At 41.4% G+C, this 71,646-nt stretch overlaps 2 protein-coding genes and 1 long non-coding RNA gene across 4 annotated transcripts; 2 read left to right on the top strand and 1 right to left on the bottom strand.

Annotated features, from left to right (window-relative positions):
• Nucleotides 1-28,823: 28,823 nt before the first annotated feature.
• LOC101879200 (uncharacterized) lies at nucleotides 28,824-42,549 on the bottom strand. 2 transcript variants are annotated; one of them, XR_004080990.2, is made up of 5 exons: nucleotides 42,494-42,549; nucleotides 37,485-37,561; nucleotides 35,837-35,935; nucleotides 30,008-30,102; nucleotides 28,824-29,007 (listed from the first exon to the last, which is right to left on the bottom strand). It is a non-coding gene; the product is annotated as an uncharacterized lncRNA (long non-coding RNA). The 2 variants fall into 2 exon arrangements; XR_004080989.1 differs by lacking the exon at nucleotides 42,494-42,549 and adding an exon at nucleotides 42,131-42,406.
• A 172-nt stretch (nucleotides 42,550-42,721) lies between these two features.
• On the top strand, nucleotides 42,722-49,945 carry CNEP1R1 (CTD nuclear envelope phosphatase 1 regulatory subunit 1). Its single transcript, XM_005152209.2, has 6 exons — nucleotides 42,722-42,791; nucleotides 45,143-45,214; nucleotides 47,476-47,549; nucleotides 47,879-47,988; nucleotides 48,122-48,176; nucleotides 48,689-49,945. The coding sequence occupies exons 1-6, from the start codon at nucleotides 42,767-42,769 to the stop codon at nucleotides 48,728-48,730; spliced, it is 378 nt and encodes a 125-aa protein (XP_005152266.1). The 5' UTR covers nucleotides 42,722-42,766; the 3' UTR covers nucleotides 48,731-49,945.
• A 1,364-nt stretch (nucleotides 49,946-51,309) lies between these two features.
• Nucleotides 51,310-68,995, top strand: HEATR3 (HEAT repeat containing 3). The gene is made up of 15 exons (XM_034072912.1): nucleotides 51,310-51,470; nucleotides 52,965-53,137; nucleotides 53,923-54,010; nucleotides 54,960-55,072; nucleotides 56,857-56,966; nucleotides 57,652-57,792; nucleotides 58,507-58,787; nucleotides 59,485-59,575; nucleotides 62,642-62,796; nucleotides 63,752-63,834; nucleotides 64,094-64,227; nucleotides 66,612-66,700; nucleotides 67,482-67,625; nucleotides 67,727-67,903; nucleotides 68,802-68,995. The coding sequence occupies exons 1-15, from the start codon at nucleotides 51,351-51,353 to the stop codon at nucleotides 68,937-68,939; spliced, it is 2,037 nt and encodes a 678-aa protein (XP_033928803.1). The 5' UTR covers nucleotides 51,310-51,350; the 3' UTR covers nucleotides 68,940-68,995.
• Nucleotides 68,996-71,646: the final 2,651 nt, after the last annotated feature.

The following is a 71,646-nucleotide window of genomic DNA, read 5'->3' as shown; positions in this document are numbered from 1 at the left end:
ACCTCCTGCTCCCAGCACCTGCAGGCTGGCATGATGTGTGACCCTCAGGAACCTAAGACCTCATATCAGGAAGCAAAAGCACTCTGAAAATGATGGAAGAGACTTGGATGCTGTCAGAAACCAAGCCACGGAAAGAGCTGGCAAAGTGTTAGTTACTAAATATTTTAAGTCCAAATAAACCTGACATTTTAGAGGACTCTGGTCCATTATTTTTGCTCAAATTACATGTGCATCCTCTGATATATACCTCCACAGCCATAAACACAAAACATGAGAGGGACAAGAAAGAAAAATCTTGCTGAACAAGGGAGTTACATACTGTAGGAATGCTGGAGCCTATGATCTGTGTTATTTCTTTGCTTAAGGCCACCTAGCAACAGCACATAGGTTAATCCTCCACAGACTGAGTAGACAGCATCAGCCAACAGGAAAACAAAACATCCCTGCCAGAAAAAAAATCAGAACAAGAATTACCCATTTGCAAGAGTGTTGTAAGAACAGGCAGAAACAAATAAGAGAGAGGTGTACATGATACTGCTACAAAAGGAAGACTGGCCCATAAATAGAGTTATTGTCCACCTTGTTATCAAATATACAAAAAGAGCTTTCCAACATCTACAGAAATTCTCTGTGGGAGCCACAGGAGTCCTGCTCCACAGGGAGTGGGGGGGATGAGCTGGATCATGGTCAAGGCTGGTTACCATCTTAGAAAGCACCTTTAAATGATAAATAAGCCACCCTCTAAACAATAAATAAGCCTCAGGAGCTGTAACCCTTCTGCCATGGGTTAACAGCACTTGCAAGGACAGGTTTAGCTCTCTGCAAGCACCTCTTGGGCATTAAGATGTACCATCACCTTCTTAAACCATGGTCACAGTGGCTCAGGCCTGCCTTTGCAGCTCTGCCAGGCTGCCCCACACCAGGACATTCTGCTGAAGGGGCCTGGCAATGCAAAATGAACTCACAAGGAGATCCACAGTGTGCCAGGGCTGCCTCACTCAGCTGCTGTGCCCTGGAGAAGGAACCCTGGGGCTCACTGTCCCCAACACTCACTGTGCCGCAGCACTTGTGCATGGGGTGGCACTAGCAAAGCTGCAGCCCCCGGGCAATGCTGTTCCCCAGGAGGGATGGGATTTTGGAGGAAAATGCTGTGGGAGACCACTGCTCCTCACAGCCTGCTGCAGCATGCTGTCTGCCTTCCCCGCCACAATAAGCTGAGCATACCTGCTGCTTGCCAGTGCCAGCACAGCCGGCACTGTCCCCAGGGAAGCTTCTGATCCAGGTTTTGCCAGAGGTCTTTGCGGCACAGCACACCTTCCTGTGTTCACCAAGGATGGCGGCCAACATGGTGCCACACATACCTGCACGTCTGGGATGTGATTTATTAAGAGGTTTATTGTTGCTCCTTTTCTGCTGTTCGCCAACAGATGGTAGCAATACCACTGCTGTCATGCCAGGCCAGGAGCGGCACGCAGGAGGAGATGACTTCTGCTCTGAAATGTTCCCTGCCTGATGAAAAGTCATGCTTGCCCGTTCCCCTGCACCTTGCTAGCTGCATTTCCAGAGCCAGCGCAAAGAGCGAAGCACTGTGCCAGCACAGTGTGTTCTTAATTCCAGGCTCTAGGGACGGACAGAGTGCTCCCGTGAATCAAGACATACTTGAGAGCACCAGCAATGCCTGGGCTGGATGTGCCAAACCCCCTGGGCTATGCATCCTGCCTGGCTCTGCCCACAAGCTATTCCCAAATGGTGAACAACACCCAGTTCAAAGACAGGCACCATCAAGGCCCAAATTAATTAATTCAGGGATTACTTACAAATTAATCACTGGGCAAAGTCCAAGCATTTCATGCCATGGGTTGCACTGGCCGCTTGCACAGGACAGGGTCTTGATCCGCCCGCTGCCTTTGTTGTGTAAGCACCGAGGCCAGCTGGAGCTTTGCCTAAGCAAGGTCTGGCTAAGACGCAGCTAAGTACAGACCTCAGGATTTGGTCTGCGGCAAAGCTGCTCTGCAGAGGAAAAACAAACAAACAACAACTCTGCTCTAGAGGCTTCCCCTAATTTTGTAAAGTGCTTTGAGGCTTGAGAGCTGCTCTGTGTAATCAATAACACCATTAACAAAAAGGTGGTTGAATGGCACCTACCTCTGATTAAAATAAAGCCCTTGGTATATTGCAGCAAATGGCCATGTAGCCATTTCCCTGATCAGAAGCAGGTCTTTCATGGTGTCATATAATTCATGTTAAAACCACAGCAATAAGGCAGACTTCCTTGCAGCTGTTCAGAAGTCTTCGGAGGCTGCCTTATACTTCACCTTTTTAATGCTTTATGTATTACAGCTTTATTTTCACCTAAGGCTGTGATCCTAAGCTTCCTCACAGCCTTATCTACAACTCATATTTCAAAGCCTAATTTTCCTGCCCCCAAACGTAGAATAAAATAGCTTGCAAAAAAAGGGCTTCAAGGAAGCTGCAATTTCTGTGATTTTACAGCCATTCTCCATTGAATCTGTATAGGCACTATTCCTCACGGAGCCAAAAACTTCCTGGAGAAGTACTGTAGCTAGAATATATCTCTTGACCTGGTGTACACCCTGTCCACCCCGGCTGGTGGAGAGATTATGAAATTTTAATTGGGCTGAGAGCAAGATATCACTATAATTGGAGCCCAAGTGCCTGCACAAGCCTGAGAGCTACGGCTTGCTGGAAATCCTCGATAGCCGCCAGCAGCCCCAGTGCCTGAACACGCCTGTGGCCCCTGCATGGGGACAGTCCTCATCCTCCTCTACATGTGCTGCAGGCACTGGTCACCTTCTAGAAATAAAAGGTTATACAAAAGAAGGATGCTCATGCCTGTCGATGTTTCCATTGTCCTGCAGTGGCACAAGCAGCAGCACAAGGAACCAAGACAACATCCCATCTCATCCCATTTCCATTGGTTGGTGAAGCCAGGCATGCTGGAGGAATGCAAACGGTGGGGTTATTTATTATTCACATAGATGCTCAGCCTGTAGCGTGTCGCCTGGCTCCATGTAATCGTACAAATCACTCAGCTGAGTCAGTGATCTAACTGCAGACCCCACAGCTCAGGGACTCAAATGATCCCAGAAGGACCATGTTCAAACATTCATGCCCAGACGACACTTGCTCCCACGCATACTTTTTAAATCTTTGCCAGACACGATGAGAGATCATTCTGTGTAAGTCACATATAAAATAAGATCCTGGTTTTACCAGGAAGCCCACACTGAAGAATCTTCAGGAAAAAAACGCACCACTATAAAATAAGAGCCTGAATGCTTAGCAGAGATTGTCTTTATTTAAAGGTCAAAGCAAACCTCGCTTGCATAACACAATTTTTTTTTTCCCTGGGGAAGTACAAAACCAAGCTCCAAGGTAGCCAAGTGCTCCCCTTCCTAATAGCCATCTCCTAACAGAACAGCAGCAGTGCTCCCTGCTCTGGCCACCCTCCTGCGAAGGGCTTATCACATTACTGCTGCTCTGGGAAATCCTGACTCCTGACACAAGTGCTATGAATGCAGCTGTCGATGAAGCACTGTCACTTTGCAGTGCAGCTCAGCAACACCATAAAAATTCAATGGGTGAATGACCCCACACCAGGGCAAGGAACCGGTTTTGCAGTGATTTCGTTGGCAATGTTATTTGTTTATACCACTGTGACGGACATGAGACCAGGACCTCTCCACCCCTCTCCCCCCCTCCACATTGCTGTCTGGTCTGTGCTATTCATGGGACAGGAGCTGCCATGGAAAGGCTCTGATGTTACTGATGAGCTGTTTGGGTCATTCACTGTCCTAAGAAAAGGAGTAGTTTTGAATATATAACAATGAACCCAGGAGCAGAAGGGCAATTTAAGGTGGTTGTGGGCAGAGGCAGCCTGGGGGACACCTGAGCACACTTTCTGCTGCAAGCTGCTGTTTTGAAACCACTGGGTGAGTTCATGCCCCCGACTAAAGGCAATGGAACAACTGGCATTTGCTTTGGTCAGGTCTCTGGGACCAGTGTCACAGCATGCTCAGGGACTAAGGATTAAATTTAGTTTGGTTTATGTGCCTCATCTCCTTCAATAACAGGATTACTAAACAGAAAAAAAAAATATAAAAAATAATAGGAACTTGAAGGATGAACTATTTGAGATACAGCATTCATTGAGGCAGAGCTGGGAACAGCATGCGTGACCCAAGAGAGATCCTGTCCCATTTAGTGTTTGCCTCCTCCCCATGTTCTCATATCTCCTTGGTCCACCACATATCCCATCACATCGCAGCAGAGCTGCAAAGCTGCACCCCCACTGCATGGACAGCCCCCAGCCCACCTGCTTGGGAGCCACAAACAGAAAGCAAACCAAATAACAAAAAAACAAAAAAACTTCCCAATTTTGTTTCAATTTCATCTGAACATAGCATTTTGCAAACCATTCAATTCAGTTAATGAAGCTTTCCTTTCTTACTTCATTGAGAAACAGAGCCTGCTTTATGATCTCATAATTGAAATCAAGTTGTGAGGGATTGGGTATATTCACCTTTTTCTCTTTTGTGAGAAAATTAATAAAAAAGAATATTAAAACCCTCAGTCTGTATTGAGTGGGAAGGGAAGGAAATCCACTTCGTTACACTAAGCTATTTAGGTTTCTGCTTATACATTTTCCAGTCATGCCATTCAGCAGGCGTACTCTGTGGATCTGAAGGCAGAATGAGGTCTCTGCCCCAGGAGCACAGGACATCATTTGGGAAGAAAGTCGCCTGGAAGCTCTGATCTTCAGCCAGCGCTCATCCCACAGTGATGGGGTGGACCAGGAATGGACCTGCCGAGGCAGCCAGGGACCAAAGTCAAACAGTACCAACCCTCCAGTTAGCATAAATAATTGGTTTTCCAACACAAAGGCCCCCATAGTGACTTTCCCATTGAGGAACTATGTGCTACTAAGAAAATTAAAGGTTGAAGGTTCATTACTGGGACAAGTAGAGCACGAACTTTTGCAAAATGCCTCATCGATTAACATCATCTTTTGATCTAAGAGAGAAACTCCAAGGAGAGCTGCTGGGAAGTTAATTCCTACTGGGGGTTATTGCTATTAAGTATTATTATTATTGATTTTGGCTCATTATTTTCCTTTATTAAAAAAAAAAAGGAAGGTGGAGGAAAGAAAGAAGAGCACAGTTCACTGGGCTTTCCAACCACCTGGCTCCAGGTAAGGCTATTCACATTGCAAGGCAAAATAGAGTTGCACATACAGATGCTATTAATACTTCCTTTCTAATTAAATTCCACAAGAAATTGTGCAGGATATTTCTGTCCCCATACTCATTCTAGTCCCATCATCTTTTGATTAACTATCCTCATGCACTAGGAATTAAGGTGTGACCTCTAACTTTTTTTGAGAGAGATGTGCTGTTTTTTAATATAACAGCCCCATCTTTTCATTGTTCTTTGAGCAGGGTTGGGAGGAGAAATATAATTACACACAATGGGGGTATAATTCATACATTAAAAGTGACATTAAAATGATAGGTAGCAAAATATAACAATATAACAGCTTGTCTGTCACTCTTTTATGGATTGCTGGCACCTTCCAAGCCCATTACAAACACATCCCAGGAGGGAGTGCAGCAGGAGGATGTGAGCAAGATGAATGCAAGCAGAGACCTCATGGTGCTCGGTGCTGGGGGACCAGGGACATCCGATTTAAAGTCCTGTTGGCTCCCTGCTTCCTGCACCATGTCCATGAGCCACTGCCACAGCCCACACCACTGGCACCCGTAGGTCTTGCTCTCCCGGTGAGGAACCACGCCAGCATTGCAGATTCCTGAAGCAGTCCCAGCACTTCCATTAGGAGATAACATTATGCAGTTTGATGTATCTGGGGCATGGGAGGCCCTCCTATGTAGCACACAGGAGATGATCTCTGCTGTCCACAACATCACCTCCTGCACAGAAAAAGCGAGCTGTCCCTGGCAGCGAGGAAGCCAGGCACCCACCAGCAGAGGCACAGCAAAAGGCTGCTTGCATGGAGCCAGGCTGCAGGTACCAGCCACCCGTGAGCAGGGGATGCGCGAGCTCAGCCATGGTTCTGCCATGGCCACATGCCTCACCTGGAAAGTTGTTTGGGCTTTGCCTGTTGGTGGAGGCTGCAGCCCAGTTTTACTTACACTGCTAGTACAGAGCTGCAGCGAAACTGGTGCAAACCCCCGTACATGCAAATTTGGGGATTTTTCCTGCTTTGCTACAGGGTACTCCCTGACAGCATAACCTAAATGAAAAATGCTGTTTGGAACTGAACTAGGGCATCATCTGCTGAACAATATCCTTCATCCTTCCCCTCTGCATGGCTGCTGGGCACCCCTCTGGGGTTCCACTTTGGCTCACAAGCAGGGTTTGTGCATGGCTCCATCCGGCCACTGCCCTGATGCAACCCATGTGGACTGAAGTGAATTAGAGCACATCCACGCAGGTGGGAGCCATCTCCTGGGAAGGGAGGCACAGCCTCCTCGCAAGCCCAGCTGTCTCCAGAGGAAGATGCTGCCCTTGAGCAGCAAAACCTGAGCTCAAACAGCTTCAGTGTAAGCCTACCTCACACTGCAGAGAGCTTTCTTCTAAGCGCAAGCTCTTCAGTCAATGACGACCACGCTTTATCTAGTATGAAAATCAAACCAATTTAAGCATACACTTATATTTAAGTGTAACTGATGCCTTGGTTAATCCCCACTATCTGTAACCACTCCTTTCTTGATAAGCTTGCAATACTGGGGCATGCTGCCTTGCTTGCTTGAGCTTCACAAGTTCCCAGTTTTCACATTCCTCAAACGCAAACAGTAAACATTGCTTCTGACAGCAACTGGCTAATATTCAATTAATTATTTTTCAGGTTCGGTTTTGAGACCTGGAGGTCCTGATGGATTAAACACAAGTGTGAAAACATCAGTGGAAAATGCCTCTAGGGTTAGAGTTACGGTTAGAGCTACTGGAAGAGTCTGAAAAGATGCAGCTCCAGGCAGGAAGGAAGGTGAAAACCCAGACAGATCCAGCCTGAAACCTCAACACAGCAGCCAATAAATGTCCAGCAGCAGGAACTTCACCAGACTCACAACATTCTAGTTAAAATATGAAGATCGTTCTCTTTTGCCTGGAAAGTGAAATGTGTATGTTAGGATAGGCCTGTTCTGGAAAGCAACAGCCCTTCCTGCTCCTCATTACTTACATGCACAAGCCTCATTTAGACACCAGTTAAACAGGGAGGCGAGACCATCAAGGCTCCTGCTGCTGTTTCCTTGCCCTGTAGCACTCTGCAAATTTTGCTGCAGGATTTTTGCCGTGATCCTATTTGTTTTCAGGAAAATAGACAAAAGGAGACCTCCATGCCTGGGGTGCAACCTTACCCCCTCCAAACCTCTCCCAGCCACTGCCCCATGCCTTTAGCCCACCAATACCACCTATTTCTCAGTGCACAGGAGCTGGTTTCATCCCAGCTTCTATTTTATTTCTTCCCCTTTTTCTTCTCTCCTTTTTTATTTTTCCCTTTTTAAACATATAAGATTTTAATCCACCCTTTAGCACTCCTCACCATATACATGTAAGGAATTCACTGACACCAGAAGCAAGGTTTTGCTACATTAATTACAGCAGCCCCAGTTCTTGTGGAGCTGCGTGGAGCAGCGCACATGGTAGCAGCCCCTGTGGAAAACACCACCGACACTGCACTGTGCTTTCTCAGGCTGCAGCACTGAAAGCAACCCGAAGGAATTAGGCTTTCTTCATGTCTAAAATTAACTGGAAAAAATAGTACTTGCCATGGTGGCTACCTTAAGTAAAAGCACCGTATGCTTCTTATGGCAGAAGTTTAAGCTAGGTTGGTCTATAATATCCACATTAAGGCAGCTGATTGTCACTCTGATGCAATAGCCTGACCAAACAGCAGGATAGGAATGACTGCTCCAGCACCCATCCCTCCCTGGGACCCCTGTCCTCCTTTCGCTCTTGACCTGCCCCAGAATGGAGACCGAATCTCATTCCTCAAGTACTCTCAGTATTAAATAAAATCACTTTTGCTGTCATTGTAACTTTCAAGTCAGCTGGTAAATTGTGGTTATACAGTTTAGAGCGGTCACAGACATGCCATTTCAGGCAGTATAGACACAGGCACTAAAATGAATTTTTACCGCATCACATTGTGATAAATAGACATCATGTTAATTTCTGGAAAACTTCAGAAGGGTAAATGTGAATCTGAAAAATAATGCACTCCTGGAAAATTTAGGACAGTTGGGATTGAGGTTAAATTTTATGATTTATATCCAGCTGTAGTTTCATGCAGTCTTTGAGTTACGTTCTATTTTCTGTGGGTTGCTGGTTACTGAGGCCATCTCCCTTTTTGGCCAAAAAGGTAAAAGGAGGGTGGCACTTGTCTTGAAACTTTCTGGGAGTATTTGCTCTCTTTCCCCACACAGTCACACACACAACTATCATTTCACACTCCTGAATCCTGCACAGCCTGAAGAGACTATTTAATGGTAGTATCCACACTACATATAGATCACCAAAGTGCCATACCACCATCCCGTGCTGGTGTCCTGAAGACCTATGCGATGGACAGTCCTGCACAATTGCACAGCATGGCAGTAACAAGCTCCTACACCCCAGCTGTAAGAAGCACTTCTGCACTGTCACTCTTTCAGCCCCGCTGGTAACTCAGAACCATGCAGCCTCTCACTCACTCCCCCCATTTCCTCTCCCTCTCCAGGCTGGATGTGGAGGAGAGTCGAAAGCATGTAAACCCCACAGATTGAGACAAGAACAGTCCAATTACTAAAGTATAATACAAAACTACTAATAATAATAAAAATAAGGGAAATAACAAGGGAAGAGAATATAAAACTAAAAGGGGAAGTAAAAAAAAACAAACACAAGTGATGCACAATACAATTGCTTACCACCTGCTGGCTGATACCCAGCCCAACCTGTGCAGTGATCTGTGACTTCTGACTGACTCCCCCGAGTTTATATACTGGGCATGATGACGTGCTGTGATATGGAATACCCCTTTGGGTAGTTTGGGTCAGTTGTCTTGTTTCTGCTCCTTCCCAGCTTTTTGTGCCACTCCTCACTGGCAGAGCATGAGAATGAAAAGTCTTCAGTCAGAGTAAGTATTACTGAGTGACAACTAAAACATGGAGGTTATCAGCATTGTTCTCAGGCTAAAGTCAAGAACACAGCCCTGCACCAGCTACTAAGATGGAGAAAAGTAACTGTCGCAGCTGAACCCATACACTAAAAGCTAAATTTGTCTGCCTACCTAGTAATGATGCCAAGATTATCATAACAGCATTCAGAAAATGAGGCAGCTGGGGAGTGCTTGGTAAATTAATTATATATAAAACCCTACCCTTTTATTAAAAAAAATACTTGTACATTTAAGATATTTTTGAGCCTCACGCTTCCATTCTCCATGAAGTCTCTACCTGCATATGCACATTTTCACATTTTATTGTTAACATAAGATTTAAGGGCATATGTAATGGTTTAGGCAGTGGAACAGGAAAGCTCTCTATGGACCTGTAAGCTGGAGCTTACAGGAGCTGAACACTGAGCCTTTGGAGTAAAAAACAGGGATTGGGTTTATTCAGGGTGACTTGCAAGTACTAGAGGGGAGCAGTGCTGCGAGTGCATCAGCCCTAAGGGGTCTGTGGTCATGAGGTGTCCTGAGCACCTAAAGTTGCTGGAGAATCACCATGATGGCCTGTCACCCCATAACTTTAATAAATAGTGTCTTCACAGTTGTTATTTTTGCACATCCTCAGATGGGTTGAGAAGTTGTTCAATGTATGTGGTAGAAAATAAAAGCTAGAAAAAAAGATAAAATGCTCTTTTTTCAAGACAGCCCTGGGTCAACCTCTACTTTTATTCATTCAGGGATTTTTAATACACCTTCCACTTGCAGTCACCAGCCAGCTCTCTGGCATGGTCAGTCGGTTCATCCACGCACTTGTGAGAGCAATTTCACTGCACAGATTTAAAGGCTGCTTTTGAAAACAGGCCCAATAGGACCAGTGTCTGATCTCCTCAGTAAGGCCAGGCAAAGCTCTTGCAAACTATTGACAAGTACAAACATTGGGCTAAATACCTCACAAATGCAATTTAAATACATCAGGGTTTCTGTGCAAGAAGACAAAGCTGGAGCACACAGAGTACAAGAGCTGGAGTGGAATGCAGACCATAGGCTTTGTACTTACATGATGCTCTGCTCTCTGCAGAGGGGACAGGATTCATTTCACCTCCGTGCAGCTCTGAGAAGCTGGCTCTGATGGTGTTTGATGGTATTAACATCACCCGCAGACAAGGCTGGGTCCCTCACTCCCCAGCGGTGGGGGCAATGACCAGCCAGTGCACAGGGAGTGGGTCCAGCCCCAGCCACACTCTTGGCTTGACTGCTGTCAGTCACTTCAGCGGGAGTGAGGTGAGACCTTTGGGAAGTATCTTGAAGAAGGTGAGGAGAGCCTCAGACATGACCCCATCCCTGATGAGCAATGTGAGTGGGGAGGTCAGCAGCATGGTACAGCTTCTGAAAAGTCCAGAGGAGAACAGCAAAAGCCATGTGCAGCTTAAAAACATGACCTGTAATGGCGTGACTATTTGTCTACAGGAGACAAGGCTTAGGGAGGATACACTTACAATCTTCCCACTTGCAAAGAGGTTTGCGAAGGGGAGCAAACCAGTCCTGCTCCAGGTGCAGGGCAAAAATGATGCACTCTAACAGCAGCAGGGGAGCCTGCCATTCAGAAAGAACTTTTCCATTAGAAGCACAGGGAAAAGCCACCTCCAGAGATGCCCCAGTCCTTTTCTCTTTGTTTTTCCCTACCAGGTGAGGTAAGAAGCTAGCAACAGTCTAGATACACCTGGTCCTGTGTCACAGCGGGGAGACTGGCTTAGCTGTTCCTGACATCTGCTCCAAACCTGAACTCCTGTGGTTATCTAGTCCTAAAGCTTCCCAAATCCTTTAATGTCAAATGTTATCAACAAAACTGTTTGAGTTTTAAGTGGATAATCCGCTCATCCCTGCCAAGCAAAGTAGTGCATTTCAGAGAGTTACGGGCTCCTTCTCTGGGTGTTTGTAAGACTGGCAGGTCCGTGTGCTTTCTCAGTAAGCAGGGTGATGGAGATAGACAGCAGGGCAATGTGAGGGCATCACCAGCAGCAAGTTCCCCAGCTCATCTCACATGGTTTACATTTCCCTGCAAAATTTGGGTGCTGCTCCAGGTAGCCAGAGCACCCCACTACCACTGCCTGCCAGGGGCCAAGGCATCACTAAAGGAAGGGATCCTGAGGTGGCTGGGAGGTCTCACAGGTAACAGGCAAACATAACAAATCTGGAACAGAGCTGATAAATTCTCTGTACAGACAGCACAGGTTTCCATTTTGCCTTTTCAAGCTCTGATAGACTGCCTCTTACAGACAGTATAAATGAGTCTGAGTGTGGGGGAAGATCTCTGCAAGTGAGCTCTGGGGACGTCTCATAGTAGCCTTCCAATACCTAAAGGGGGCCTACAAGAAATCTGGAGAGGGACTTTTTGCAAGGGCATGTAGGGACAGGACAAGGGGAAATGGCCTTAAGATGAAAGAGGGCAGGTTTAGATTAGACATTAGGAAGAAGTTCCTCCCTGTGGGGGTGCTGAGGCGCTGGCACAGGGTGTCCAGAGAAGCTGTGGCTGCTCCATCCCTAGCAGCATTCAAGGACAGGTTGGATAGGGTGCTGGCAGTCCCACTGCAGCAGAGGAGCACATGCTGCCCACCTGCCCCAGTATTATGGCACGGCACATTGCTGCTGTTATCAACCCAGGCCCTGGGCTAGCACAGCCATAGGTCTATTGAGCACATCCTTCAGCTTCGTCTAGCCATGACACACTTCTTTACAGGTCTGTTTAGTGGTTCTGAGCAATTATTCCCTGTGATACTATTTTCCATAGCTTTAAGAGCCAGTTATTTATTTTACTGCCGTCCATCTACTAGATTTTCATCTCCTCAGGAACACAAGTGCTAAGAAAGGAGATGGTGAGAGACCCTGTGATTGTACGTGAAGCACTAGCAATAAAAACTTGCAGCAAGCTTTCATTTTCTGCTTTCTTGAGCTAAGTTTCTGGAGAACTGACGTCCATTTGTCAAAAGGCATTATTATGAAGCAATACATATGAGCACTGATATTGACTTACTGTCTCTGTGAAATTTCTTCTCATCTCCTTCCAACACAGCCAAACACAAAGCTGGCACCATCTCCAGGGAGCAATTCAAATAAACTTTTAAGCTAGTACCAATGCCCAAAGCACCTCCTTCCAGGACTGGCAAGACTTCAATAAACTCTCTGGGAAGAGCTGTGCAAGTGCCACTGTGGAGAGCTGTGAGATGCACTCCCTTCTGCTCTGGAGGGAATGATGCTCCAGGGGCCATCACATGATGTCTGGGCTGTGGTCACCCAGGGAATGAGTTGTTGCTTTCACCCAAATGGAGATCTCACAGGAAACAGCAAAACACCTTTTGCAGCACAAAAACATCCTCTAAATTAAGAAATTGAGCTGCAAAAGGGATGTAGCATTTCCAGGACCTGCAGCCAAAGGAGGTGATTATGCATCAGAGGCAGGGCTGTCTTGCAGCACACAGGTGGGCATTTCCCCCTTTTTCCTATCCAGCAAAGCAACTCAGTGCTTCCGAACAGAAAGCCAAGAGTGAGGCAAAACTAAGCTTGCCATCTGCTTCACGCAGGCTGGGCTAATTCGGGTGTGTAATGCCCTGCGCCTCTGCCGTGTCCTTCGTGCAGCAGTGGCAAGGAGCCAGCGCACCACGAGCCTGTGTTATGGAAACGTCAGCCTGTGAATGTAGGCAGTCTCCTGCTCCAGGGCAGGAAAAGTTTTGGCTGTCTTTCACCCTTGTCGTCTCTGCCTGTCATTATCCCTCCTTGTGCTGGAATAAGGAGGTCAGCCAGACCCACGCAATTAGATGAAATTGTATAAGGTTGACCTTGTACCCTGCCAGGTTCTTTCAAGCATGGGCAGTCTTTATCAGTAATAGCATAGAAAACACAGAAGAGATCTGCTTATAGCTGGGAGAATGAGACTGTTAAGACATTTTTCCCCTCACTCTCCACAAACTAAGATAGTTCCTCTGCCACTTGGGTGAACTTAGGTTATTCCCACTCATATCTGACAGCCCGTGGTTTCCTCCTTCATCTTGACTTCTGCTATTTTCATTCTGTGATGTCTGTACTTTTGCACTATTGGGAGTGGATTGTGTGTGGATCACTAACTTTTGGACCGGTCAGCTATCTCAGCCTGTGCACCACTAGATGGATACTAATAAGAGGAAACTAATACATCAAAGAAAATTCTCTCTTTTTCTCTTCATATCCTTCTCCCTGGCACACTGCTTTCTTCTGCTCTTGTTGTTGCTGCCCTTTCTCACTCTGCGTTTATGCTCTGATATCTGCAGATGGTGCTGTACCAAGAAGAGGTGAAGATTCACTTTTTAGGTCTGTTGTAACTACACGAATGAGCCCACATGGAGTCTCCCCTTCAAAAAGGGAAGATGCAAAAGAAATAATGGATGCTGCAAACTGCACACAAAATTCAAACAATTAGAGCTGTGGCTGTTCAGAGACAAGTGACAGTGCTGTGGGGAATGCATACACAGGGTGTGGAAGTGGCTGTTTAGAAGAGACCCCTAAACCCTGGAGCACATAGAGGCCTCCAGTCCAATTAAGCCATTTGACAGCTGGGCATGGCTATAGCTAATATTTGACCCAGATGGATCTAGGTGAGTATACTGTGGGTTTTTGTTTTGTTTTGTTTTTTTCCCCAGTTTAAGCATCAGCCATAAGAATAGTGGCATGGTACATGAAATCCAACCCAGTCCAACCCAAAGTGCTCATCCTGCCTTGGCCACATTAATAAGGCCTGGGCACAGCAAGCAGTTGCTGGTGATACTGTGATCTGCAAAGGAGCCCTGAGATACAGCCCACATCAGAGACATCTTCCCAAGCTTGTGATTAGACACAGTGGAGAGAAGCAAACCAGAAGTGCACGACAAATTAATGGCTTTGTAATTTGTCACTACAGCAATGGTGAGAGTTCGGGTATGCAGACCAGGCTGCCTGGTACAAGGTTCAAGGCACTCTGGGCAGCTGATACATGCAGCCTGTTCTTGAAAGACACATACTTTGAGAAATAGCTTTCCATTCTGTTTTTAAAAATTATAAGCCCTTATTAAACTAATTATTGTAATTAATTAAGCATAATTTTTATTATTTTAGTAACATGTAAGAATAATTTGTAATATCCTAGCAACTTAACAGAGTGCAGAAACATCAAGGTTCACTGACCAGTTGCTTCCTAGACTCCTTTATCCACAGATACTTGTTTAAAGCTGTTTTAATGACCCTACCTGCCTCTGCTAAGTAAATCAGAATGATCCTTCCACTAGTGCAGCTTGGAGAGAGCATCTCACTTGTAGTTTTCTTTTTTCAGATACATTAATAACTACAGCCGACATTAAATCCCAGCATCAAGGATTTGCCTCAGGTGTGGTTATTAACAAGCCAGTGGGAACATCCGCCAGCTCCTGCAAGGATATCAGTGGGAGATGCACGTAGGGCTAGTCCATACAGCCCTGTGGCCCTGGAGCAGCCATCACACACTGCAGCACAACAGCCGAGCAGCCGCAGGCTTTGCTGCACGCTGTGGGCTCATGTTTGTGTTTCCAAATGCACATTTCATTCAGTATTTCAAAGACTAAACACCAGTCACTTCTGACTCCACTTGTTTTTAAAACCTTGTTCTATACTTGTGTGTGAGGCTGTATTTTCCCTGGTGGCTTATACTGAGAAATTATGGTAGATTTAAATTTTTCCAGCACAATTGTTTTCCTGAATGTTTTCTGCTAGCTGAAAAGTAGTACATGGGGAAAAAAGCAACAACAAAAGCACAGATCCTAAAGACACCAGGTCAGGAAACATCCTCCCACATGGCATGGTGGTCCCACCCAATGTCCAGAAGCACATACCTGTCCACCCACAGCACGTGCCTCAGCCCAGCCATCTTCCTCCAATCATGATCTAACACTGCTGTTCACCTTGTGAAATCAGGATACAACAGTCTGCTAAAGGTGATGCCCAGCTTTGTCATTAGCACTGATGCAAACGTGCACGGAAAAATTTTGGAGGTGGAAACATCAAACCTTCCTGCCCAGAGCAGAGAGGTCAATGCTGGCTTCCAAACATCTCTGGTGAAAGATAAGGCAGGCAGAGATGTGCAACCTGAAATGATTTTTGCAAGGATGCCAAAGGAGACCTTACAAGGACTGGGCCTAAAATAAAGAACTCCCTCTGATCCTGTGGTATCTGCAGGAAGCACAACCAGTTGTAGCTGTCACCATGCCACCAGGACAGGCTGCTGGCCACCAGAGTCTCCCATTGCCCAGTCAGAGATGAGCCAAAACTGATGAAAACTCACACAGACCCCTTTGCCCCAAAGCAGCATGGAAACACTGATATATTTCCATATGCCATGGGGGCCCCTCTAGGTGAGGGAAGTGACATTGAGGAGCAGGAGTATTATCCCCACTGCAAGAAGATGATGTCGCCTGGGATTTGGCCCTGTCCTACTGAACCACAGCTCACCATTGCTAGCAATTGGAGGAATTACCTCTTGGGGCTGCCTATAGCACATCCCCACATCCTGCCAAGTCCCTGTGGCAGCACAGCCCTCCCACCAGCCTGTGTTCAGCCACCCCCACGTCTCTGATCTTCTGATCTCTCCCCGTTTGCTAACATCCCCATTAGCTGGTAATGACTAACATTTAGAAAACATATTTCCTCCCACATGGTTCCAGAGGGGTTTGCAAACTGAGCGACAAGAGCTTGGCACAGGGACTGCTCTGCTCTCTGGGGTGAGTGCTGCAGCAACTCCAGGGTGCACTGCAGCCCAGGAGAGACCCCATGCACCAGCATTGCAGTGGGATGGTGGTGATGCCAGCAATGGCCTCTGCACTGAGGACAGATTCCCACATGCAGAACTGCTCCTGCAGGGGAGGTAGCCCCCAGGCCAGCCATTGGCAGTCACTGGTGCCCCCAGGCAGCACTGCATCCCAGGGTGGCCGGTACCCAGTGGGTGAAGGCTGCCCAGGGACCACTGGCACCCACTGCCCCACATCTGCTGTAGGGACTGGGAAAGCCAGGGAGACCACAACTGTGACAAAGTTCTGCTACTTCCCTAATTTTTCTAAATGTCCGGCCATCAAGCGATTATTTCTAATTCCTTGCCACGGAGTCATTACGCATTCAGGTGGAGGGGAAAGTGAGCTCCGCAGGAGGCTGACAGTAATTCTGCATTAGTTAAGCATTAGCTGACAGATGTACAAAGCAAAGCCATTACTCCTGTCAGTCGCCCTGCCCCGACTCCTGGCCCTATTGTGGAGCTCCTCCAACCACAGGCCCAGCATGCCACAGCAACGCAGGGACGAAAGCCCGGCAAGAGGGGGGGTCACTTGTAATTAGAGGTGAATTAAAGCGGGGGGGGGGGGGGAGGATTTTGGCTGGAACACAGTTTGGCAAAGTGTTCCAATTGAATTTATTTATTTCAATGCTTTCCTGTTGAAAGAATGTAATTGCAGATACAAACCTCTCCGAATGCACAGGGGCCATTTACAGTGAGTATTCCACAAGTAATGCTTACGTAGACTTCAGGCTGCTAAATGTCAAACAAATCTGAATTTGTTTAAAAGTTGACTCTTCACTAATGATACTGTAAAACCACAAGAACTCCCTAGAAAATTTGGCCTCCAAACAGCTTTGACTAAATCACTTACTACAGACTAATAACTAAGTACTATTAATAGAAAAATAAGTATATGAAGAGATCATTGGATAGAGCCAGGATCCAGGACTGTATGAAAGATCAATGCTGCTTTTCTGCAGAGGAAACTTTAAAAAACAGTAAATATATAGAAAATCAATGCAAATTACAATTCCCTATGTTGTTGGGTGCAAATTCAAAGATACCTAGAACAAATTAGTAATTCTGTACCCCTCCATCACCAGTGTGTCTGAGCTCTGCACAAGCCTGGGCACTGGTCCCATCTCCAGAGATAGATATGAAACATGCTCAGGGCTATCAAGAAGAAATTTCCAGTGCAGTATAAAATCAAACTGGTGTCTTAGACAAATCCTTCCTATCACATTCTATTTAATGTAAAATTGTGCCCAGGAACCTAAATAGGCATGTTATGAAGTATTTAAAGGTACAAGATGACAAAAAAAAACCCACAGCTCTCTATTCTTGCTGTTTACTAGATGACACGTGTTTTGCACAAGCAAGTGCAAAGATACAGTGGGAATATGACCCGCACTCCCCGAGTGTCAGTCTGTATGAGGTCCCCTGCAAGTGCAGAAAACAAGGTTCAGGAAGAATTAAAATTTACCACTCTTCCTAATCCTGATAGAGACCCAGCTGGATAATCATTTTCAAACACCTGAACAAGATCTGCTGATGTTTCAGTACAATTAATCACACTTCTAGCTGGTTTTGTCCCTATTACTGACACTGCTGTGCCATTTCAGTCCTTTACCTCTCCGTGGGTGGACAGTGTCAGCAGTGAAGATGTTTCTTCCACAGATGGCCATATGGCACAGGGAAGTGAGGATGGTTGGTGCAGCACTGTGAAAGGGTGATACCCTGATGGCTGTGTGCACCCGAGCTCCCCATCTCCACCAGGCTGCCTGCAGGGCTGCTTTGCGGGTGCTCTGCCCAGAATCCAGCAGCTCAAGCTAAAACAACCCCTTTCTGTGAACAAAACTAATAGCAGAGAATACAATACTGAATTTTCAGAATTAGAAACCTCCTATTGTGTCTCTTCAGTTTTAAGTTTAAATCTAATTAACAGATGGAATATGGGGTCTTCCATTTAGAATCTGCATGGAAGGGCACTGAACAAAGCTCACACCTGCTGGACTTTCTAACAGTCCTGCCATGCTTCTTGACCAACACACAAAGCCTGTTTTACTGTCTCTCTCTCCCACCTTTAACTACTTGGGCATCACCCACCTTTTAATAGCTAGCTTCAATATTTTATTGCCCTGTACCACTTTCTGTTAAACTATCCTTTATCATTTCCCTCCTGCTTGCTAGATGCTCCCCCTTACTAAATTATTAAAGCATGTATTTAGATCAAGGAAGCAAAGAAATTAGATTACATTGATCTATGGCAATTTGCTCCCACACCGTTTCCTCATGAAACATCCCTGCCATGCTTCATTCACATCAGACCTCAGCACTGAACTCTCACCTCTGACACTTCCATCAGCTCAGAGTGTGGCTAGCCTGGAGCCAGGGTGAGCACAGGGTAGGGCACCATGTGTAGTGGGGATGCCCAGGGAACATCAAACTTGAGAAGAGATAATCCCCTTTCTTGCATTCTTTTTGTCTATGGCAGTGTTCTTCTTAAATAAGAAACCAGACAGATTTTTAATTATTTTCCAGACTTTCTTGAAATCCTGGAGTCTCCATCCAGACTGGTGTGCTGCCACAGATAGCTGCAGTACCCTTCCAGGGTGTGCAGGGTGATGGTGACAGCATAACCATGTCCCATGGCACTGCAGTGGGGACAGGCAGCTGTGGAAGGTGCTCCAAAATGCAAATGCATCTGGAAGAGATTGTAAAGGAACTTCTATCTGGTTTTATCAATGGACAAAATATTCTTAACCCTGCCCTCCCACACCTGGCCCTTCTCCAATACCTGCCAGTTATCCCATCCTGCTGCATCACTGTTTTGACACAATCATACAACTTCAAACAGAAACCAGTAAAACGGCCAGACAAATGTCACCTGCAGGGTACCGCAAATAAACACTCCCAGTACCAAAACCAGCTTGTGCCTCCAGGGAGCTTGTGCCATCAGGAGGAGTTGAGGTGCTCTATCCTATGAGGAAAGGCTGTGACTGGCAGGTAGGTAGGGCTCCCTGTCTCTTTCCGCATTGGACAAGGGCCCTCATAGGCATTGAGGACCCCAGTCCAGCCCAGCGCTGGCTCTGCAGTGGGGCACTGCTCTGCTGACTAGTTGTAGATGAGACACAACACAGGCAAAACCCACTTAGCTTGAAAAACTTGCCTCTGGGGGGAAATTCATATGGATCCAGCTCAGTGTATTCAAAGCAGAATAGCTATTTCTGACCAACTGAATCCATTGTCAACCTTATTCCGAGCTCTAAAATTAGCTCAGGCTGAAAGTACAGATGAAGACTAACATTAATCAGGTAACTCGGTTTGTGCCCAAGCACAGAGGAGGTGACTCTGCACACCAGTGAGACAGAGGATTGTTTCTCACAGTGTAAAACTATTCCAGTTTCCCAGGGCAGACAGACCTCGTCTGTTGGCATGTGTTGCCCTTCTCTGCCCCAGCCAGCCTGCAGTACACCAGGAGCATAGGAAAGGCCTGCCTTTCAGGACCATGGTGCCAGGTCTTGCTCTTTGCAAGCAGGATGCTGGACGAGTTAGTGTCCCAGCAGCCCCCATCACCCCTGGCTAGGTGACCTCCCCAGCCAGAGCCATGCTCCACCTGTGGAGAAAGGAACACGTATTTTTCTCCTAAGACTGCTCAGGTCCCCAATAAGATATTAAAAGTGATCAATTTCATTATCAAAGTTTGCAAGAATAATTGCACAGCTTTACAATCCCCTTGTTTGCACAGAGCTCAGCACCATGTGGCTGCCTGCCTTGACTGCAGAGCTTGGTAATGCTAACTCTGCTAACTTCCATGCCGAAAGATTAAATGGAACTCTTCCCTTCAGAGTCTCATTTGAGGCTTGCAGGCAAAGAGTTTTCAAGTCTACTTTGCCACTGCAAGAAGGCAGGAGAGAGGCTGATGTGCAAAATGGTGCTTTTATAACCTGCGGAGGTTCAGAAAATAACCAGCTGTTTATGTGCTGTGCAGTTATCTAATCTTTCAGTAGTATATTTGGGAGATTTTTAATAGAAAAGCCAGCCTGTATTCACTATGTGTTATCATAATGTCCAAGTGGGTGCAGTGTTTTCTGCGCAGAAGGTGCTGTGCCCCTGGATGCCCCTGTCAATCCCACTGCCCCTGAGCACTGGGGTCACCCCTCTGGGGTGGGCTGGGGCTGTGGGCAGAGGGGGTAGTTTCTGATCTTGGGGTGTTTTTGTTTGCTTGTTGTTAAAACTCAGAGGTGTCAAAGAATATTCCCCTTTATAATCTCAATCCATTTCAATGTTTGAATGTAGATTTTCACCTTTTTAACCAATTTTTCACATCACTACTTGTTCTCTTACAAATGCTCCAGGTAGGAAGTAGAACAAAGTAGCAGTAAGGAAACCCAGAAACAATTTCCTGCCCCTCTCCTCCCCAGTTCAGCAACACAAGCTTTCAGTGGCAGAACAGAGATGGATCACAGACCCAGAGATAAGACCTTTGATTTTCCCCAGATAAAGCAACTTAAAATAACAACTCCAGTTTTAACCAAGAGGCAATTGGTGATTTTCCTGGCCTCGTTGTATTGCTGGGCCTTCCTGTGCCTCTCACTGCTGAAGCAGGGGTGCAAGCTGGCCAGGGAGCTCAGTCCCCCCACCCCAGAGATGCTCCTCTGTGCCCCTCCCCTTCAGGCTGCGGCCCTGGCGACGTCCAGCGGTCACCTGTCGCAACCCAGCCCACCACAGCTGTTCAGGTTGCTGTTTTCAAGCATAGTGAAAGGGCTGTGCGAGGTTCCCCTCTGGCTGGGGAGGGAAGTCGTCTGGGTTTATTTTCTATTCTTTCCTAATCACCTGCCAGAACAGGCTCTATATGAATGGACGCAGATGCTGTGGAACAGGGCACTAGCACACATCGGTGTCAGAGAACAGACCGAGAACTTCCCTCAGGCTTTACTGACACGGCCATCCCGGCGCCTTAGTTTAACTTCTCTTCCTGCTCTTCCCTTCCCTCCTTTCTGTTCGTGAAGATTTCCAGAAGCAAACGCAGGGCCGGCGCTGCAGGCCCGGTCCGTCCGCGCTGCTGCCCCATCCCGGCCGGACACGCTCCTACAGCCCTGTGGTGACCAAGGAAGTGTCTGAGCCCCCGTGGCTCGCCAGGCGCCCCTCGGGAGGCTCCGCCCCCCGCCGCGCACTCCCCGGTGCGCCGCTGCCCCCTAGCGGCCAGAGGCGGCAGGCGGAGGTCGCTCTGGCGGGGAGGGCTCTGGGGCGGGGGGGGCTGAACCCCGCAAATAGCGGCACCCTCCGCCCGGTCAGCGCCGGGGCTGGCACAAGCTGCGGGTGTCCCCCTCCGTGCACCCTCCCTCCCCGGGGCTCTGGGAGACAGAGGATCCACTCCGGATGACCTGAGGCTCTCTGCAGGTGTCTCATCCACCAGCCACAGCGGAGAAGCATCGCCGGGCTTGCTCTGGAGTAAAAGCTGAGCCCAGGCTGTGCTGCTCCAGCCCGGGAGTGCCTATCGAAAACTTGAAATAGCCTTCAAGATCTCCATTGTCCTAGCGAGTCACATGCATCTCGCATCCCTTCTGGAGTCATGGCTTTCCTGACCCTCACCACCCCTTCCGGCAAAGCTGGAGAACTGGCACCAGGTCCTGGCAAGCAGGTCAGTCAGAGGACACATAAACAGTTTCAGAGTATGGTGTAGAAAGGGCTGTTTTCCAATTCCCTCACAGTCCTTTTAGGACTCAAGGCATGTGGCACCACTATGAAGGAAAGGCCCAGTACTGGAGAAAACAAAGGCACTGGAGGAACCATTCAGCAAGCTCCAGAGATATGTTACAACTACAATAGGAAACGCAGGGGCTGTAGATGAAGTGGTAGCTGTGGTTGCTAACCAATGGCAGGAGTAATTAATAACAATCACCACAGCTACTGCCAGGGTGTAAGCCTTCTGTCATTAGATTATCCACTGTGCCTTTTCATGCAGATGACTTCTCGAAAGCAATTAACTCCTTGCAGCTCCAAACTGTAGAAAAAGCATCAGAGAAACCAAAATATCAGCAGTGGTTTTGGCAAGTCCCTGCAAGGACAGATAAAAAAAAAAAAAAAAAAAAAAAAAAAAAAAAAAAAAAAAAAACAGAAAAAGAAAAAAGAAAGAAGTTGTTGATTCAATGGGCAACCCCCGAGACCTGGGGCACATGACATCCCTGTCAGCAGGGACAAAAAGCCTCCCAGTTACTACATGTCCTTCTTCTGCCGAGGTGCCTGGACACTAGTATCACATCCAATCATCTTTTTGTGAGAAAAATCAATCTCTTAAAACTTAACAGCATGAGGCTTGTTTTCACAGCCATGACTCTTTTTGTGGTCTTTAAATAGGCTCCCAATGTATCTCCAAATCCTCCCTAAAACATGGACTTGAAACAGCCAATTCTAGGTTGTTTTTTCTTTTTTTTTCTCAAAAAACAGCACCAGTTTGTGTATTCTCCCTTCTGTTAATGGAACCAAAAGAAAAACAAGCTGCACAAGAATTGTATTAACTTCTTTCACTGCAGCAAAGCACAAAGTCTTCCAGCTGCAGTTCCAAAGCACCATCTCCCATCTGAAACACAACTTCCTTTCTTTGTACCCAGACGTGCAGCAAGAGCCAGCTCTTGCCTGTGGCTGTGTTTGCTGATTGAGTCCACTTAGCTAACCCAGCCAGCCAGAAACAAAGTCTTTGTTATTTACTACCTTGCTGCTTCACTGCTTGAAAGTTCTATCAGAAAAAAAGGGGTTTCTATCACTTAGAAGTGCTCAATCTACAGCACAGAGGCTGCGTGTGGCTTTACAAACCAACTCATCCTGCCCACAGTCTGCCTCTGGATCCGACCTTTCCACACAGTTGTCAGCAGCAGAAATTTCACTGAGATTTAACCCAGGAGCCTAAATGCTTACAGTGAGAGATGAAGAGGATTGAAACCTCACAGCTCCCATGAAACACGTTATCTACCGTTGCAATTTCAGTGTAGCTCACAAGAGGCAGCAGATATATTTCCAAGAAGAGTTTCTACTTCCATTCATCCTATTTGCATGATGTGTCTTGCTTCAACACATTTAATCAGTTTACACAAATCATACAATGTAGCACTCTTTCTCCAAAGTCAGAGAGGAGACCCAAGCAGACATTACTACACTGTTCCACAGCTGTTCTGCACTGAATTGCATAGGAAATTGCTACTAAATAAAGCAGAGCAATATAGTAAAGCATTACTGCTACTAAATACAGTAATAAAACAATGTTTCTGTTTGCTAGACGCCTCATAAAACTTTATGGAGGCAGAACAAAGTATTCAGGCGCTAGAACATGTCCAAGTTGAAGGTGTGTGGTCCACCACAAGGTCTCTGAAACACCCATGTACAGTACGGCACACTGACTAAAAGACTGTGTACTGAATATAGCCCCGCCACTTCTGTATTTCAGTGACTACTTAATAAGGAGCAATGCATAATTTTATTTTTCCATCAGGGTTTTACTGTAGTATAACTAAGGGACTGAATTTAGGATGTCACGTATACTGTACACAGCCTTCTGCCTCTGGCTTTTCACTGATGTTTGTCCCTTGTCACTGAGGACAAGAGTCAGAGGATTTGGTGTTCCCATCACCAGCATACCAAACTGGGTACTCAAAGTAAAGAAATCCTTACACAAACAGGGCCCAGTCACAGACACTTTTTACATGGTTTGCCTGAACTTACCTGGAAAAGCTGTGACAGGCAAGAAACTCCAGGAAAAGCATGATTTTTTTTTTTTTCTGTGATCTCTTGGCTCCCTGGCTTAACACAGCCATAAAAGATTAAAGCCTGTTGCTGACTTTTATCTATAAGGAGCCTTCCAACTTCTGCAACACCCTCTGCATTTATTACATGAGGCAGCTCTGATTTTAAAACACTCCAGATATTGAAAGACATCCTGCACAAATAAATGAACAATAATCAAACACAACAGAGAACTACCATAACTAAGGAATATGGCATAAACATCATATACATCAGGAATGGGATTGAACTGGAGACTCAGTTCAGCAGCTTCCAAATATTTGATATGGCAGCTTTAGTGTTCTTAACGTAGGCCAAATACATAAAACCAGCTCTGAACACAGGTTACATACCTTATATCAATCAGAACTCAACAGTTCTCAGTTACTGACATCTGGATCTAAGATTTACCCAGGAAATAGGGAATTATAATTGCAGTAGAAGCCAGGATGCTGCAGTAAGCATTTCTGAACTACTAGTTCTCACTGAAGGGAAATTAAGAAGCTACTAAGACATGAAAGTAGCTTGAGTACTGTCAAGCCAACACTGTACATAATTTCATTCATAACAGAGCAAAGAATGGAAATTTTCTTCCCTCTACGCATTCCACTTACATCCCAGCAGTGTTACACCCTATTAAACACTATAGAAGGATGATGAGGAAGAAATAACAAAGAGGAAAATAGCCAATAAGATATATACTTTCATAAAGATCGCCAGTAAGATCACAGCACACAAATGAGCATAGGAGAAAAGGTAAGGTCTTTAGGCTCACACCATTTATTCAGTTCACAGATCAAAGAAGAGCAAGCACCACATAAATAACTCATTATCACAAGAGGAAACATCTTCTTGCCTGGAAAGCACATTCATCTTTAGCAAAATTCCTTAAACAGAAAATGCAAACTAAACCCATAACAAAGTATTTGTGTACGCCCAACTGTGACTAAAAAAAGAAAGAAAAACAAAACAAACCCAAGCCAGTTTGAGAAAGAATACAGAATCAGGAAATGCTTGAAAAACTATATCTAAACCCATCAAAATAGTTAATTATTAAGCTTCCATCACCATGCACTCAGACATTAAAACAACAGCATTCATCACTCAGCAACTAACAAGCCAACCAATATTTGTATTTTTCAACACCTCTATTGCAAAGACCAAAGTTTACTGCCACCATGCCATGGCAGGGTACATAACCCCCAGCACCCTACTCACTCTGCATTTGGAGAACACTATAAATCACCTTCATAAACCAACAGCTTTTCTTTCTCCCTCCCACAGGTCATGTGAGTGCTTGAGGGAGATGGAGCAGATGGCTCTTCCCACAGCCTGGGCACGACAAGGCATGGAAACAGCTAAACCCACTGCATCCAGGTTTCACACACAGCCTTTTAACAATATGCACAAGCAAAATTTAAGCCTACTTTTGTATTTTATAGGTTACCTCAGACAAATGTACATGAAGCAGCTCTTACCTGCAAGGCCCTCCACTTGACATGCACACTTCTTCCCACCCCTGGCACAGGGCTCATCTGCCCATCGATAGTTGGCATCTGGTGAAGCAACAGGATAAAAGAAAACACTGGCAAAGGGAGTGGTGTGCTTTTCTCCCTGGTCTGTTGTGGGTAGGGAGCACCTCAGGCTCATTTTGCCCATGGAAATAAAAAGCAAAGCAAGGGCAGTGTTTCATCCCTCTTGGTTGAGCCACAGCAGCAGTAGGGCTCTTTGTGGAACTTTGATCTCCTCAGGCAGGAGAGCAGCTTCAGATGCCTCTTTGCCCTTCACAATCTGTGTTCAGTTCCCAGGTTTCCCCTCAGCAGCTCTGCCCAGCAAGGTGAGCAGAGCATCCTGCTCCTCTTCCACCTCTGCTGCCTCGGGTGCATGGCGCTAGGGAAAGTACCGGGCTGAAACACAGCTATGATGTTGGTATACTGCAAAAAGAAGTTGTATGACCCAGAACACTCATTTTAAATGAGGAAGTAATTTCCTCTTGCCTTGGTTACTCAAACTTTGCCAGAGCACTGCAGAATAACTTACAGCTAAACAACATTTTCATTTACTTCATATACAGCATTTAAGTTCAAAGCAGGTCAGAATAGCACTGGTGTTTTTCTGAAAAACACTTTAAATTCAATTTTTCTGACAGAAAAGTAAATCCAGCTGAAGATGTAAGAGCACAAGATGAAAACTACAGAGCCTTTAAAATATACCACCACATGAGCCCTGAGGACGTCTAAATCAACAGCAGTACTGGTGGTATGAAAAGCATTCAACAATTCAGCTCTCTGGGCCATATGTCAGCCTTAGCTGCAGATGAAAATTATCTTTCCTTTTTCTACTTGATCACCGGAGCAGGATTCTGGTTAAAATCTCATCTGATATGTTTTCTTCTTTGTAAAACATGATGTAGGAGGCCTTGAGTGAGTACTGCACAACTGAGCAGTTTGGAAAATAAACAGCAGATTGATCAAAGAATGCACTGAGAGTGATTTTGTGTTCACAAGATACCTCCTGCAGACCTCTGATGCTGGCCACACTTCCTATTTATTCCCATCCTTGGGTATAAAATGAAGTTCTGAAGAACGGGAAAGAGATAGCAAAGCCTCAGCCTTATCCTGTTCCACACAGCCCTGCCCTCCACACACAGGTGGTTACTCTGAGGAGAACACACTGCCAGAAGCTCACAGGTGACTGGAAAATAAGCAGTGAAAGCAGCAGGTGTGAATTCAATCTCTCTCTTCACTATTCATAATCTATGGCCTGGCTCCATTTGCACTGGGAGCACTCGCACTCCTGTCCCTGTGGAGACACCTTCCCTAGGGGCAGGCAGTCCCTGGAACACCACTTCAGGTCAGTGATGGGCAGAAAGACTGCCCTGCACTGTGCCTCGACCACAGTGGCACTTCTGCCATGAGGGAATCCATATCACCTGCTTTAAAATGCAGTAGGACTTCAGTATTTACCTGTTGAAAGTTCATTTTGCCTTCCTTCCACCATATAGTCTCCCACATCACCATGACTCTGTTCTTGTATGCTCCCCAGTACTGTGAGTGTTTGTTACGGACCATTGGCCTTCTTAATCAACTTAAATTGAGCATGCCTTAACCAAACACTTCACTGAAGGAGAAATGAGTATTTTTGTCTGTAATCACCTTAAGGCCACTTCCAAGAGTCTGCAAATAGCAGGTCAATGAAAGGAGTATCTAAACTACTCTAAGCTGCTCAGAAGTTTCTTCAGAAAAATAAATCCAAAGCTCATAGTTCAATTAGTTGGCAACATTCTACAGGGCTTGGGTTTGGATTTTTGTGCTTAGGTGTGGGCTTTTTTCTGTATTTAAATGAAAGATATTTCGAACAGTATTTCCTTTGTGCACAGGCATGATAAGTTTAGAATTTTTGGTTTTATTTTTCTCCAATTTCACACCAGTCAGGTTACTAACTTAAACCTAATTCTCTTGAAAAGTAAACATCCACAGAAATGCCCCACTTGTATCCAAACACAGGTGTTTCTTGCCTTGGTTAGCTCCCCTACATTTCCCTTTTACACATGAAATCAGAGGCTCAAGCAGACTCCTAAAAATGGCAACTAACACGCCTTTTTCTTCTACATGACTCGTTTCTGTTCTTCATAGCACAGGTACATACCTCTTTCACTCTTTATTCCCTTAGGGTATTTAGTTTTAGCACCTTTACCATAACATGCAGGGATTAGGTATTATGTGCACAAGTGCTAGCTCTCCACCCATGGCTGGAGTCCACTGTGGGACCAAGCAGGGCCTGACCAATCCATGTGTGTGCCAGAGCACTGCTGCAGCTTCCCTGTCCCTGCCTTTGAAGAGAGATATTTTATACCATAACAGGTAACTCTTTAGTAAAGTTCATCTCAAAATCTCAACCTCAAGTGTTAAAAAAGAAAAACCCTTAAATGATACAAGTTATTACATTTAGTCCCTTTGGGGGAAGTGGGGAATGATTTTGTGATTAAGGACCTAGAGTGGGGCTCAAGAGAATTAGTTCAATTCCAGGCTCTGAAACAAGCTTCCAGATTCCACTGGGAAAGCCTATGCAATCTCCTATCTCACATGGACAGCAGCAGGATAATTTATGAACGCAAGCAGCCCTCAGAGGTTGTAGTATCAACAGCCAAGTAAATGCGAAGGTAGGCTGCAATCATTTTGAAGACTAGTTAACTATCCAGAGAAGGCACTACCATTAGACTATTACTTACAACAGAAGTCACTTAGAAAACAGGTATTAGAGGGAGCCTTGAAAAATAGCAAGTTTTATTCCTTACTCTTGGGCTGACAGCTAGCTCTTAATGGTTTTACCTAATGCGTTAATGAAAATGAGTGAATGAATAAGTGAATGAATGAATGAGAAAGCTGCAAGGTAAAAATAAGTTGGCAGGTCTTGCAGAAAGACACTACTTTGTTCTGAAGCACAGCACTATATTCCACATTTTTCACTACAGGGAAAATTTGCTCTATTTAGTTCTATATAGCTGGTATTGGTATTATCTTGGCAAAACTGAATTTATGAATTCTTATGCATTTATGAATTATGATTTATGAATTCTTATGAATTTATAAATGACTGCTTTTCAAACTACAATTATTTCAAGATTTTCCTTAACTTTTCCACTGTTATAACTTTAAGTTACAATGAAAGTGAAAACAGTTGAAAACATAAACCAGTCCCAAGCAAATTCAATATAGAGCATTATAAAACTGGTTCAAAGGTGTCAGTTATAAGGTGAACAAGTAACACCAACAATTCTGGTTGAGGCTAAAGTTAATCTGTTCACTTCTCTGTCTCCAAAGGTAAAAGCAAAAATAATTGATGACCTTTCATGAATTTAGAGATATTCCATCCCTCCCATTCAACCTGCATCAAAAGCCAGGTCTGACCAGACCTGCCCATTCTAACTTGAATAGCCAGGTGTAGATTCAACCACAAGTGAAATTGGTTGCAACTGAGTAAAACAGGTAACTTTATTTTGTGACTGTTTAGCAACATCTAATTTAAAATTAAAAACATGCAACACTGACACTCATTAACATTTGTTTTAATAGAAAAGCCTTAAATTTTTCAGACATACTCATAGGACTGCAACAGAATCTGGAGTGCAACAGAAGGTGCAATGCTCATGTGGTTACAGGACTTTCACTATTGCCAGTGTCAGCAGTGTCTTCTTAGGTTCCCCATTGGTGCTGTACTGGGTTAACATGAAGAGCTGCAACAAAATAGAACAAATACTACAAGATAATTGTGGTTTCTTTATCTGGTGACCCTTCCCACATCTGTTTGCATCTAAAAATCAGTTCCCCTCTTCTATTAGTGAAAGGTTAATAGCCATCTCAACATTTCATTTTATGTATAATCAAACCTAACGATTTGCTATAAACTTTTGATTGTTTAATATCCTCAAAGGTAACCTAACATCTCAGTTCTCACTTCAGTGCCAAAATGAAAAAAAAAATAATAAAAAAATAAATAAAAACCAAGCATCTCTGACAGGCTCTGTAGCTAGATCATCATTAGCATTAGCTGTAAGAGATATCAGTCACTATGAGCCTAATCCTCTTTTCACTTTGTGGAGAAAGTAGTTTTTAGTGTCGCACTTTCCTTTCTCCATGCCTTGAGTCTACAAAACCAAAAGCAAACCTACAAAAGAGCTGGTTAGCCCTCCTACAGGCCAGAAGGTACAGGAGATATCTCCCTCCCAAGGTCTGCATCTTCTCCAGCTGTCTTAGAATCAGGCCTTCTTTGTCTCTCCATGTAAAAAAAAATATTTGAATCTGGAAGTATGCATTATTATTTTTTACTTTACATCTACAGCAGTATCTAATATTTTCTTATACCTATTTTAAGTTCTAAATATCACAGTTATAATTTACATTATTGATTTTCTACCCTGAATAACATTTAATTTTGCTTGATAACAACAGTAACAACCACAAAGGCATCTATGTGCTAAGTTCCCTCCTTATTATGAAACAGCCAAAGAAACCTACTGGATTTGTACATTTTAGAAACTCATATTTAATTATTCCAATATAGAAACAGGATCCTTCAGGCTGAGTCTGGCTTAAAGACAGCCAGCCATGGTTTTCATTACTGAAATTAAATAAAGTTTCCAGCTAGAATAGATGTATTGTTGCCACCATCATGAAGGTTTTAACTAGAAATTACAGTTATTAAAGCAAGCAGCAACAGAGCTTTGTCATTCTCACCTGGCATTGGTGAAAGGACAGGTGTCCCTCCAAGCAGTGGCCATTTTTCAGTTGATATCAAAAATATCCCAGAAGTCCAAATCCTTTAGCAGGTGCTGAAAGAAGAGGTGGAAGATTATCTTCGCATCTGACAGTCCTGTTTGGAAATGGTTTTTGGTTTTTTATTGCAATTGATTTAAAACAAACAGTGAAATCTGCTTTTATTTGCACAGGACACTCTTTACTTTTAGGATCTGAAAACACCAGGCTTGGAAAATGCCAGTTACCCAGCTGAAGGCAGGTATAGAAATGGGAACTGTGGACAAAGTAGTGACACCACACACCAACAGCTACAAATGCCTTAGACCTTATCATTCCTAGTGCCTACTTCAAAAGATGTACAACCACTGAGCTACAAGTATAACCTTCCTGGCCACGTTTAACAACAGAGCATACTGGCCTGCAGTGTCACTAATCTTAGCATGAGCACACTATAAAGTAAAACTTTTCCTGATATTAATGTTAGCTGCACACACAAATTAAATCACAAACTGACAAGTGAATTACAATTTGTATGGAAAGTGAAAGCCAGATTTTGAGCTATTTTTTTCATGACAAGCATATTACATGTAACCTGAGTCTGGTTCTAAGAAAGGACTTAATCCATGACCATAATGTAGGTCACTAGTTTTGATAGAGTTTGTGCCTAGTATTCATTCCAAGAAATCAGACCCAGGACTAAGATGAATAGCTGTCAAGAGCGTATATATGATTTCTTTTTACACTGTCATTTAATAAAAGAAAATAATCCAATTAAGCAGTGTCACAATATTTTTTTGCTGACTTCCCTATTTCAATTATTAAAGCAGTATTTAATTTATAATAAACCATCATACTTCAATCCTATGCATCCAAGAATATTGATGTTTAAAGCCTGAACCGCCCTCACTGTTTCTACTGTCCTTTTGGTTTTCAGTGAGCTTCAGTAACTCAAAAGAAATGCAACCAACTTGGTAACTAAAAAAGAAAGCTTTGTAGAATGGGGAAAGTTCACAATGGGAGGAAAAAAGCCTTTCTAAAATAGCCAGGTGTTCACCTCAACCCATACCAACTTCAAACAGATGCAAGGACAGTAGTTGAATTTGATTTCAGACTAAGGACATGAAAGATGAGCTTTATATTCTTACACTTTTATAATGTTAGAATGAATTCTTTTTTAGATAAAGAATAGTACACTCCCCTGCTTTCCTATTCTTTCACATAAAGTTTGCTCTGAAAATAGTATGGCTGAGTTAAGTCTTTCAAGTATCATTTGATCACTGCCAAATATTTGCAAGTTTGGATTTTTCTACATCCCACCCCCTACTTGATTGTAGTTCATGTAGTATCTGCTAGGTTTTGTTCTACTTCTATGAGTAAATGTACTGTGGGAAGTGATCAGGTCAGTCACGGAAACACAATGAATTACTTTGAAATACAAAACTGAAGTAGTATTGTAAGAAGAGCTCCTGATAGTCTACCACCCAAATGAAAGTTTAACCTGAGGAAGGGATGACTGGCTTAAGAAAGCCATCCTGCTTGGCAGCAGCAGAGGTGGAGGTTTTCTTAAAGTATGCGTGGCAATGCTTATGCATGACCTTGCATCCTCACATTGACTTCAGCTTCAGTTGAAGGATCAGTTTGTTCAACAAGACTTAGTCTAAATGAACAAAAGCAGTAAGCCATTCTTCAAAAGATACAGAGCACAAGCAGAAGCCTGCAAGAATCTCACCATCCCCTTATTGCAAGGGGATCCAAGAATTTTCCGTAGAGTAGCTCAAAATGGCACAGATATCCTAAGTCTCCAAGTTACATATGTGGCTGAGTTTGTTGTTGGGATTTTGTGTGTATGTGTGTGTTGTGTGTTTATGGGCTGTTTTGTTGGTTGTTTTTTTTTTCCTTTTCTTTTTTTTTCAGAAATGTTCTGGATTTTATACTTTAGATAAAATAAGTTTATACACCATTATATTAAACCAGGAGTTGCATTCCACTTAACAGACTGATGGATATCACTAACTTAAATTCATTTATGTGTGCAGTATTACTAAAACTTAAATACTCAAAAGCATTAACAGATGATGAAATACTCATTTTGCAATCACAATTTGTGAGAGAGCAGTTGCCTGTTAGAGGACTTGTGTGTATGTCCTTGTAACAGGCCTAGTTCTGTGAGGAATATAAGCACACTACTTCATGATGCACATGCCCATTAATACACACACTGGCATTATATACATGAACTTCTCATCCCTAGTGCCTCCCATTTATTTACAGATCATTTATGTGGAATGTACCCAAGATGATTTTTATCAGCTTTAAAGATGCTTGAAGTTGTATTTCAGTGGAAAAAATATTAATACTTCAATCATGTCTTTTCTACTCTTAACTTACTGAGTTCAACTCCACACAACCCAAGTATTTCCCCACACTTAACAGAAATGTCTAATGCCCAGAGACACACTGTAATCTCTCAGCTCCCATGCTAGGCAGTCATCTACCAGATCATCTGCCTTGTGTGAAACCCTGGTACACTTCTGTTGCTCATGCTCAGCAAATGTATTCCCAAAAACTTCAACTAGAAGAACCAGAGCATCCTCCACAGGCATGCTGAGGCACCACAAAGATGAAATAGCTGGGTTTAACAAGCTTGTGTTTTCAACTTCTTCACACATTTACAAAAAGGTAGAAAAACATAGCTGTTAAGTCTGTGCAACATAACTGAGGGAAATTTTTAAAGCCTTCAGTTCATTTTGATATAGCCCTCCTGTAGATGCAGAGGTTAATTTTGATTTAGCACCCGTACATAAACTTAATTTGAAATACGAACGAAAAGCTGTATTTCTCCTTCCCATTGTAAAAACATTACTGGCCATTCATAATCTTAAGCTATAACTGAAATAGATCCCCAATTCTATACAAAGACTTTCACAAACATCTACAGCTAAAATAAAATTATTAGAACAGATTCTCCCTCCCCCTAATTTCAGCGTATCTTTTACCTAACTAGAGAACAGGGCACATACTTTCAGTCCAGGAGAAGCTGCCTTTTTACTATTGTGTTCTTGACACAAGACACAAAATTTGTGAATTTACAATAGAAAGTTCTGAAACAAATGCAGATAAAAACTTAAAAACAATTGTGACTCATTTACATAGAATCTATGCAAGATATGGAAATTTTAATTAAGCAATTTCTATATAACCATCATTAATTATTGTATATGGCAATTTGTTCCATGCATTTTATGTCATCTAAGCAGCAATCCAGGACAAATATTTAATCACTCTATGCAATACGAATTATTACAAATTCAGTGAACTATTTAAAAGCTGTCTCATTTTAACTAGGTCAAATCTTTTACCCAGAAGTGCAATGAATCAGTATTTAAAATTTTAGTGGGTTAAAAGAAATTTAAAGTGCAGTTCTGAATGGGGACTGTTTTAAGTGACATCTCTCAAACAAGCACAACTTTCTTTTGATATAAGAATGAAACATGATTACAGTGCACAAGGGAAATGCTAAACTGGGCTGTTCTAGAATACAAAACCATTATTAGCTTCTTGGAGTGCATGTGTGAGATCTAACTTACGTAAGGTATATTATTTCCACTATGACACCAGGCTCTTGTAATCGATTGCCTATAAATCAAGCATATTGCCCTGGAGAAAAAGAGAAATCGGCTATATGCAAATAAAAATCTGTCATTGTTTCCTATTGCTGTGCTCTTGCCAGTGTGTATGTGCCAAAAGCAAAAGGACCAAGTCCAGTGTGAGGTGTAAAAAACCCTACAAAACAGTGTGCTCATTGATCAGATACAATTTCTACATCAGGAAGTAACTGGGATCTCTGTTTCAAACCACACAGAGAAAAATGCAGTTAACAATTCTTGCCTCATCACATTTTAGTGCGAGATTTGAGTGACATACTGAGTGACATTATTGAAATGATTTCTATTTAGCATTTGATTCTATATCAATGTCCTCGTATACTGGGAAATACTTGACTGAAAACAATATGAACTATTACACTGACACTAGTGTAGTTTTATTAGTAGCCTGTTTCTTGAAAAAACACAGAAGATAGAGGGCACAAAAGTTAGGAGTAGTGATCCATATGTTCTCAGGATAAATGCTCCACAGTATCCTTTAAGGATTTTACAGATATCTTGATTTTAGTCTTTTAGACTTATAAAATCACATTTCTTATTGATTTCAATATGAAGAGGTGAAAATCACAAACTCCATTTGCTTTCCCAACAAGAAAGCTTGCTAACACTGATCCTGAAACTACAAACAGGAAAGTAGACAGTCAAGGAAGAACTATGTCTTTTTCATACCCTGTACTACACATACTTATTTTTTAAACAGTTCTAACAGTGTTTCATTTACATATTAAAGCAACACACTTGGGTTTGAACAAGTGAAAACAAATTGTTTTATCAGCTTTGATTATTTTTAATTGCTTAAAAAAATTAGAAGACAATTTACAACTTCCTCTGATTATCCCACATGATATTTCCATTTCAGGCACACTAATCAACCCAGCTGCAGCAGCTCTAGTTCCTCCTATCTGAGTTTTGAGTCTCTCTACTACTGACCAAACATTTAAACACACCACTAAACTATGACAGTGTCAGAGAGTTTCCAACTGGTAATTCAAACTGTACTGCTATATTTCTGCAACACTCCATGAACTGAAATAGAAAAATCTCTGTGGTAGTCCCAATCATATTTGGGTACCAGAAGTGGGTATGTCAAATACAGAGGTCAGTGAGGAGGAAGGGAATTAAACATTGCATTTACAGTGCCAGAATTTAATACAAAGTAAGGCAACTGTCTCAGCTTAAAATAATTTTGTTGATTCTGTTGTTAGAAGGTGTGTGAAGGCAGAACAGATCATCGACATTTCCTGTAAGTTTCAAATTAATTAAATACATAGGGAATCAATATCACTAACAAATTTGGTACAACATACTTTGCTATGGGGAGAAGGAAAGAAACAAAAGTTAAAATATCAAAGCAGCTGTAAGGAAGTCAAAGGAGCTGCAGTTTAGATATTGAGTTCTCTAGATAGTCCTTTAACAAGAAAAAGGAATTCTGTGTATTTGAGTGGTTAAGATGTATGTATTCAAGTGGTTAAGATCTGTGTATTCAAGTTGATCCAGGTTACCTCCAGAGGATAAGCAGCAATATAATGGAAACTAGCTCTTCCAGGATTAAATACCTGTGACAGAAGTTTGTCTTCTGTTTAACAGAATGTTACTCTAATAATTCATTTTTCCTAAGTGTTCTCCTAGTACTAAGAACTAAAGAATAGACCAAAAGTTCTGTGCATTTTAGAGTCCTTTTTATATAGCCAACTTCAATTTTTTCCTTCTGTTGGCAACTGTGAATCTTTCACATTAGAAAGGTATTTGACATGCATCAAAATCCACAAAGATTTCGCTGGCAACAATAGTATCTGAAACTACTTTTAGTATATCTAGATTAAGAGACCATAAAACATAACCAAATGCTGCAAGATGGTCTTTAAAGCAGAAAAGAATTAAGATCAGACTTGAGTAATTTTTTTTTAGAAGAACTTAAAAAGTCCCTTGCGGCTGTCATACTCCAAAGCCTGGGAGATACATAAGAAATTTTAGGACTAACTGTAAGTACTAAGGAGATCCAGAAACATTAAATAGACAAGATCTTCAGATATTATCTACGTATTTGTAGGGTCACATTTCTGAACTGGGTTACACTTACACATGTAATTACCATTTCTGTAATAGAATTAGCTGAAAAAAAAAAATCTTAATAGAAACCTACTTCTGCTCCTTGCTGATGGCAACAATGACAGTCAGAAGGTCTCATTCTTTTTGCATCTGCTGGTAAAACTTCAAGTAGAGTCATCCCTAGTGCAGTCACCTGCAACCAAGTGAAAAATCAATTAAACAACAGCACAGACTGCAAAACTATATTAGAACATCACCAAGTCTTCACTACTTTACCATGTAACAATACTGTCAAAAATTATAAAATAGTTTTTCGAAGCTAGGTTGGTTTTTTCCCCTCCCTTTTTCCTCTGAGGAAATCTGTTACAGACAAACAAGACAGGAAACATCATTAAACTCAGCTTCAGGCTTCTCAGAATTAATCTGAGAACAGCCCATTCCATTCATCTATTCCAACATACAGAGGGTTATTTTTGTCCTGTTCTCTTCTGAATTTTCTTCTCCTTTGATGCTGGAACTCAAAATCTCACTTCAACATAAGACAGTGAGAGACTAGGAGAAGCCACCAGACTGCTTTTTGGTCTTTCTTTTCATTAAAGCCAGACACTATTGCTCACTGACTTGCCTGCGCAAAAGACCAGGTAGTTATTCAACCATATCCTTCTTGTACCTTCTTGGAAGAACTCATGCTGAGCACAGGTAAATCCATAAGTTATCCTGCAATTCAGTTACAATTATTCCTTACACAGATCTTCCCACATGTGACTACATTTACACCATTCATTAGCTTGTCTAGAAGCAATGGGATAAACAACTTCTTTAGCTAGTAACAGAAAAGCTTTCATGAATAATTTTCTCCACCCTGAAGGGAAGTACCTATGTACTTTTTGCCACTGAGTTCTACCAGGGATTAAATTTACAACTCACATTCCTACACTTTTTTCATTACCCATATTCATTATAATTATTTCATATATTCATTATAATATTTCATTATATAGTTAGGTAGTATTGTGCTCAGTACAATGATATTCCTGTCAAGCTGTGCATCTTGTTTTTAAATTACTCCAGTAGTTCATCAAAAAAGCCTCATCTAACTTCCTACAAGAGCCACTATAACAAAGGTTCTTAAAAGACCACATCACCTAATCCTATTTCAACATTTTTTTAAACTGTATGAGTAACAAATTAATAACATGAAATTTATTTAACCATCACTTGACTGAGATAATGTTTAAACTCCCTAGAGGTTTTTTTTCAAGTTTATTTTTAGGAGTTTAAACTACAAAATCCAAAAGTTAGAAAATAATTTCTAGGTAATCTAAGCATGCATTCAGCATCACATACTACTAGCATTTATGCTAGTGGCATGTAGTTAGATTTAGTTTCTAGTGGAAAGTAAGTTCCTCTGACCACTAATAAAAAGAAAGATTATTTAAGGAGAGATGTTACTAGTCACAAAATCCTCAAAAATTTCAGGATGACATCCACTCTTTTTGCCACAGACAAACTCCATAGCCAAGTACCTGTAACAGACACCACTTTGGAATTCAAACTAGAAAAGCACAGTCTAGAATCTGGTAGGCTCCAAGGCATGAGATACTTCTTAGATATTCACGACCAGATTACTATTAAAATGAATGTATACTCCCACTATAGCATTAAAAATATTTTTCTGTTTAATATCTAGAATGTTTAAAGCTTTAGAATAATTTCTATTTATACTACTGAAAGTTTCTTACCTATTCAATCTTCAAAATCCTTTGAGTAATCGTATGAGAAAGAATGACTTTTCCAACAAGATCCACGATGATTTATACTAAAGGAGGTAAGAATATAAGGTTACATGTATCTAATGTATTAACACAAACAAACATACAATAGCCCTAGGGGCGTATGTTTTGTTTGGTTTCTAAAGGTACATCTAATCTAACTGACCATAAATCATTAAAAACAAAGAATCCATTTAGGTTTTGTATTTCATCTAGGAAGATTGTGGTTTCCCTCAAAAGATGATTAGCCAAAAGCCCTAAGAGAAATTATCTCCCACTTCCCTGATATAACTGCAATACCATAGAGAGAAGAGTAAGGAGAGTTTACTTAACAGAGAGATTGGCATGTTATTTCAGAATATGCTTTTTCAGAAGCAGTTATGGGGTGCAGCAATGTGAGAAACAAAAAAAAAAAAGAAGCATCAGCAGACTTCTGTGGTTGTGGTTATTTTGCTTGTTTTTAATAAGGAGCATTTATACTTGGAAGGAATCATTGTTTTGCAAAAGTGATATCAAAGATTAACAGTACAGGGCAAGCAAACAGATTGGAAACAACCCTCAAAGCAGCTGCTGTGCAGAGGATCTCACACTAAACAAAACAATGCCCTAAACCATGCTTAGAAACAAGAAGAAATACAGCATATCCTGGCAAAACAATAGGCTTAGCATTTCAAAAAGACAACAAGCTACCTGCTCCTCTATCTAGGTGTTCTACTATGCAGTGCAACCATCACAGCTCACATTAACAACCTTGGGCTACACTACCCACTGGTGACAGCTACCAGCCAGGGAGAGACACAGGGATGTATCCATGGGGAATGACAAAGAAGATGGGAAGAGTGGCCCCCTCACTCACAGACCTCAAGGTCTGTCTACATACAGCAAGGATATGACACTGCTATATCCAAGACAAAAGAAACAAGTTCAGCTTTCAGTCTTGGATTCTCCCCACTTTTAAACAGCTTAGTTTTCCTATTAGCCATTACTACTGTGGTGCAATATCTTTGGCAATAAACCCAAAATTTCAAAGTAAAATGTCCTTGTTCTTAACAAATAACTTTCAACCTGAAAGTAAATAAAAGGAAACAACTTTGTCACTTTATTATCTTATGAGGAAAGACACCTGAAGGACTAAAGTACCCCTCAAAACATGGAAAGCAGATGAATACACCTCTTTCAGGTTTTTTAGAAAATCAGATACAAAGTGTGGGAAAGCATGAGGCTGAGAAGATACTTGTGAACTAAATGTGAAGGACTAGGAACTGGAAAAGTTGAAACCACATGACTCAAGACTGAACAAGAATCCTCTCCTAATATAAAAACATGACAAAAAAAGCTAACTGAGGGAGTTTTGTTTAATTTTATGTTCTACATCTAATATCCAAAGATTAATTTTTCTCATAAACCGCTTCATAGCAACATTTTTGTGCTACATATTATTCAATTCAAAAGACATGGAATCTACCTGGATGCCTGTCTGGGCTGAAAGTCAAGAAAGATTGGGGACTAAATATTGAAGGCAAACAGCAAGGAACAGTCAGCACAGACCAATAAAACTCCATGCTACAGAATACAGAACTTGCACAACATTCTTTTAGACTACCCTAAAGTGTGCCAAGAGGAACAAGCTGAAAAAGGAATCAAATTATGTTGGATATAAGAAGCCTGTCTTCCTAAGTGCAATAAAGGATAAGAGGTTGAGTTTTATTACTCCTGTCCTAAATACCTTCATGTACATAAACTCCTCATTTCAGTTGAATAAAAAGAGCACAGGAAGACAAATTTATAGACCACCAAAGTTCAAATTATTTCTAGCATCTCAAGCCATAACTTCCCATACTCATAGAACCATCGACTCATAAAATAGTTAGGGTTTGAAAGGACCTTAAGATCATCCAGTTCCAACCCCCCTGCCATGAGCAGGGACACATCACTCTAAATCATGTCACCCTAGGCTCTGTTCAACCTGGGCTTGAACACCACCAGGGATGGCACATTCACAGCTTCCTCAGGCAACCCATTCCAGTGCCTCACCACTCCCACAGTAAAAAAATTCCTTGTATCTAATCTAAACTTCCCATGCTTAAGTTTTAAACCATTACCCCTTGTCCTACCACTACAGTTCCTAATGAAGAGTCCTTCCCCAGCATCCTTATAGGCCTCCTTCAGATATTGAATGCTGCAGAATTCATTTCATACTACGATTCTAAGAACTGAAAATGAAACTTCTTTTAATTACATTAAGACAGACAAAACATGTATTTCTACACTATACATCATTGTCGTGGTTTAAGGCCAGCCGGCAACTCAGAACCACGCAGCTGCTCTCTCTTTTCCCCACTTCCTCCTCCTACTCCTGGAGGGATGGGGAGGAGAATCAAAAGAATGTAACTCATACAGGTTGAGATAAGAACAGTCCAGTAACTAAGGTATAACAAAACCACTGCTGCTACCACCAATAATAATAATGATAAGGAAAATACCGAGGGGAGAGAATACAACCAATCACCACCCACCAACCAATACCCAGCCCAACCCGAGCAGTGATCTAGCCCTTCTGAGTAACTGCCTCCAATTTACATAGTAGGCATGACATACCATGGTATGGAATACCCCTTTGGCTAGTTTGGGACAGGTGTCCCATCTCTGCTTCCTCTTGGCTTCCCCTCCTCCCTTGCAGAGCATGAGACTCAGGAAAGTCCTTGATCAGAGTAAACATTACTGAACAGCAACTAAAAACATTGGTGTTATCAGTGTTGTTCCCAGGCCGAAAGTCAAAAACACAGCACTGCACCAGCTACTAAGAAGGAGAAAAATGACTGCTATTGCTGAACCCAGGACAACCATGTAGAGACAATCCTTCGGATTTTGCTCAGATGTCCATATAAAGCACGTAAATACTATCCTTGCACCACTGAATGCAAGTTAGGATAATGTTCTTCAAAAGTGGAAGGTAGTTACTACAATAAACAGATTTATGAAACTATATGGAGTAATAAATGTAAAGACTGAATTTTTAACAGCCTTAAATATTAACACAGTATCTCTGAAGTAGCCTGTTGCCTCAAGAGGGAGGAATTGTTTATAGGAAAATAAGCAGGAAAAGGGATTATGTAGATGAAAACATGCAAGCGAAGGCTGGAAATGCTGTCAAACTAAGAAACAGGTGATCCATCCTAATTATCTGTTAGCAGATGCTGCTAACAGATGCTCTCACATTATGCTCAAAGTACAGCTGTGAGAATCAGATACCAAAGATGCTAAACTCAGAGAGATGCATTCCTTGCACCTCAAAGAGATACTTGAGATATCATTCTAAGCTGACAAAGCATGTTTCTTCCAATCATCTCTGCATTGTGAAGCAAGAAAAATGTATACCAAGCCCTTTTGCTTAAGCTGTTAGTTTTAAGGCTTCAGAGGCAGAAAAAGGTATCAAGGGTTATTAACAGATGCACTAAGCCTAAGAAACTGTTTGTTAAACTTATATTTGCAGCACAATGAGAATTATATTTTCTTGTCTCATTTACCTTACCTAGTCTCCTGCCAGAAGAATTGTATGGACGAGTAAAAGCTAACTGGGAAATTTCAGAACAAATAAAAGCATTTTGAACTACCCAATAAGTTTTACATTACAAACAACATAGGAATTACTGTTGGATATTTCTTTCTAGTGTAAGTTCAGCTTTTAAGTGTCACAAATCATGAAAACTTGAATTAAAATCAGCTTTAAAACACCTGTATCTGTTCAGAAGTAAACTGAACAGCTAAAGGAAGACGGAACAGATCAGCAGGAGATCTGCACATCAGCAAACCGACAGAAGTATTAATAGACTAGAACAAATTACAACTTTCTGGTACTGTCAGAATACAATAAGTCTCCAAAGGCTGTGCACAGCACTGCATTTTTCAGAGTAACGTTAATTTCAAGGGGTGTGATTAATTCAAGGTTCTACCAACTGCATGTAAGGAAGAAAATACATACTTCCCAGACTCCAATTTTTCAATCCAGTGAAATATTCTAGTGCTAATATCTGCTATATCCTTTAACAACAGCTAGAAAAAAACAGCCCCGAGGTGCTCAGCCATAGGCCATGTGGCTGACAGAACTCCAACCAGCACTGGTAGGCATGTTGCTGCTGGTTTTTACACTGGCAAAACTAGTGTAAGCTACTTAGGCACAGCTACAATAAGCTGAACTCGCAAATGCTCTTAAGAAAATACTATATTGTCATCTTGATTCAGTGAGCCATCACCAGAGAAACAGTAACTTAAGACTTCCTAGAAGCCACCATTTGTCTGTGATTACACTTAAAATTAATGAGATCAAACAGACTATAAATCATGCTTTTACGACTTTCCAAGTTTCCTTCAACGATATCGTTACACAACTGATGTCCTGCTCACACCACATACCACCCCCAGAGCACCGCAGCTCCTCATGGCTGCTTCTGGAGAACGGCAGCACGGAACCTCTGCTGCACCACAAAACACCACCAGTGCGGCCTCCAGTATGGCTCAGCTGGAAACAAATGGCAGTGCACGGACTCTTGGTCCCTGGAGAGCTCGCTAATCAAGTCACTCAACCCTTTCCTGCAAGCAGCGGAGCAGATCGGCACCTTTGTATCCTGGCTGGGACCCCAGGAAACAGGAATAGGAGTTACGGGACGATGACGGCTGATCTCTGTACGTCCAAAGGGACCCGTACAAGCTCTCAGCCTTTAAGCACTATGTCGGATGTCTGCATCCCCCAGGCGACAGCTGCCGCAAAGGCCGCATGAAACGCCGCTGCTACGGTCCCATCCCAAGGGCATCCCTCCAGCGCCGCACGGCCACCGCTGCAAGAAAACTCGTAAACAAAGCCAAGGGCGGGGGGAGAAATACAGCGAGACGGACACGGGAGCACCCCCCATTCCTCCAACCGGATACAGCGAGCGGAAGAAGGAGCCCCGGAGGAGACAAAACACTGCAAAGCCGTGAACCTTCCGTCTCGAGGCTGCCAGCCCCATAAACCCCCGGGCTCCGACTTAGCCTCACGCTCGGCAGCAGCGGAGCTCCCCCCTCCCCGCCCTCACGTAGCTGGAGCCACGTCCCAGCACTCTCCATGACCAATTCGAGCCGCGCTTGCTCAGGGAGGGCGTGGCGAGTAGAAACATGGCCAGTAGGGCGCGCTGTTGTTGTGGGGTGGGGTTTCAGGGTTTGTACAGCGGGGGCTGCGGGGCGGTGGGGGTTACGGTTGCCTGCCGGTGCCCGCCATGAACTCGCTCGACCAGGCTGAGGGTGAGTGCAGCGGCAGGGAGCGGGCCCGCAGCTACTGGTCAGCTGTGCTGGGAGCCTCCGGCTTCGCGCATGCACGGCCCGAGCGTGCCGCTTCATTTCTCCGGAGCGGGCCTCGTTGCGGCGCTAACCTGCGGGAAGCGAAACAGCAGCAGGAGGCCTCGGCTGCCTCTGCACTGCGCTCCGGAGGCCGGCACTTTTCGGCCCAGACGGGCGAGCTGGGGTGGGGTCTGTGGGGCCGCACGCCAGGGCTCGGAGACGGGTTGCCGCTGCACTGTGGCCGCCCGCGGGAAAGGCCTGTGCTGAGGGGCTCTGTGTTTGGGCTCCCGTGTCCTTTGTCAACGAGATTTCTCCACTTTCGCGTGTTAAAGTTCTCCTGTGCTGCGGTAGCTGTTTCTCCGCTCGCGTGAAATAGATTATTTACAGCCCTGAGCCCCACTTAGCACACCAGGCATTTGCTAGGGCTCCTCTTGCATTTGAAGAGCGTGACCTCGAGTAGCCTGCAGTTGTCTGAGGACGTTAGTGGTTTGGGTTACAAGTTCGTTGAAATTACATTTTACAGGATGTCAGAAACGTGAAAGGAGTTTTTAGTGTCTAGAAATAAGTCTGGTAGAAATTTTAGAAACGCATCAGTGTCTCAGCCTTAGCAGGTGTTTTCCAGCAGATACTAGAGGTAGACATGTCAACAAAAAATGATAGTCTGGTGTTGTCATGGCTTTGCTGCTGTGTCTGTACAAGCTGTAGGGCTCAAAGAACTGTGCCTTGCTAGTTACAGCTGCTAGCTGTCAAAGTGATAAATGCAGAAATCTTTAGAGCATGTATAGACAAAAATAAGATGAAAATCTAAGTGCCTGTGTTTTGAAAGTTTGGTGAATTTTGTTGGTTTGTTTTTTTTTTCCGTGCTTTGTTTTTTTTTTGGGGGGGGGTGTTTTTTGGTTTTTTTTTCTGTTGGTTTTTTTTGCTTTGCTTTTTCTTTCTAATGCCGTTTACATTATACAAGCGTTTTCTGGAGAGCTTTGTTATCAATAGCTTGATTTTATGCCCACAGGCTGCTGTGTCTCAAATAGCAGATTTTCACGTGATGCCTTATATTCCCCCTTTCACTTCAGTGACTGGTTGTAGGGGTTTGTGCTAGTCAGGGAACAGTTAATTAGCTTTAATTGCTGGCAGTGGCTTAGCTTTCCCAGAAGGGAGGTGGAGGACAGGCCATAACTACCGGGCTGTTTGCAGTAATTAAGACTAGTTAACTGTTCTGTGGCTGGAATCAAAATGGTGTAATCTTCCCTGCTGAATTCACCTTCGAACCACTTAGGAGTAAATTTACAGTTTCAAAAACTGTGTTAGTAACGATCATAAGAGAAATATTTCTTCTAATCTTAGTCTTCAATTACTTTATCATGGTAAATAATTTAGCAATATTTGCAAGTTGAAGGAAGTATTTCCAGAGTGATGCTGATTGAAACACTTTAGCTGAAAGTTAAACTTGCGCTAAGAAAAACCTAACTGCAGGTAAAATTCTTCCTTTAACTGGAGTGTTGTCAGATACTGACCTTGTTGAAGAGAAATCCAACACAGGCTTCAGATGAAACAGCTCCTTGTAGAGAAACATTAGGTAGCTAAGATTTGTTTGTTTGTTGTTGTTTTTTTTTGGGGGGGGGTGGTTTGTTTGTTTGTTTTTTAACAAATTAGGAGTATACACTTGAAATGCTGCCTGGCATTTAACAGCAATTTCAGTGGAAAGACCATGGGAGAATAATGGTAATATGAAGAAAGATCTATTTAAAGGAAAAACCTCACAAAAGTATAAGATCTAGTGTTTGCTGTGGGTTTTGACATAGCTTGTGTATATATATCATGGCATTAAAAATTTATAAAACAAAAGTCATCAAGCCATGCTGCCACAAATAATCCCCTGAACAGCTAGCAAAGGGTGATCTTTTTTTAATTATGATTATATAGATAATAGGACTTAATGGTTTCCTGATGGACTTAATACTCCAAACTGTGATACTTTTTTTTCTTTCCTGTGTGGAAGGGCTCCTTAAGCTATTCTGACTCTAATTCTTAGTATTTTTAAAGATATTTAAAATACTCTGATTTCTCTACTATTTTGTTTTCTGTAAGTGGGAATGTTTCTTGCATTTGGTATAACTCCATCATTGTACTTTTCATCTAAATATACAAAGCTAACTTGACTGTGCTTTAATTGCATGTAAGTGACCATTGCATTGGTTTTCTCTGCCTGTTTAAGAAATGGGTGTGGACAGGTGAAAAGGGAATTCCTTTTATGGCTTTCATTAAAATTTTACTAAATAAATGGAGATCTAATTATGCTTCATATATATCCTTCCCAGATCTCAAAGCTTTTGAAAGAAGACTTACTGAATATATTGCATGTTTGCAACCAGCTACAGGACGTTGGAGAAGTAAGTTTGATGTTCAAAGGAATAAATAGGATTCTCTCTTTAAAGCATTTTAGATTTACCAGTGTGTACCTTTGATTTATGTTTGCCCAAACAAAACTCTGTGCTTAAACTCTTTAAAAATTTCTGTGGCATACATTCAAACACTCTGCAACAAAATAATCATAGACAACGACCATGTCAAGATAACAAACTAATACTTTAGCCCATGTTAGAAAAATGAAGTCAAGATTTAACTGGCTCAAGACTGAATTATTCTTGAAGTAGCTGGGACAGTAAGTTATTGTAGTTTTGGAGGTTTGTTGTTTTGCGGGGTTTTGTTGCTGTTTTGAAAATTCAGATTTCACGGACAGTCACTGTAGTTACTTGAACTAAATATGATTGAGTGAAATAGTCCTTCTGTTCCTCTCTAAAATGAAGGTGAAAAAGTTACAACAGTATGCCATAAGGGCAGAATGTGTCCTCATCTCTGTTCTAACAGGAGTTTGAAGGCGGGAGCAAGGCAAGAAATACCACAGATATACTGCCAACTTTGGGATCAGTAGTCCAGGGTGAAAACAGATTGCTTTTTTTGTTGTGAGATTCTACCAAAGTTTCCATACTCAAAAAATGCAGACATTTTTTTTTTAGAATGTATAAAATAGCATCTTTTTTTCCTGAGAGTTCAATTTCAAATGAAGGAACTGGAGGAATGAGTACTTAAAAAGCAAAACAGACAAAATATCCACCCCAAAACACAGTGAACCAAACCCCAACACACCCCTCAACCCCATTGTTTCAGAGCAGCTGGGAGGCAAGCAGATATTTCTAGGTAGGTCTGCCCAACTTGTGTGCACCTACTTTGGGAATGCATTTGGCTTCCAGAATTGCCATTTACTGTCAGATATAATTAAAAAACAAAGTGAAAAAATATTGGGAGCTTATAAGCATATTTAAATTAAGTTTGCATAACTAGTAATTGTTTTCACTAGCTAATTTTTTTACCTACTGCTTGTTTTCCTAGTTTTGTAATTCACATAAAATAGGGATGTTTTACTTTCATTACAATTAGGGATTTAACTCTGTGTTAACTTTTCCTATTATCCTAGGAAAAAAGTATATAGAGAAGCAGCTGTATGCTTTTGACATATTTTTTCCAACTTTTTGTTTTGAAAGCATAACTTGTTAGCGTTACTTTTTAACTTTGTTTCTGATTTTCTAATATGCAGAAGGAATATGTAACCTAGTAGTAAACTACAGCAGTCTTACGAACCTAGAAGTAGTATTTTGTGAATATCTGGGGTTTGTTTTCAGGTTCTTCCCAATGACCACAAAGGCTGGTAACTCTGGCTCTTTAGGGTTTTTTGTGCTGCTTTTTGCTTTCTTCCCCTCTCACCCCATAGAAGACTTTATTTGCATCAGAATTTCAGGCTCCACAGGAAAAACTCAGAACTCCCAAATGCCCCATGAAACCTGCAAGGCTTCATGGCTGTACAATACAATAGGAGCTTTCTCTACCTTTGTATTTGTACTGTTTTCTTTTTCCATGAACCCCTGTCCCCCAGCCTTTTGTAGTTTCTCAAAATCAGTCTAGTATCTTGTGTTACTCTAGTACGTATCTAGCATTATCCATTTACAGTGAATTGATTATTCTTCCTAAGGTATTCTGTATGTGTACAGGTTTTTGTTAATTTTCATGTGCTAATGCTATCATGCTTTCTGACTCCTGTTTGAATTTTGTGTTTATCTTTTTTCACTATGTTGGCTTTCTTGCTTGTAATTGTGTTGATTGTGGTGGGCAGTATAACACAACTCAGATATGCCATTGAACTGCTGTTGCTAATGCCTCAGGCTGTTGTGATGTAGAAGAGCTAATGGGATAGATGCTTTAATACTGCTCTGCAATGTAATGGTGATTCATTTCCATTGCCCAGACTGCATAAGCTCAAAGAGCATACTGACAATTTGGTACAGCTCTTAACTCCAGTCTTTCAACTCATATATTTGCTAATGGTGTTATTTTAGAAACTTTTGTTTCTCCAAATCATTTGGATGTTTTTACTTCACAGAATTTATATTTTGGTACCTACTTGTCCTGTCTGCAAAACTGGTACAGAATCTTTATGGTTTCATGTAAAGTTTCTTTGCCTGTTTTCATTTCTACCTTCCAACTAGAAACTTATTCTCCCCCAGAAGAGGGAGAAGAAAGAAAAGTGTAAGAGCTGTTGATGAAAAAGAAATACTTGATAGGAGGTATACTATTTATGACTCTTGTTCTTTTTCAGTGATTCTGATAGTGGTGTCGGTCTGCACAGCGACTGGTGCCTGGAACTGGTTAATAGACCCAGAGACACAAAAGGTAAGAATCAGGCTAATCCCAAATGTAGCATGTGGCAGTCAGGTATATTATTGAAAACTTAAAGGCTACAGGTGGTTCTTCTGTGAAACTGGGAGATAATTCTCAGTTAAGCTCTTGAGCTGTCCAGAATTGTTCTGGAATATGTCCTGGGACAATAATGCCTACCAATATGTGTATCTTGAATGCTTATCTAAAGAATGGTTCACAAGTACTCAGAAACAGCTAGGAGCAATATGGTTTTGTTTTGTTTTTTTAATTAAGTGAACTAGGCAGCAACTTTTTGTATGTTTTAGAAGTATGAAGTGGAACTAATTTGATTTCTTTCCTAGGTGTCATTTTTCACATCACTTTGGAATCATCCATTTTTCACAATTAGTTGTATTACCCTAATAGGCTTATTCTTTGCTGGAATACATAAAAGAGTGGTGGCACCATCAATGTATCCTTCAATTGTGTTTGTCAGATTAAAGGTGTTGCAGTTACTGCTGTTATTGAAGCCTCATACTGCTTTTTTGGTTTTTACTTGCTCTGTGTACCTGTGTTAGCTGCTTTTCTTGACACAATCCACACAGTATAGCAGCCCGATGTCGAACTGTTTTGGCAGAATATAACATGTCCTGTGATGATGTAAGTGTTAGTCATTGCCTAAACCTTGTTTTGGAAAAAATGCGAATAATTGGAGAAGGCACACAGGTGTTTTTTTCTGAACAGCACTTGCCACAAAGGCATGTAGTGAGGACAAGGGGGAATGGTTTTAAGAGGGCAAATTTGGATTAGATGTTAGGAAGAAATTCCTTACTATAAGGGTGGTGAGGCCCTGGCACAGGGTTGCCCAGAGAAGCTGTGGCTGCCCCATCCCTGGCAGTGTTCACAGCTAGGCTGGACAGGGCTTGAAGCAGCTTGGTCTAGTGGAAGGTGTCCCTGCCCATGGCAGGGAAATAGAAGTGGAGGAGCTTTAAGGTCCCTTCCAACCCCAACCATTCTGTGATTTTATTAATACACGTTAACAAATTCTGTGTATCTGCAAAACTGGAATGTAGAATAATTAGTATTGTTCCATGTGTCATTCTAAACTTAGCCTGTGAAATTGAGCTTGGGCTCAACTTTCAGGGTCTAAACTTTTTTTTTCTGTCTTGCAGACTGGAAAATTAATTTTGAAACCTAGGCCTCATGTTCAATAAGGGCTGTCTTCCTTCAGTTTTTTCCACTGCCATGGAAACCAAAAATGACCTTTTTAAGGTAGTGTGACAACAAAAACCAAACGGGACTGGTTGTTGCTGCCTGCGAGTGAAAGTCTTACACAGGTGACAGTGAAAGTGTGCAATATTATTTCTTGAACACTTATCCAGATTCTTTGTTATCACATTATCAGTGCTTTTGCCACTTCTGATTACCTCCTTTTCAGTATTAGTGTCACTTTTTTTACTTCAGCTAGAAGAGAACATACAGGTGAAGTATGTTGATCGGCTATGAAGTTGAACTTGAAAATCAAACCTCGTGTGTGTTACGTGTCTTTGTAAGCTATTGTAAATAGCAGATGGATGCCAATGTTCAGGAAAAGAAGTAATAAATGCTGTATGGATTTTTGTGTTCTCATGAACAGTATTGATAGGAACACTTACCATTCCCATGATGTTTTATTAGCACACTTACTCATTACAGCTGTCCTTGTCTCCTGGTCATTCTTTTTGGAACCGGTTAAAGGCTTGCAGAAAGACTGTCTGTCCTGGAGAAAACTGATCTCACTGTTTAAGAACTGCAGCTGCATCAAATGATCATATTTGTCAATCTGTATATATATATATATGTATATATAGTGCACCAGCCACTTCTGTTGTGATCATACATAGTTAATGGTGTGATCTAGTTCACAACACTGATCTTTTCAGATTTTAGTAATTTAAATATGCTTGTACCTTCCTGACTTTATCTGTACTGTATCTGAAGTCCATGTGACCATTCTGAGAGGATTTTTATGCAACAATAGTTCGATATGAAACTAGTGTTGAAAAATGTACAACTTCAGATTTGGTGGAGAAAATAGAGTGCCACAATAAAATAACAAGTTTTATTATTGAGTGTTAAAAGCAAGACGTGGATGTCGTGTGCATAAAGTGCAACTTTTGAATAGCTAAATTGTAAAGAGTTTTAGTTTGTTCAAGGTGCCTTTTTAATGGTTTCAAACTCTTCTAATTGACTAAAACTGCAAAGCTATTGCAACTTAGTAATGCCTACTACAAGCTAGACTGGCTTCTAAAGGCAGCCTATGATGTAACCATGTCAGTTGAGACATTCAGAATTTCTGCTGTAATTTTTCCCTTGTGCCCATCTATTATTTTTAACTGCTGTATATTTTGTAGGTCAATGTGTATAAAATAAATTCTTTGTATAAATAGCTGGGTTTTTTTTGTACTGTGCAAATGCAGATCTTGAATGTAGAAGAGCTTCGGGAGTTTGCAGCTGAAGTCTGTGACTTTCATACTGGACCAGCATTTCTTGTATTCAGTGTACGATATGCAGTATACAACACCAGAAAGAAAGTCCATCCACTTTTCCACTGTCCAGGTCAATCCTGCCTCTCAAGTGCTCTCAGAGAAAATGATTTATTCAACATTTACTTTGTTCAGAGTCTTTGACCTGGGGAAGTGTGCGGAGTAGACATCATGGCCCTGAGCACATATGTGGATGCTCTTTAGGGTTTGGCATCACGAATGGAGATTTGGGAAGGGCTTTACCCACGCTTACTACAGGCGCAATGAGGACTGAAAAGGCAATGTGGGATAGGCTGCTTGGCCATTAAGGGTGTTTCTGAACAAGGCTGTCATTTCCTGGATCAGTCTTGAGTGACCAATGTCCTGAACTGCCTGCATGCAGGGTTGGGTCTGTGGCTTCCATTGCACCTTATTGCCTGCCATTTTGTTCCTTGTCTGTCGCTACAGGGCTTTCCAAATGTGAGTAAACCCTTCAGGCCTGTGCAGTGGATTTTTAGGTGAGGTGCAGTGTGCGCAGAACTGGCCTCACCCTTTACACGTGAGGTCTGTCTGACAGGGCCTAGCGAGCTTGGACAGTGACAGCAACATCCTCAGGTCGTTTAGTTAGTGTCCTTCTCTAAGATGGAAGGCCTTACAAGGCTAGATGAGCTCCATCTGCCTGGGTTTGAAGTGTTTTCCTTCTCCTAGGAGTATCTCTGTGTCTAGGCAGGGTTCTGACTTAGAGGCATTTGGTCATAAGCCCGCAGGTGGTACCCTCGCGCCAGTGACTCCTCAGCCAAGCCCATGCACCAGGGGTCTGAACCTGTGGTTCCTCTTGCACTGAGCAGGATTACTATTGCAACAACACATCATCAGTACGGTAAAACTAACCTGTCTCATGACGGTCTAAACCTAGCTCACGTTCCCTATTAGTGGGTGAACAATCAAACGCTTGGTGAATTCTGCATCACAATGATAGGAAGAGCCGATATCGAAGGATCAAAAAGCGAAGTTGCTATGAACGCTTGACCACTACAGGCCAGTTATCCATGCAGTAACTTTTTTGACAACTCCTGCTTAAAACTCAGAAAGCCAGAAGCATGCTTTCAGTGCCAAGGTTATAGAACTGCTGTAGGGCTTTTCTAGAAGCGGCGCTTCCTCGGGCTCTGGCCGAAGCCAGAAGCACCATAGCCCCGTGGCCCTATCTATAACCGGGCATCTCCCGGCTGTAGGCGGGCCGCCGGGCTGCGCCTGCGCGGGGCTGAGCTGCGCCTGCGCGGGGTCTGCACGTGGGTGCGCCGGCGCTGAGGCGCGTGGAGGACAGAAAGCCATGGGGAAGAGCCGGGGGAGGCGGTTCCGGCAGATGCCCTTGTCTCCTACCGGCCTGGAGCAGCGGTGCGATGAGGAGGACGACCCGGACGAGGAGCCGGCCTCGGAGCTGCTGGAGAAGGTGCGGGCAAGATTCGGGGCGGCCGCCGGCAGGGCGAGCTCGGCGCGACCCCTGCTTGGGACAGGGGTACCGACAGCCGGGGCCCGACCCGATGGGGCTGCGTGGCTGGCGGGGGCTGTGCTCCTCCGCCCTCGGTGCGGAGTGGAGACAGGTCTCAAGCTTTCTTAGCGGTGTCGAGGACCTGGAAGCGGTGCGGCCTGTCTGCTCTCGGGCACGGGAGGGAGCTGTGCGGCTTGTTCTCTGCTGCCGCGTCGCGTCTCTGGCTTTACGGCTGCGCCCGAAGCGGCTCAGCAAGGAGGGGCGGCGGCCGCGGCCTGCTCCCGGCTGGCCGGCAGCTGCTGCCTCCGGGCTCGGCACTCTGACTCGCTTTCCTGACTGGTTTAGTGAGGCTACTCCTAGCTCCTCGTCCCAGCAGAGGCTTTGAAGGAGTTCTTGCAGTGCTTGGGTTCAGTCTGCCCATCTGGAGAATGCTCCTATGGTAGCCAAGGCGATAAGTCCAAGATCCACAGGTGAGAAATAACTCACAGAAAATGCTGAAGAGATTGGGTTTGGCCACGTGTTCGCCACATTCCTGGTTTTGTTTTAAGTGCTACAGATAAAAACTAGTTTAAACCTCCTTCTGCTCATGTGACATTAGAATCTACAGTAAAAGTCTATTTTCCTTTAAGGAATTAAATATCCTGTGTTTACTTCACCTAAATGAACTCATTGAGCAGACCACTGCTTAATTATTCTGCTGGACTAGCTTATTTAATCTTATAAAGAAAAGAAGAGAGAGGGAGAGTGAAAAAATTACATAAATGCACAGGTGATGATGAGCGCAGAGACCTCCGTGTCAGTGAGGCAGGTTGTGAGGTACCACTCTTTTCCAGTCTGCTCTTCAGCAGATGTTTGTCTTTTCTGTTGGGTTTTTTACAAGCTCCATGACCTCCCAGGACAGGCACTTCTGACATTCTTTTATTTTTATGGTTTGCGATTCTTGCATCTACCTGAACCTCTCACAACACAAGACAGTGTTGTGAATGTAGAGAATGCTTGCTCCTTGACTTGGGCCAGATGTTTTTAGTCTAAAGGCTGTCATGCTTTGTTTGTATTTTTTTATTTTTCAGTTTCTGTGTAAGGTGGCATAATGTGTCATATTTCCTCAATGGTATTTTTCTTTCAATTTTTTTCCTTTTTTAAATTTTTTAAACATGGTAATTGAAAGTAGCTGTGATGTCTCACCAGGGACAGCTAGTGTCAAGTCTGTGTCTGAATTGCAGCTCTCTTGATAAACGCCCGTAATAGCATTTGTCTGGTTCTACACACGTAATCCAGGGAGAGATACATAAACTTCCATGGAAGTTAGAAGCTCTTGATTCTATTCTGGAGCAGTAAAAGAGGAGCTATAGTCCTGGGCCTGCAAATCAAAAGGCAGATCCATCTTTTCACTCAATAAAAACTTCCAGCTACCTTTTCCCTTTCCCCTAATTGGCCCTGTTTGTGTCTCCCCAGGTGCAGCATCCAAGTGCTGAAGTGAGAGAGTATGCCTGTGCCAGTATTTCCAAGCTGTTGCAGGAGCAGCAGGCAATCCCAGCCTTCCTGCAGAGAGATGTGGTCCGTTGTTTAGGACCATTGTTGATGGATTACAGTTTAGCTGTTCGTGAAACGGCTGCAGGTGCCCTCCGGTAAGCAGTTGCTAGTATTTGTTTAGAACTAAGTACTCCTGGCATGGAAAAGAGACGGGATTTCCTGTTAAAACCTGTGAATTTGAATGCCAGCCTCTCTTGCTTTAACTCTATTTTGAGTAAATATACCTGTGTCAGTTGAAATCCCTGAGGGAGCAGCTTTTCTTGCTCCAGTAGGCTGTCATGAAATTTTATTGGCAGGAGCAGAGTTTAGATTAGTTGTTACAATTTTATCTACTCCTAGTGGAATGTTTTGCTTTCCATCCTTATGTTAGAAAAAAAAATTGATAGTGAAATGAAGAAATACAGAGAAGCTGAATGCTGCTAGTATGGCATTTTGTGTCTTGGTAGCCCTGTATAAGTGGTGGGTTAGTTAGCAAATGCACAGAGCTGTGTTTTTAGAAACTTGTAAATATTGAACAGCATAATTTTCAGCTGCTATTCTGCAGTCAAACCTGCAGCTTGCTTTATTTGTACTAAAATTTAATGCTAATACCTGTTAACATTCATGTTGTATCTTGAGTAGTATCTGACAGAAGTCATGTGTTAGTGCAGATAGTTTTTATGGTTGTGCTAAACAAGTAAGTGAAAGTAATTTTTTTACCTAATACCAAAGTTACTCTTTTATGCTAAGAAGGTAGAAAATTAAAGTTACTGATTAAGCAGATTGATAAAACAAAAAGTACCATAACCTTTAGAGAATACTGAATACATGGTGTTTTTAATATTCCTGCAAAGTATTGTACCTTATCAAAGCATGTTTTTCTGTGGTTTTTTTTTTCCAGAAATCTGAGTGCCTGCGGGGGATTTGAAGTCTGTGATGACATGGTGTCAAAAGACATCATGACACCCCTTGTTGCACTCCTGAAAGAGGTGTGTTTGTTTTTATTCCAACTTTAAAACTGATCTAGTAATTGAGTTATCCCATTTTCAAAAATAGTTGAATTTTTGTAGGTATTCTCACAATAGGATATTTGAGAGATCTTTTAAATTAATTTTTCAGTAGGTTTAATAGGACAAAAAGTATTCCAGAGATTTCAAACCACTCGATTTTGTCTCTTGACCTGCTGCCTTGGGTTTGCGTTAAGGTTGGCTGTCCAGGATGATTTTTGCATAATTGGTGGGGTGATTTTGGGTCTGGAACATCATTGAAGACAAATCTTTTTTTGTCAGTGAAGATCCAGATCCAACATTTATGTTGCAACGTTGTTCTAGTGAGGGTATTTTGGCAAGCAGTTTTATCTACTAAAATCTTGGATTTACAGTTGGGTAGTTACTGCTGTTGTAGAATATCTGTACTGATTACATATTCTTTGTTTTATCGAGGTGTTGCAGTGCAGGTTGGAAATTGCATTGAATACTGTCACCTGCTGTCTGTGTATGAGCAGCCTTGAACAGTATCATTATTTTCTGTATGTTTCTTCCCCATTTTACATTTTGAGTAATAGCATTATTGTAAAGCACAGCAAGATGTTTAGCTGAATTAATTTTTGTGATTAGAAAGAACTGCTGAAAATTGCTTACAGTCTGTATTAGCAAGAAACAGCATTTCAGGTTCTAAAATTGCTAAGTCTTTATAAAAAAATCATTCTGAAGATTATTGAATGCAAAGCAAGTACTGACAGAGTCTTTCTACAACAAAAGAAAATTTACAAATGATTCAGTTCTGTTGTGGCTCAGTTTTCATGCAGAATAGGAAACTAGTCTGATTTTCTGTCAAACACTCAAGAGAGATCTCTCCATTCACTCTGCTGCTAATATTTCAAGGTTTTGCTTCTTGATTTGTTTATTGCCTAACCGTGGTTCTCTTGTTTGGTTGTAGTGCAGCACTGGACTGGATGCTAACCAGCTCTCTCCAGAGAAACGCATAGAGATGGACAAAAACTATACTGAAGACATAGCCAACGAGGCTATTAATTTGCTGTGGAATGTATGGTAAGTACTGTGTAAACACTGGCTTTTGGAAAGAGCTAAATTAAATTGTTCCTTAAAAAGAGTGTGGTAATGGAAGCAGAAATGAAATTATTGTCCTTGCATGTGAGGAAGTATTCAGTTGCTGATTCTGGTTTCTGACTGTGTTGCTCCTATGCATGTCCTCCTTAACAAATGGCAAACCCTCATCTGATCAGAAATACAGTTTTATCTTCTACTGTAAGTTACTTTTCTAGATGAAGGATTCTAAAAGTGCACAAAGTTGGTCATTATTTTTAGGAGTGGCATTCTTTCCCTTCCCCAGTGGTTGTTCATCCCAAATTCTGACACTGATTCCGGATTGTGTTCTGTGAATCTCCTGTACAGTTTTTGGGTTGTGGGGTCTTCCATGCAGTTGCTGTAGATCCTTATTACGATATGGGAAATAGAGGAAATTAAATGCTGATTATTGGGTTCTAGTACTCTGGGAGTATGAGAAGGTTTTGTACTACTTCCTCCCTCTGCAGGTCATCCATAAAATTAATATTACATGTTTGGACAAACTATCCCTTAGTGCCTGAGACACTGCTACAAATCTGCTTAATTGAGAAAGAATGTGGATAGTTCACTTAGTAGTTTACATTGAAAACACCAAATGAAGGAAGAAAAATGGCAACACTGTTAATACAGAAATGGCTATAAGTGTTGAAGTGCTACATAGCAGTTCTAAAAGTTCTCCTTGTTTTGTTACAGCTTTATGGCATTATACTCTTTGGTCTGTACAGAATTTTACTGTACAGTATTGCAATGCAGCTGCAGCTGTGTCTGTCTTTATGGTATGGCTGCTGGCTTGAGGTCTTATTTATACATTGGTTTTTTTTTTGGGGGGGGGTGTTTGGAATCTAGAACAGTACAGAAACTGCTTGCTCAGCACCTTGCACAGAATACATGACCCTTTGTAACTTACTCAGCAACATTTTGTGTTCTTTTTTTAATTGCTTTTGCAGACATAAGTGCTTTGGAACAGGAACTATAATCATTAAGTGTGCTATAAATCACTTCTGTATTTTGAACTTTTTTTGCAATTACCATGAACTGCTGACTTCATTGCTGAGTTTGGTACTGATCAAATTTGGGCTGGCATTGATGCAGAGACAATGTATTCAATGCATTTTGAAGACCCTTGTAGCTAGTTAGGTCCCATGTGCTTTTTAGTTTGAATTTGTCTTTTATTGGTAATTAGTTTAAAAATGGGAATAGCTGTGAGAATTTGGAGCAACACAAATCACAGTGTTAGATAATTAAAGTAAATGCCACATTTAGCATTGATTTAGCATCCATTTTGGAATGTTAAGAGCAGTCATTTCCTGTAATAAGTGAATATTGACACTGGATGCAACAGCCTGCTCTGTTGTCAGTGCTTTTGTGGATGAAGCCTTCGATGGATGGAGAAAGCCCTGGGCTGGCCTGTAGACCGCAACTGTAAGCTGCCTTTCACCTTCTGGCTGGCTCTGTCTGCAGCACACTGTACTTGGGCTCCCAAATAAAATCCTGAATACTGTGCGTGAGGAAGCAGACTGCAGAAGCCAACTTTCCTCAAAGGTGCCGAGGTTATTGCTGCTTTGCTTTCTCCATTTTCTATGGAGTTGATCGTAACCACAGTAATTAAGAATAGCTTTTGAACTCATGCGTAATCCTTAGGTGGATTTTTAGAATGTGAGAATAGCAAGTACATGTTACATAAAACATTGTTATAGGATTTTTTTTTTCTTGGGAAAAGTGTTTTATTTATCTTTCTTATGCATTAGTGAATGCAGCAGTACCGCAGTACACATATTCAACAAGGAAGGATGTCTGGAAGCTGTGTTACGTTACATGAAAAAATTTTCTACAAATGTGGATCTGGCTATTTCAGCAGGTAAGTGGTAAAAAGATAAGGATTTAAAGATTTTTTTTCTTTCTACTATATAAATGTAGCACTGTCACATCCATTTTATAATGTACCTGCCTTAGCATTACTTAAACTGTAGTTACTTAAATTTACACTGAATATAAGACTTTGTGAACAGCATATCAACCAGAAGTACACAACTGTTGTGCTTGTTTTCAGTCCAGAGAAGAATGGCTTATTGGTGGTTACATGGGAGTGAAAAAAATTGTGGAAAGAAAGCTCTAGATAGAGGCTGTGTTTTTAAATTTGTTAGCTGGGTTTGGTAGTGAAAAGTCTAATAGGTTTTTGTAGAGCAAAGGACATAGTCCATCTAAAAATACCTAAACAATTTCTATCACTTGCAATGTGGTTTTATTAGTGTTATTGCTATTATAATCTTATAGTGGTTTTACAGCTGTATGTGCTTGCACAGCTAGTCCCATGTCTAATGTGGTACTGCCTCACCTGTTTTATGTACAGGTTTGCCATAGAATGTCTTTAATCTAAAACACAGTTTGTGAAAGACAGTGTCATACCATTACAACATGATACTGTATGAAGTATTTTTTCCTGTCTCTGTGTTTCATTACTCCAGCTTGCCAGAAAATGTTTTCTCATTAGGAGAGTGAAAACTGCTGTTGGGTTTATTAATTATCTTTGTTGTTTGCTGCAGCAAACTGCTTGCAGGCAGTGACAGAAGATAATCCAGATCTTCTTTCTTCGTTTAATGCTTCTTCACAACAAGTATTGGAAACAGTGATGTTGTGTCCAGAGAGCACAATGAAGCACATCCTTCTGAGAACACTCACAGCAGGTAGGATGCTCAAGGGCATTCACTGCTTTGTGCTGGCAGCTAAAGGAGGGTGGGAAGGACAAAAGGCTTAGTATTCTAAGCTATAGTCCACTGTTGGTCATAGCCTGTATAGATGGTTCTTGAGGTTATTTCTGCCTTTTGGGCTTGTGTTTTGTAGTGATCAGGTATATACAACCATTTTTTAAATGGTCTTAAATGCTAGATTCTGAATTCAGCATGATAATGCATTTTAACTGTTCATTTGTTTTTTAACAGTTAAATGAGTCAAAACAAGTAGTATAGGAATTGTTTTGAACTTAATAGGAGTGGATTTTTATTTAAAGTTCTCTATCTTTCATTCTTTTTTCTACCTCAAATGCTCAACCATGGTGATTTTTTATATTGGAATGTAATAAATTAATTCTGAAAATGGTTATTTCATGTGGATTTATTATCATATCTAAATGTGGCACCAAGGTGGCTCCATGTAGATACTCTGCATATACTTACATGCTGAAATCTACTTAAGATTTGGGCCTAACGTTGTTTTTAAAGGTTAAGTACATGAAACGTTAAACAGAAAAAAATACAAGCCTTTAAAGAAAACACTTGAAAATTCATATTGAAGTATAAGCACTGGATATTGTGGCTGTGTCCTTAGAAAATACATAAATATTTCAGAGTTGGGAATTGAGTATTTTACTAATTTTTATATTTCAACTATCTCACATTTAGGCATTGTCTGGAATATCAAGGGTACAATTCCACCAGGCAGCCTGGGAAGCATGATTAATGCAATCCTGAAGATTTTTTCAGAATCATTAGCAATAGATGCTGGCGAAACAATTATTCGTATGAAAGAAGCTGAGAAAAACAGGTTAAAACTTGCTGTGGAGAGAGAAACCGAGGAAAACATGAGTGATGTTACAGAAAACTGTGTTTTGAGTGAAGGTTATGACTTGGAAGAAATACCAAAAGTCAAAAAGGGAGAAAATGACATTTCTGATTTCCTTCCAGTAAGTGCATCTGCCTGGCTTTTGGACAGCCTAGTGTGTTTGGCTAGGCATCTGACTGGTCTTGAGGGAGTCTTAGCTAGAGTAAACTATCTATGAGTGTTACTAGTCTCAGCTCCCAAATAGCTTGACTAATGTAGCTAAAACTTCAAAGGCAAGCGTGGAGAATTCCAGCGCAACTTGTTCCAGTGTGATCAAGTTACACAGTACATTAGAAAAGCATGTTTTCATTTGTTTCCTATAGTGGAAGGTATATATTTACCTTAGGCTTCTACTTGTAGCCACTGGAGGAAGTTCTGATTTCTGTATGTAGCAAGTGAGATGTTTATTGATTGTAACCATTCAGTCACCAGTGGAGATGGTCGGGAGGTTAACAAATGGATTCACTATGATGTACATGAAAAGAATAACAGAATTACATGTTTCTGTTCAGGATTTAGCTAATACTAGATAATCTTCTCTGTGATGGCTTTAGTGCAGGTGGCATTTCTTGATAGCAAAATTTGGTCTGAAGTGTTCAACAGAAAGATGATAGATAATGCCTCTTGGTTTTGCCAGTGGTTTTGTTTTTTCACATTTTTCTGTAGAATGAGAAGAGGAAACAGCAGGATTGAATTTTCAGCTGTCAGTTTGGGTACTTTAAATTGCACTGAAATGTTGTTTTACAAAATTAAATTTGGTTCGTGTTTTTACCTTTTAGCCTGATCAACGGGAACTGAAAGAAGTTACAGCTTTACTGATGGCTCAGCAAACTGCTCTGGAAATCATTGTTAATATGTGCTGCAGTGAAGGTTTGTAGGAATCTCTTTCATTACAAGTGTTGTAGTTCATTTCATTTCTGGAATAGGTCATGTTTAGTTTGCTGTTTGGTAATCTTAGCTTCTATGGGCAGATGCACACAGACTTACTTTCCCTGACACCCACACTGGAGACAGATCGGATTGTGTGGGTTTTTCTCATGTATTTTCTGTTGCTTACCTATTTCTTTGAAATGAAAACTACATTCAAAATAGAACTACATGTGCCGTCATTTAAGAACAAACAAGAAAGCACTTGTGATGAAGAAGCATTTCCAGAAAAGTATTACAGCATATTCTTTGTTCATTTCAAGTGTGGTCTGAGAGTTCATTTGATATAATATGGGTGTGAATGTTACTGCAGAATGAGGGCATCAATATTTTTTTAAGCAGATAAATCTTGTTGGTTTGATATTGTAAGTATCAAACTTCTTGTAGTATCAAAAAGATACTATAAGTATCTTTTTAAGGAAGAGAGACATTGCATGCAGGTCTGGCAGCAATGCAGATTTAGACTGTTCAGAGTACCACCTTTAAGAGCTTTTTTTCTGAGGAGAAAGGCAAGCTGTTATTTGTGGGGGAGTAACAATTAGATATTCTGTATCTGCTATGAACTCTGATACTGTGTTTTATAGCTTTTCTCCTAATCCTCATGAAAACAAATAAGTGATTTCCGAATTTTGTAAAAAAAAAAATAATAAAAGAACCACCAAACAGAAATTGCACCTCAAAAATCCCTCCAAAACCTGAAAACGTTAATTGCTGCTACAGTTTGTAAGTCTGATGCAAAAGTAATTGCATAGGAGAGAATTTTCTGAGTAAATCATTCAGATTCTAATAAAACCCACAGTAATATGCAGATATTCCCCGTGGTGATTTGTTTTTTTTCCTCTTACAGCATAAGGAATTTCTGCACTTAGTATATGAAAATTCTTTCATAACTGCATATCTCATCTAATGAGCTGTAATTCATAAGCTCTCCCCTTTAATTGGAAAATCTCTTGTGGGTAAACTGCATATTGTGCCATTCACTCCGTGTAATGTAAGGTTGATTGTGTTGTATTTCACCACAGTGCTTTACCCATTCATGGGCAGACAGAAATGTAGTTTGTAGAAATTAAGAGGAATCCAGAGGCAGCTGCTCATTTAATTTTCGAGTTATTTGAGGACTAAAATAGCTGTAGCCATTATGCTGAGTTTATAGAAACACTCAGCTTGCCACAGAATTGAGGGGAATAACCAGGCTTGCAAGAGATGTGTTCTACTGAGCACTGGCCAGTGTTTGGAAGAAGCAGAGTGCTCTTCCCTGAACAGGGACATGAGAAGGAAGCCAGAAGATGCCAGTGTTGCTCTCCAGTCTGTAGTTGTAGGTTACCCTACCTGCGCTAGTTAGGATGGGATTGTCATTGGAAATGCTTCTGTATTTCCAAGAAAGTTGCAAAAAATCTAGTCTTGGTTGTGGGCTAATGTTCTAGAGCCCAGTTCCTGCTCTGCCCTGGTCATCCACTGTGAACGTATGATGACTGTTGTCTTTGTTGTTGCTGAATTCTGCGGTCAGTTCATATAGTTCTCATTTAGTTTTCAAAGAAAAGTTTTGCTTTGTTTCGAAAAGATGCAGATGGAATTTCTTTGTAAGAGGCAAAAGACTGACTGAAAGAGGGATGTCCGCTTTGCTCTTACGCTTGTTGCTGCTGTGTGTTGGTAAAGCACAAAAGACAACTGTTTTCTCATGCAAAAGCTGTTGGCTCTTTTACAGCTTATCGTAACTGTAGAATTAATTAGCTATTTCCAGAGGCAAAAGATGATGTCTGTGTGATCAGAGTGTTACAGCCTGATGAGTTACTTTGTGTTGGATAAACAACAGTTATCACCTTCAAATACTTTTAAGCTGCTGTGTAGTGCAGGTGAAATGCCTTCCGTCAGACCTTTCTTGCTTTAAGTGAATGAATTTATCTTTACCACCGAGAGTGTATATGGCTGTTATTGCAGTTACTACAGGACCTAGATCTCATGCGCATCTGTGTTGCCAGAAAAAGTCACTTTGGGGGGAATACGATGTTTTTTCCATAGTTGAATGTGCTGACCTATGTACACAGGCAGAGTTTTCACCTGTCAATGAGGAGGATCTGTCCGACCTGTAGACTTGGACTTGTGTAAACACCGGTGTCACACCAGTTAAAATTTAACTAGGTTTAAAACAACTTTAGATAAATCAGTGTAAACCCTATGCATGTAGATTTATCAATTTAAATATAAATGATGGACTTAGCTTGTGCTTGCCAAGCCAGGTCTGCTTTTAGCCATGACAGATTATTCACTTTTACAGTAGCTGTGCCTATTGGTGATTGGCCTTAACTCCTGTCACCACGTCAGCCCTGGCAGATCTGTTAGTATAACAAATTACGTAAGTACAAACCTAGCTCAGGTTTATTTTACTTAAAATAGGTTGTCTGAAAGGGGTAACAGTGGTGATCTGGCTTGCTTTGGCTTGTTTTGCTGTCATCATTTCCTTTTTCAACTGGCCTTGCTGTGGAGACAGTAACATCTTCATCCCACTCAGTTACAGCTCAAAGGACATCTGTCTGTGGCTTCAGTATTGCCAGAGAAAACAGTTGCCTAAAACCTATTTCAGTTAGTAAACAAGTTAAGCTAAACTGGTGTATTTGCATGCTTGAATATACCTCAGAAAGTTAAATGGTACAATCCGAGTTAAAGTCTTAGTAAATGTCTTATGGAATGTTTCTTCTATACCTTTTCTTTAAGTGCAGCATAGTTAATACAAGAGAATGAAGTACCTCTGTATGAAGAACCTCTCATGTAAACATGCTTGCTGCATGAGTAAATATAAAATAAATATTTTTAAAAGATAAAACAATTTTAACAAAAATAGTATAATATTTAGAACTGTGGATTAATGGCAGTTAGTTTGCATGGATCTCAGCAAAGCCCAAGAACTTAAAGACTCCTGGCCAACAGGTGAAGAACCTAACCAAGAGGTACAAGTGAGAAGTAGGATACCTGTTGTGGGAGTGCTATTACAAGTCTGTCATCTTTTCTCAGATCCCTCTGATGATGAATGGGAAGAACTCTCCAGCAGTGATGAAAGTGACTTTATGGAAAACTTGTACAATGATGGGAGTGGGCTGCTAATGTCACCTCTATGCCTCTCCGATGAGGTTAACTCAGCGTTTATGAACAATCTCATTCCAAAGAAGGTATTGTCTTGTTTCTAACACATGGTACAGCCTTTTCCTTCTGCCTGATTTGTATCCCAGGTTAGGAAATGATCAAAATCCATCTGTAGAAAAGGAGTATTTTTAAAAACCAGTTTAACTTCACTTTTTTGGTCTAGAGGTGGAGCATCAATACATGAGCTGTCTTGTCATAAATAATTTCTTCATGTAAGTGGGAATAGAGGGTGCATGTGTTTCAGAAATTGTGTTTGGGAGTATTTTTGATTGTCTGGGGTTCTTTTTTTTGGGGGGGGTAGGGGTGGTGTTGCTTTCAGTTTGGCATTTCTAGAATAGAAAATTGATTTGGTTGTCAAAAAGATTACTTGCTAAAAGAAAGGAAACTTTCAGCAGAAGCATGACTGTCAGATTACCATGTTAGCTAAAAGAGGTTTATGTTACATGAGTGGGACAGTCAGCACTGAATAAGTGCAAGTTCTTCCCCGTTTCATACATAGTATCTGAAATACAATTTTTGACACTGACAAGAATTCAGATGTTCTTGTTTCAGAGTTTTACTCAATCTTTGGAGTTGTAAAGATGAAGATCATCAGTTGCATCAGTTATTATGCTAGAATTCTGACCCAGGTCATCAGTGTGTGAGATAAAAACATTCAAGGCTTTTTGAAAGCAGTCTTAAGTTTCATGGCTGATGTTTTAGACTTGTGGTTATCTGAAAATTCTGTAGTGAAATCTGTACAAAAAAAGATTGAAGTAAAAAGGATTATCAGAGGCCTAGAAAATCACCTTTTACAGTTGGATACTTAAAACAATCTGTGCCAAACCCAGTGTACAATTGTACCATTTGAGTGACTGAGAAAGATTCTGGCAAGGTGAGACACTTGCTACCTGGGGAGCTTTGAAGTATGTAGTTTGAAGTATCTGTTTTACATTAAGCTAAGGCTGTATTGCTAAGCCTTTCTTTTTTTCCCCTCCCCAGATTCTTGAAAAAACTGCTTTTCCAAACAGTGTTGCTCTAGACATCTGTATGCACAATCCATCCTGGAAACCATTAATTAAAAAGTAGGAATTTTATTGTTTCTCTTACTATTTTTCATGTATATTCAGTTGTTTTAGTACTCTCAGAAGGATTGTCTATCTTTGAGTTACTTATAAGGTGTAAACAATGGCGGATCTGGTACATGATTTTGTATGGAGAGATACAAATCTTTCTGTAAATTACATACCATATCGAAGGCTTATTTAATTGAGGATGTTTCTTTGTGTTTTGACATCTCTTCAAAGGGATCTGCTAAGTGTATGTTTTGTTTGTTTGTTTCAGACTCAATGCAGTGCAGTGTAGAGCTTTAACATGTCTTCAGAACATTTTGTTAGTGTCAGACGTGGATTGTCTTGGAGGAGCTTCACTTCAGTCCATTGCACAGCATCTCTTGCAGCTAGTCTTTGCTAAAATTGGTAAGATGCTCAGTAAAGGGGGCTTGCTGACCCCCTTTAAACTTACACATATGAGGCAGCCATGTACATTGTTCTAACGCCATTTTATTAGTAAGTTTATCCCTCCAGCATTTCAAAGTAAGCATACTGAAGGTCAGAAGACTGCTGACAAAACAGTGTATCCTGATAAGACTTTTCTTATTTCCAAATTGCATCCTGAGCAAGTAGGCTTCTAATGCAAGAATTTGCTCTACATCTGTTTGCATGCAGCAAGTTGCTGTTAGTGGATGAATTGTGCCTTCCTGTGAGACCCGAACTGTTTGCTTGCTCATATTAGCAGGTTTTCATCAATCAGACAAGCCATGAAAAAGATGGGATGTTTTCTTCTTAAGTGTGCTAACTAGCCTAAATAGGCGGGGGGGGGGGGGAGGGGAAACTAGCAGTCTTTCACTGTTTTGTTGGTTTTTTTTTTAATCTTAAGAAATTATGGCATTGGAGGTTGTTGCAAAAATCTCTAGAATGTACATGCTTATGACAGTAGGAAATAGAGCAGCTGCTTTGTCTCTAGGATGTGCTTTATGCATATGATTGCAGAGCTTTACTGGAAATTCATTTTTAATAAGAAAGTGTGCAAAGTTTTTATTACTAAATAATGAAGCTGCTCAACTTCCTGTTACAGTGGTGGCTTGAGTTCAGTGCAGAAGGCAATAAATTTAGTTTTCCTAAAAATACTATTTTTGAACATCAGATATGTCCTGGTAAATACTAGAATACATCCACTGTAGTTCTTCAAAGGCATGTTATTTCATAGGGACACTGTGATGGTTTCCCCGTACATCATCATATAGTCCCCTATCAAGACAGTGTAGACAGTTGGCATTTCCAGCTGCCTCCTGTAATCTACATGAGATCAGCATCATTCCAATAATACTGTTGGACCATTTATGCTATGATCTTTGTTACTGGTGCTAGAGAAGTTGAACTGTGATTCAAAAAAAAAAGGCAAAAAACCCCAAACCCTGGTTTGAAGCGATGATCCAGTTCCCTGGCAGACTGCTCCATGCAGGCTACTCTGATAACCTGTTTTTTGTTCTAAGGTCAGTGATGATGGCTCAATTCTAAAAATTGTCAGAAAACATTTTTCCTAAGACAGTTCTGTTGTAGTCTAGCATATGCACAAGTTTTACAAGCTTGAGAAGCTCAGTTTTCTCTCCTTCCTTCAGGTATCTTCATTTGTAGCCACAAATGAGGTGTATGTAGTTCTGTTTTGTCATAGTATACATACTATGATACTGCATTAATGCCTGAAAATCTATCTGCCTGCAAAACATGCTTTCTTTTTTTTTTCCCCAATGTCATTAAAACCATGTGACCAGTCTGTAAGAACATTATTACTGAGTACATAGTGCTTGAAAAAATAAAATACAGGAAATGAAAATAAATACGAAGACACATACAAAGAAGTTCACCTGAAATATTTGTCTTATGCTAAAAGAGGGGAACTTCCAAGATTTCACAGTCTGTTATGCTTCACAATAAGTCAGTTCTTAGATGAAACTGGAGAAGTGGCTACCTTAAGACAAAGGGTGCCAATAAATTAGTTTAATGGCCCAGGTGCCTTTTTGTTAGCATAATATTATTTTTGTAGTTAAATGCTATCTAATGGAAACTGCCAGATAGAGTTGATAGCATACCAACATGTGGTTAGAAGAAATGCTGTGGTTTACAGGGTGAAAAAGAGGCATAAAGATCTAGTTGCATATATGGGAAGGGAGGAGACATGTGAAATCATCAAGAGGTTCTGCATCTGGAGTGATCCAGAAAATAAAAACACACTGGGGAGAAAGAAAAAGCTTCAAGAAATGCAGAACATGTATTGAAGGTGATGGCTGGCATTGATGAATTTGTAGTTAAAAAAGAAATATGCAGTGTATGAGTCATACATTTCTGAAAGGTTATTAAACCACCAGAAAACATGCCCTTTATATGAATTGGCAGGACTCCAGTGTTCTGGGTGCCTAAAAGGCCTGCTTAGGAAACAGAAGAAAGGCATTAAAATACATAGTCAGCTTCTGTAGCTTTCTTAATTCTAGTTTGATGGCTTACATGTGATAACCAGTTTACAAACCTCTGTTCTGATGACAGTGGTTTGTGCTGTATGTTAGGTCACATTTCAGGATATACCTGAAAATGAGGACCAACTGTGATCTGACCTCCAGATGCAATTAATACTGAATTTAAACAAATCACAGTGGTTATAACCTACAGAGAGGAGTCTCTGAAAATCTAGCTCTTCCTGTTTTCGGTACTACCTACAGGGACAATTAAGGAATTTATATTTCTTTGCTTCTTGTGTCCTTCATCTTACTGTTTAACTTTTGTCTCTGGGTTCAATTTTTTGACAGAACTCCCTACAGACACAGAATTCCTAGAAGCCATAACTAGTGCTTTGAGAGCTCTCTTACAAACAATGGCATCAAAGAACATCTCCCAGGTAAAGGCTTTCAAACTCAAATGCTCTCGTAGGCACAAAATCATGTGAGATGGTGCTGGAAAGTTTTTGAAACAAGAACATTTGAAGTTCTAAATTTTAGCAAGTGTGAACACTGGAAGAACAGATGTAATAGCATTCACTCTTCATATTTTTTATAGGCCTTACAGGAGTATTTTTTTTATGTATCTCTTCCTTAACATGTAAACAGAAGAAGGGTATTTCAAAACCAGAATAGGAATGAGCCGCAGGTGCTCTCTTTAGAAGATGGACATAATGGCAAGCATTTAGTAAATTAGCACCTAGAAAAGTGGATTCTTTGTTTCCTGAGTCATCCCGTTGAATCTGGTTGTCTTTCTAAAATCTTGGTTGGACATGAATTAATGAACTAAATATAGGAATGAAGCATAATACTTTATTACACAAGATGTAATACTAGATGTTCTGTGGGTCCTTCCTGGCTGTAAACTGAAAAATGAATTCTGTAAGTTGTAATGACTTGGAGAAATAGGTATTGAGCTGGGTAAATCTGTGAAAATCCCTTTAGGCTCAGAACTTTTTCCTTCAGCTTCATAACAGCCTTGGTTGTTCTGGAAGAAACACCTTAAGAACCTGAAAGGGAGAGTTTAACTGTGTTCTTGCTAATTACATTTCCAGAATTCACGTTTTGATAATACAGGACTCTGCAAATGATCTAAAATATCGTATTTGAAAATTCCATGGAAATGTAAACACGCCTCTCTTCTTTTTTTATTTTTTTTTTCTTCCTCCCCTTGCTAAGCAGTGTATGACTCCTGAGCAGCTATTGTCTTTATGTGAAGCTGGTATGGACAGCAGCAATGCCAGTGTTAAAGTGAATATAGTGAGCATCCTTGGAATTTCTGGCAGCATCCTGGCAAAAGGACAAGAAACAGCTGAAACACTAAAGGTAAAAAGCAATATTGGCAGTGCAAGCCTAAATCAGTTTTGATACTTCTTTCAATTCTCTTAAGCATTGCTGGAAAAACAGTTTTTTCTTTCATATTTCAGGTGATTGGAAAATTTCTTCTTGAGGTTGCTATGAAGGAATCTTCTCTTGTGGTAGCAGGGGAGGCCTTGGATGCATTGTTTGATGTATTTGCAGATGGTAAAGAAGCAGAAAAGGCGGCGGTAGAGATCAGGTTGCTTCCAGCACTGAAAGAATTTCAGCCAGTGTTCAAAATGAGGGTAAGCATCAAATGCAGCCAGCTCAGGGTCTCAACACAGTGTAGGTTGAAGCTTTAAGCAGGAATGTATGGCTTTACAAGATGAATATAAAAAAAACCAACAAAACAACCAAACAACCCCACATAATTGAATTCCTGATACTCCTCTTTAGAAGAAAGCAAATACACTTATCTTGAAGTGCTTGGAACTATCAAAGTAGCAGCACAACATCTGCATTGCAACATCTGCATTACACCATCAGCTTTACTGATGTCCAAATTACTGTATTGTTCTGAAACCCTTGTAAAAAAAATCTTGCAGATGTCCCTGGAGGAGAACAGCTTAATTGGTGGGAGAGAAGTCCCTTCTGAAGTTACATGTTTTGGTTATAAGTTGCTGTAGCTGCTAGGGGGCATTTTTGTTCTGATGGTGGTTAATTAAAATCAAGTATTCTGTGTTTTCATGAATCACAAGGCCAAAATTCTAAGCTATAATTGTAAGTACATCCTTGTCTTAAATAGACATTGACCTTTGATACGTTGTTTCTTTAGTCAGATGAAGCCTAAGGAATGACTTTCATAATCTTAAAGCTAAACACTGGACACACAAATACATAACTGACAGTGCTACTGTTGTTTGGTTAGTTACATGCAAGGCCTTTCATTAAAAAAACTACAGAAACTAACTCTATGTTTCAGATTATGAAATAGCATGCCAACAATGGTGTAGTTTTAAGCAGAGATGTATAATGTCAATTGACCTGCAGAAATAAGTGCTACCTATGCATTTGCACATGTGAACATATTGGAGTTCTCAAGAGGCATCGGTAACATGTCTATAGAAGAACTATACAGAACTTTGGGTGATATAGTAGGAGAAACTTCTCCATTAATAAAGTATGCGTTTCTTGGTTTTGCAGATGCGAAAAGAGGGCAAAGGAAAATATAGTACAGATCAGCTGTGTGTTCTTGACAATGTGAAGATGAACTTGAGAAGATTCATTGCATATCAGGAGACACTAGGGAAAAGTCCAACTTGCAACAACGAAGAACTTTAAGGTTTCTCTTATTGAATAACATTTTCCAAAAATAAAATCGTTTTGAACTTCTAAAATTTATCAAGCAGAGAAGTTTTCATGTTAATAGTGCAATTTTTTACATTTAATATTCTTATGCTTCTGGCTTGATGCAACATGAAAGTCACATCAGTGTAAAAAAACAGCGTACTTTGAGATTTAAGTGTTGGCAGTGATGAGAATGTGCTCTTGCATTCTTGAGGTCGGTGCATAGCACCACTGTCCTTGTTTACAAATGTCCTGGTGGAAAACTATAATTCTATGATTCTATGAAAAAGTAATTTAGAGAAATATTCTCAATTATGTGCCAGATCAAGAAAATATTTAAAAGCTCAAAAGATACTTTTCAGGGAATTGAGCGATGGCAGAATGTTCTTATTTGCTATTTGCTCTCACCTGTTTCTAGGATCGCACAGGCAGTTGCAACAAACTTCCCAAGATAAGTGTGTAGGTTACTGCTGGCACTTGGATCTGTTATTTCATGAAGTTTATCAAAAACTGTTTCAGGTTCATTTATGATGAATTCAGTAGGATACCTTTCTGCTGTGGAAATCAGTGTAAGAGAATCCTACATTTATGCACAGCTTGCTGGTTTACTTTTATCTTGATTGGTAGTTCTGAAAATCAAGTCTCCTGACTTACTTCTTTCCTTGTAATTCTGCATCAGGATGAATTTGAATTCAGGAATGTAGTAAACCTAATAAAAAGGTGTTGGTTTGGGTTTTTTTTTTATTTTTATACTGAGGTATTATCTAACATAACTTTATAATTGCTTGAAATATCTTTCAAATATTTGTAATAGAGATTTTTAAGCTGTAAAATACAGAAACTATTTTTAAAAAGTCACTGATTCATTAAGTTTTGTATGTGTACTGCCATATATAAGAGCTTTGATGTTTCTGTGAATGAGATTGTCTCATACACATTTTTTAATGGGAAAAAAACACACAACAAAACAAACACTTTTTGTTATTCTGATTTTTCAAATGTGAGATTTTTTTTACCCGTCTTTTCTTAACATGCTGTGTTAGCACAGGCATCTAGTTTTTGGAAAAATTATGCCCATAATGTTAGGCGTGGAACTACAAAGACCAAATTTGCCTGGTTTGTTAGATTTCAGTCTCTTAGATTAGAAAGCAGGCTCAGGAACTGACTGGATAACTTGCAAATAACTGCCTTTATGAAATCTTGACTATATGGTATTTTATCAAATGCAGGGGAAAGTGCAAAATAAGTTTAAGCAGCTGTGCTTCCTGGAAGTCTCATTACTGCTAGTACTTCACAGGAGTTGAATGAAATGTATGATGTGATGAAATCCCTGCTAATCAAATGAATGAGTAAGAGTGGGATTGGAAGGGCTCAAGGACCATTGAGAAGGACCTGGAGAAGTCCAGGAGAAGTGTGGAGCATGGAGCAGTTGAAAGGTTATCCTGGGATTTGACAGGGGCTGCAGTGAAAAGGGCTGGAGTGTAACAGCAGAGGAATAAGTAGCTAGGTGGGTTATGGTATAAGACTGCACAGTGTGTGGATTTTAATCTTAGTGTTATACTTGCTGTATGCTGAAGTTATTATCCTATTGGCCTGATACAAGGTATTAATATTTGTTTGGAGCACTTAAAAGGATTTGCATTCAGAAAGCTCTACTTTCATTTTCTGGGTGTGGCACGGAATTGCAGGAGAATCTAAATTGGAAAGGATGTCTGGAGGTTCCTTAGTCTAGTATGCTGCTAAAGTAAGACTTTGGAGTCAGAAAGGTTGTGCTAGGGCTTGAGCATCTCCAAAGATGGAAACCCCATAACTTTGCACAGCCAATCCCAGTGCTTGACTGCCCTTGCTTTGACACTTCTGTGTTTTTCACCCATGTATACTTAGTAGGACTTCCCCCTGCTGCAAAATGTGCCCCTTGTCATTTGACAGCAGACCACCAAGAACCTGGCTCAATTTCTTATCACCCCATTTGCTAGTTGAAAACAACAGTTGCGTTCACCTCTTCTCCATGCTCAGTAAACGTAGCTACCTCAGCCCTTCCTTGTACATTATGTGCTTTAGCCCTCTAACTGTCTCTGTGGCCTTCTGCTTGATCTGTCCAACTGTGTCTTGTAATGGGGGACCCAAAACTGGACACTGGGCACGTGAGATCAGTGGATGTGATCTTGTGACTGCTGAAAAGAGGAAAGTAATCAGTTTTCTTGACCTGCTGGCCATGCTTCTGTCAATGCAGCCCATAGTTTGTTAGCCATCACCAATGCAAGGCTGCACTGCTGATTTCTGTTCAACTTACTGTCCATCATGACCCTTCAGATCTCTCCAAAGCTGCTCGTCTTTGGTCTTTTGGTTGAGAGCTTGCTCTGGTTCATGGGATTACTCTGTTACAAGTGTAGTAGTACTTTGCATTTTACATCAAGTGTAGCAGTCAGAGTCTGGTTTCTGGACACTGTTACAACAGTTAGGTATGTTATTTTTCATTTGGGGCAGGGCATTATTTTTAGCTTACTAAGAGAAGGAACATATCATTTTCAAATATGAATCTCAAACTTGCAGGCAAATATGTGGAAGACAGGATATACATTAGAAAACCTGGTTTTCTTAATATAATTTATCAGACCTTTTTTTTTTCTCCTTCACATGAAAAGAGAGACTCGGTCACTTAAAGAAGTGTCAGACTGGGACCTAAAACCAGATGCAATTT

The sequence above is a fragment of the Melopsittacus undulatus genome, chromosome Z (genome assembly GCF_012275295.1).
Source record: "Melopsittacus undulatus isolate bMelUnd1 chromosome Z, bMelUnd1.mat.Z, whole genome shotgun sequence".
Taxonomy (NCBI): domain Eukaryota; kingdom Metazoa; phylum Chordata; class Aves; order Psittaciformes; family Psittaculidae; genus Melopsittacus; species Melopsittacus undulatus.
Note: the sequence above shows the minus strand (reverse complement) of the source record. Positions and strands in the feature narration are given on the sequence as shown.

Coding starts and splice junctions, on each gene's coding strand:
- CNEP1R1 (XM_005152209.2), top strand. CDS start 42,767: ATGAACTCGCTCGACCAGGCTGAGG. Junction 42,792..45,142: donor CTCGCTCGACCAGGCTGAGG/GTGAGTGCAGCG, acceptor TATCCTTCCCAG/ATCTCAAAGCTTTTGAAAGA. Junction 48,177..48,688: donor ATAACATGTCCTGTGATGAT/GTAAGTGTTAGT, acceptor TCTGTCTTGCAG/ACTGGAAAATTAATTTTGAA.
- HEATR3 (XM_034072912.1), top strand. CDS start 51,351: ATGGGGAAGAGCCGGGGGAGGCGGTTCCGGCAGATGCCCTTGTCTCCT. Junction 53,138..53,922: donor ACGGCTGCAGGTGCCCTCCG/GTAAGCAGTTGC, acceptor TTTTTTTTCCAG/AAATCTGAGTGCCTGCGGGG. Junction 63,835..64,093: donor TGGAAACCATTAATTAAAAA/GTAGGAATTTTA, acceptor TGTTTGTTTCAG/ACTCAATGCAGTGCAGTGTA.